At 45.1% G+C, this 71,471-nt stretch overlaps 1 protein-coding gene and 1 long non-coding RNA gene across 6 annotated transcripts; one reads left to right on the top strand and one right to left on the bottom strand.

Moving 5' to 3' along the window:
- Positions 1–11,264: 11,264 nt before the first annotated feature.
- Positions 11,265–14,984, bottom strand: LOC140848634 (uncharacterized). 2 transcript variants are annotated; one of them, XM_073232913.1, is made up of 2 exons: positions 13,498–14,984; positions 11,265–13,309 (listed from the first exon to the last, which is right to left on the bottom strand). In XM_073232913.1, the coding sequence occupies exon 2, from the start codon at positions 13,095–13,097 to the stop codon at positions 12,258–12,260; it is 840 nt and encodes a 279-aa protein (XP_073089014.1). In that variant the 5' UTR covers positions 13,098–13,309; positions 13,498–14,984; the 3' UTR covers positions 11,265–12,257. The 2 variants fall into 2 exon arrangements, with proteins under 2 accessions (XP_073089014.1, XP_073089013.1); XM_073232912.1 differs by having other exon boundaries at positions 11,265–13,306.
- Positions 14,985–32,317: 17,333 nt separating this feature from the next.
- LOC140848785 (uncharacterized) lies at positions 32,318–53,186 on the top strand. Of its 4 annotated transcripts, XR_012129907.1 has the most exons (8): positions 32,318–32,715; positions 38,271–38,830; positions 39,107–39,248; positions 39,535–39,685; positions 40,230–40,348; positions 40,546–40,689; positions 49,280–49,423; positions 52,610–53,186. It is a non-coding gene; the product is annotated as an uncharacterized lncRNA (long non-coding RNA). The 4 variants fall into 4 exon arrangements; XR_012129905.1 differs by lacking the exon at positions 40,230–40,348 and having other exon boundaries at positions 52,610–53,184; XR_012129906.1 differs by lacking the exon at positions 40,230–40,348 and having other exon boundaries at positions 32,329–32,715; positions 38,678–38,830; positions 52,610–53,175.
- Positions 53,187–71,471: the final 18,285 nt, after the last annotated feature.

Raw genomic sequence — 71,471 nt, 5'->3', positions numbered from 1 at the left:
TTCTCAGATTATAAAAATTATAATGGCACTTAGTGAAATAAAGGATCCTATGGACGACACAGTATTTCATGTTGTATAAGCATCTGGGTAATCAGAATAACACTGTGGTATTCCTGAAAGTCCAAGAAAATGTTGAGGGGAAAAAATAATAACACCCACAAATATTGTAAAGTGAATCTTTGCTTATGTAGGGTTGAGGGTATATCCTGAAAATGGAGGAAATCAATGTACAAATCCCCCCATAATAGCAAAAACTGCACCTATGGAGAGCACATAATAAAATGGGCTCTATTACATAGTAAGTATCATGAAGAATAATAAGTAATGATGAATTAACTAGTATAATACCAGTTAAGCCCCATACTGTAAACAAGAAAATAAAGCTCAGGGCCTATAATATGGCTGGGGATCATTTTACATTTCTGCTGTGCAGAGTTGCTAATCAACTGAATATTTTCACACCTGTTGGAATTGAAATAATTATAGTGGTGGATGTAAAACGGGCTTGTGTATCAACGTCTATGCCTACTGTAAATATATATGCTCATATAATGAAGCCTAGAAAACCAATTGACATTATTGCCCAGACTATGCCCATATACCCAAAAGGTTCTTTTTTCCCAGAATTGTAGGTTACAATATGAGCAATGATTCCAAAGCAAGGAAGGATTAAAATATATACTTCAGGGTGACCAAAAATCAGAATAAGTGTTAATGCGAAATTGGATCCCCTTCCCCAGCAGGATCAAAAAATGTATTTAGGTTGCAGTCTGTTAAAAGCATAGTAATGCTGTCAGCTAGAACAGGGTAGAGACAGTAGTAGGAGTACAGCTGTAACTAGGACTGATCACACAAATGGAGTTAGATATTGCCTTACAGTGGGAGGTTGTATGTTAATAATAGTTGTGATGAAGTTAATAGCCCCTAGAATTGATAAGACACCTGTTAAGTGAAGAGAAAAAATAGTTAAATCCACTGAGGCCCTTGCATGTGCTAAATTACCTGCTAAGTAATTTATACGGTTCAACCCATTCCAGCTCCTGTTTTGACTCTAGAGGATGCTAGGAGAAGAAGAAAGGAGGGAGGGAGGAGTCAAAAGCTTATGTTATTTATATGGGGAAATGCTATGTCTGGGGCACTAATTATTAAAGGCACTGGTCAGTTTCCAAAGCCCCCAATTATAACTATCACGATAAAGAAAATGATTAAAGAGTTGTGTGCTGTTACACTTGTATTATAGATGTGATCACCACCTAGGGAGGGTCCCAGGCTGGCCTAGTTCAGAACCATAAGAAGACTTAGAGCGGGTCCCACTATTCCAGCTCAAGTGCCAGTAAGAAGGTGTAATGTGCCGATGTCTGTGATTAGTTGAAAATAATTGATTGATGAACATGGATAAGGTGGCTGAGTAAGTATTAGACTGTAAATCTGATAGAGGTAAAGTCCTCTTGTCAATTCCTGAGGTGTTTTACATACTGAATTACAAATTCAGCAAAGCAGCTTCAATTTGGCCCAGACTTCTCCCACTACCTTTTTTTTATGGCAGGAGAAGTAGATTGAAGCCAGCTGATGAGGGTTTTTAGCTGTTAACTAAAGTTTCACGAGTTTGTATCCCATCAATCTAGTGAGGATTTGGCTTAATGAAAGTGTTTGATTTGCATTCACGTGATGTAGCATAGAGTCTTACAGTCCTTAGGATTAGAAATTAAGTGTTTTATACTTGCTTAGAGCTTTGAAGGGTCTTGGTCTGCATAACGTAAATATCTAGTTTAGAATTAATATGGTTGGAATTAGTGGAAGTATTGTGGATAGAATAATTAGGGGGGCTAATTGTATGTGTTTTGTAATTTCAAATTGTCACTTTTGTTATTGGGAATATTGTTAGTGTTATGGAGTAAGTGCATATAAAAATATAAGTTTAGTAGAGCTATCACTGCTATTATTGGTAATATGTCGTTTCTGCTAAGTTCTTGAATGATCAGTTAGGTAAAAATCTGGGTAATGGTGGAAGGCCTCCAAGTATAGTTAGGATTGTGAGCATAATGGTTGTAATTAGCAGTGTCTTATTTGATAGGTGAGACAAAGATAAGGTTGTTGTCGATGAGTTATATACTAGCATTATAAACATTTATAGGGTCATTATAGTATAAATTATTTGGAGTTAGAATAGTAATAGTTGGATTATATGTTATTCAACCTATGTGAGCAATTGAGTAAGCTATAATTTTTTGTAATTGTGTTTGGTTTAGACCTACTCAACCTCCAATTAAAATTGATGAGAGTGTTGCTCTAGGTATTATCAAGTTTATGTTAACTGTGGGTGAAATTTGACATAGAACTGAGATGGGTGTGATTTTTTTGTCAGGTTAATAGTAGTACGCCCTATGACAGCAGGGTTCCTTGTGCTACTTCTGGAACTCAGAAGAGGAATGGGGCTATTCCTAGTTTTATGGCTATGGCTGTGGTAATCATGACAGATGCCATCACCTGGCATCCAGTGTCCAGTTGATCTGCACGACGTGAGAATTATATCGCTACAATCCCAGAATTTGGAGAGCCATGGAGCCCTGGATGGAGTGAGATTATGTTCTAAGATCTCCTTCCCCCCTGGCCTTAAGTAAAACAGGGAGAGAGAGAAAAGGCTTGTAAAACTTGAAAGCTGAATTAAGTAGCAAAGTGACAGAGATGTTTACCTCTGGAGGTTGAGGTCACAGGGCTTTTGTCTTGATTAGGGTAAAGGGTTAATAGACAAGTCCAGTTGGCTTGTGCAACAAGAAGGTTCATTTACTGTCAGACAGTACACACCCAGACGGGAGTGCAGGTGACCTGCGAGAGGAGGCGCAGTTAAGGGCCTTTGGGTAGCTGTGGGGGTAAGGCATGCTGCATACAGGTGATTCCTAATTCCTTTGAAGTTTTGTCTTCAGAGTAGGGTTATTCAGGGGACTGTCTTGATCCAGATCTCAGCATTTATTATCCCCCTAGGTTCACTTACACTTTGGAGGTCTATCTCCGTCCTGGTTACAAGGTTCCTTAATTGATAGGGGGGCTGGAAGAAGCAGAACAGCATGTAGATGAAGTTAAAGTATAAAGTGGGCTTTTTCTAGGCTGGGTATATTTCACAGTGCCATGACCCTCATCCCATTTCTCTGCTCTGTCTCACTGCGAATGCAGAGAGTGGATTGAGAAGGTGTCTCCAAAATTTTCACTTTTTTTTGACAGTCAAAACTTCCTAGTAACATCCAGCTAGTTCTCATCTTGGTCACCAGAGGCAGCAGCGAACGGGTAACGTGGGTGCTGTCACTCAGAAGTGGAACCTGCTGCTTAGACATTCTTTGTGCTCCAGTGTAGTCAGAGCAGTAGAAAGTCTGCTCATACTCAGGAAATTAAAATTCTAGATTTGGGAAATTTCCCGACTAACTGCACCCTATCATGCTGCCTTGCAAGTGCTCTGACAGCCAGGAAGCATCTCCAGTGGAAGTTTGCACTGCCCTATTCGACATGGCAACGGGGAGTCGCTGGACCACCTCATCTTCCCTGTTGGGTTTTTCCAATCTGAACCCCGAGAGGAGTGGAACCCCTCGCATTGCAAAGCTGAGCACACACGGCAGCTGTTCAGCTGCTCTGACTCCAGGATTTTGTTCTTCGCAAGCCCCTGTGTGTCAGGCTGGGTGGTGAGGTGACAGCTGAGGCTGGGGGAGTGGAGAGCGGCTGACAAGAAAACAGACTCCTGAAGCCATTTATCCCATCTCTCTGCCCCATGTCCCTGGGGAGGAGGGCTTCCTTGGCCTTGGCATTATGCCGGAAGCCTTGACTTTATCCTCCTGAAAGGGATCGTCCTTGGTGCAGATCAATGTCATGACTAGGAAGGAAATTAGTGGAAGTGGGGAGCTCTATGCCTCCTCTTGGGGAGAGAGAGGTCCCTGCAGGCATTATGGGTATGTGGGGACACCTGTTGGGATATGATTGATGATAAGTAAATATTTGGTAATTCAGATGACCAAAATACATTTCCTAGGTATTTTTGCTCCTCATCCACAATTCCTGAAAATCCTTCTGAGCCATAACTGTCCAATGGGTGTCTTGTTAGGTTAATGCAGAGGCTTTGGGGCCCTATCCTAGGGTAGAGGCTGGTTGTCAGGGACACCAAGCTTGTGATTAGAGGATGGAAATTCTTAGCCCTCAGCCCCCAGGGAAGAGGAAAGGGATGAGTGCTGGAGGTTGAATCAGCAATGGCCAGTGATTTAGTCAGTCATGACTCTGCAGTGAAGCCCTCACAAAACCCTAAGAGAAGAGCACATCTCTTTCTCTCATCTCCTGTTTCTCTGTCAGAGCTTCCATGCTAGGGGAACCAGGTCGCCTGCACATGCCACCATGCCAGGCCCCAAGCACCCCAGGAGGATAGAAGCTCTTTTATTTGGGACCTTGCCATATGTGTGTGTTCATTTGGCTGTTGTGTCCTTTATGGTACTCTTTGTTAAATTGGTAAATGTGAGTGTTCTCCTGAGATTCTGAGGCACCCTAGCAACGTGGGCAGACCTAAAGGGGAGGTTGTTGGAATCCTCAATATTAGCCTGCATGTGGGAAGCACAGGCTAATTACATGGGGCTTGCAACCAGGCCCTGGAGCTGGGGTGGAGGGCAGTCTTGAGGACAGAAACCTTACCATGTAGAATCTGGTGTTGTCTCCAGGCAGATAGTCTCAGAATTGGGTTCTCAGACACCCTGCTGGTGTTCAACAATTGCTTGGTGTTGTATGCATTAGAAACAGGTCTGGTATCATGAAAGGAGTTACACTGCTGTGTATGAAAAAGAATGCTGGGTCGTACGAAACCACTATTAATATATTTAGGAGCCTCCACACTGTTTTCCATAGTAGCTGCACCAGTTTACAAGGTCACCAACACTGCATGATGGTTCCATTTTGTCCACATGCACATAAATACTTGTTATTTCTTATTTTTTGGTTACTAGCCATTCTAACTGGTGTGAGGTGATAGTTCATTGAAATTTTTTTGTTTTTGTTGAGCTCTTGATAACGTAAGTTGGATGGCAACGCCTTATCAAGTATGTCATCAGTGAATATACGCTCCCATACTGGAGGATGTCTTTTGGTTCTACTGATGGTGGTCAAACAGAATCTCATACTCCTACTATTTCATTCCAAATCCGACTAATTTTTTTTTTTTTACCCCCAGAACACCAAGCAGCTGAGAAAACTGGAACGAAGAGGAGAAGCTGTGATGCAGGAACATCTAGCAGAAAGCTGAGAGGTGAGACGATGTGGAGACTGGTAGGTTGTATCTTTCCATGTGGTGCTTCTTTCAAGGGTCATAGGGAAGAAACATCGCCAAGGAGATAAAGCCCAGGGTGTTGATGTCAGCTGGTATCGGTGGAGCCACGTAGCCACTGGCCATAGACGGGAAGGCTAGCGTGCGGCACTGTTCTCTTTCCTGCGGAGTTAGACGTGCGGCGTCCCCCCGTGTGCAGTTCAGTCAGAGCCCGTGTGGGACTGTCCTGGCACCTGCCGGGGTGGACCCGAGAGCTGTGCCGTTCCTGCTGGGCTGTCGCAGCATCCCTCTCAGAACAGGGCCTCAGCAGCACACCCGGGGGTGGGGGGAATTGCGCTCAAGAGACAGGTGCAGTTTTTTATTCTGTAGCTCCATGAGCATGCTCCTTACTTTGAGATATCTTTCTCAGGAAGATGGACTTGAGTCCAGTTACCAGGTTCCTTTGAAGGTTCGTATTTGTAGGTGGCACCCTCTGGCTCCCAGAAGCTTTACTCTCTGGAGATGCTCAGCCCTCGGGGGGATGGCAGGGGTCACAGGGGAGCGGTGCCAGTGCCCACCCCCGCCGGGAGGGAAGAGGCCTTTCCTGCTTCCCGGCCGCAGTGCCCATCTCCACTGCCAGGGCCAGTTTGCGGAGCACACAGGGAGAAGCTGCCTTCGGTGGGGGCGGCCGTTTTGCAGGCCGGTGCCGGCGGGGAGGCAGGCCGTGTACCGGTCGCAGCACAGTAAGGGGCCTCGGAGCTGCGAGGCCAGCCAGGGGGTTGGAGCACCCGGAGCTCCCGGAAGACCCCCCGCCTGCCGGGCAGAGTGCACCCAGGCAGTTTGGCGCACCTGTCCTTTCTCCTGAGCGGCAAGCTCTGTGGAAGCCTCTTGCCCCTTCAGCAGTTCTCTCGCTGTTAGGAAGTCTCTCAGACTGCCCGCCTCTCTTTTGTCCCACAGCGGCTGGATGTGGATCCCTGTGTTGTCCCACAAGTGGCTGGAATCTCAAGTCCCTCGAAGTCCTCCGCCTGTCTTTGCTTTCCAACCCCACCGATCCTCCAGAGCGCACCACGTGTACGGTAGGTTCATGCTCCCAGAGCACATCTCCAGGGAAGGAAAGGGCTTTGGGGTTCCTCTGGATCACAGGCTTCGGTTCGTCACACTTCTCCTTGAGGCGACAGCCCGCCGCAGCAGCCTTCTACCCTGCTGCTGTTCCAGGATTTGGTGTAGTTGTTCTATATCCGTATAGTACGTATGTATGTGGTTTTGGTTTTGGGAGGAGGTTTCTGCCTCCCCTGTCACGTGAGCCGCCGTCTTTAATCACATCAGCACATCTTTTTCTTTTTACTTTTTACTTTTTACTTTTTTTCCCCCCCCAGTTTCACTTGTGTAGGGTACCTGCGCCCACCCCTTCGGCTTGTAGTTTGTCTGTGTCCTTGGATCTCAAGTGAGTCTCCTGTAAGGGAGCACATAGGTGGTCTTGAGTTTTCATCCCCTCTTTTAACCCTGTGTCTTTTGATGGGAGCACGCAGAGCCTGTCCTTTTATTCTGATAATTGAGAGCTGTGTCCTTACTGCACTTTAAAATTTTTTCTTGTTATCATTAATCTACAATCACATGAAGAACATTATATTCACCAAGTACACCAAGTCCTCCTCAAAAACCCCATTACAGTCGCTGTCCATCAGCGTAGTTGGATGCTGCAGACCCCTTCACCATGTCCCCCCCACACACCCCGTTACAGTCGCTGTCCATCAGCATGTAGTAAGGAGCTGTAGAATCACTACTTGTCTTTTCTGTGTTGTATAGCCCTCCCCATGCCCGCCCCCCCCGCCTCCCCACACATTATACATGCTAACCCTAGTGCCCCCTTTCTTTTTCCCCACCATTATCCATCCATCCCTTCCCACCCACCCTCCCCGGTCACTTTCCCTTTGGTAACTTAGTTTACTCCCGGGTTCTGTTCATCTGCTGCTGTTTTTTTCCTTCAGTTTTTCTTTGTTGTTATACTCCACATAAGAGTGAAATCATTTGGTACGTGTCTTTCTCCGCCTGGCTTATTTCACTGAGCATAATACCCTCTAGCTCCATCCACGTTGTTGCAGATGGTAGGGTTTGTTTTCTTCTTATGGCTGCTTACTGCACTTTTTAAACTGGATTTCCTTCTTCTTTCTTGTTTGTAGTTTCGCTGTGTGCTTTCACCATTGCTCTCCTGGTGATGAGCAATAGCTTTGTGTGAATTGATATGTATCTGTATCTGTCTGTCTATAATCTATCTATCTATGTATCTATCTATCATCTTCTATTATCTATCTATCATCTATCTATCTTATCATCTAGTATCTATCATCTATCTATCTTTCTATCTATCTATCATCTATCTAATCTATCTATCATCTTTTTGTCTGCCCATCTATCCTTATGTACGGAACAGTTAACAACATAGCCTATGTCACTTCCCTACATTCTGCTTCCGAAAATCTTGCGAGGTAACTAGGCCGTAGGGAGAGCACACTGGGTTCACTGAGACACTTGCAGGTCGAGTCAGCCGCGTGTGCCTACAAAACCAGTAAGTGGTGGTGCAGGGACTTGAACGCGTGTCTCTGTCCTCTGTCCTCCTTTACCTCCTTCTCACTTGCTGTCTGTATTCAGCCGCATTCGCTGACTATGTGCTCCCTGAAGACCACAAGTATCCTTCCTCTGGGCCTGTTGTAGACAGAAAAGTAAACCTGGTGCTCTGCTCACCACCATGTTTGAGGGACGTCGGCGTCATCACCGCTGATAGGAGGAGGGACAGATAAAGAGGAGCCACCAATTTCTAGACAGGAGCAGTTGGGAGCAAAGAGCGTGTTGTGGACTGACGTGTTTATTTGCGTGTCCAAACTTTTTACTCACGGATGAAGGTGGTGCAAAAGGTCATCCCACGTGAGCCATGGTGAGACGAAGTGATGTAGTAGAATTAAAGCCTGTACACCTCGGCCTGATACATAGGAGACACACCATGGGTGCTCTTTGCTGCTCTCCTGTCCTGGCTTATGACCTTAACTAACTTGATGGTTCAGAGTGGTCCGAGCAACGTTTCCAGCAAGATCTTTCTAAAATTGCATAGAAACACTTGGCAAAGATATCCCCAGAGGCTAGTGGAAAATTTTACTCTTTCTGGTCATAGTTTGCAAGATGTTTGCCCTATCCTGCATTCCTTTGTTACTTTTGCATCTCCTGTGATTGTAGACCGACTGGGGCAGTGGTGTACACACGCACACACACACGCACGCACGCAAACACACACGGCTGAGAGTTAACGGAGACCCCAGTTATCGGAAACACTTAAAAAAAAAAGTGCATAATTTCACACACACGCATGCACGCACACACACACGGCTGAGAGTTAACGGAGACCCCAGTTATCGGAAACACTTTAAAAAAAAACGTGCATAATTTGTCCTCCTGGTGTTCCCCCCATAGGGAGCAGTCTTCAAAGTGCAGAGGTGGTTGGGCACAGATACCTATGCAGACACCTAAGCACAAATATCTCTGTGTAGGCTCTCTCCATCCATCATCTAAGTGTGTCTCTGTTTACCTACGTATCAATGTTAGTCTACTCAAGCTGATAACCAGAGGGTCATTGAGTGGGGGCTTCATCCATAAACACCGATTTCTCGCCATTCTGGAAGCAGAAGTCCAAGACCAGAGCAGGTTCAGTTCCTGGTGAGGTCCCTTCTCCTGGCTTGCATACGGCCGCCTCCCTGCTGTGTCCTCACAGGGTCGAGGGAGAAAACTCGGTCCTCTGTTCCTCTTAATAGCACTGATTGCATAATGGCAGCTCCACCCACACCCTCATGATATCTTCCGGACCTAATTACCTCCAAAGGCCCCACCTCCCAATACCATGACAGTGGGGGTTAGGGCTTCAACCCTGACTCAATTCAAATGTGAATGTCTGTGTGTGTGTGTGTGTGTGTGTGTGTGTGTGTGCTGGCGGCGGCGGGGTGTTAGAAGGAGCGGAAGATGGTGAGGTGAGGGCCCCCAAATTCAGTCCATAACTCTGTATCTATCATCTGTCTATTGTCTATCTAATCCATCAATACCTTACCATCTATCTGTCTAATCTAACCTACCTATATCATCTATCCTATCTAGTCTACCACCTGTCATCTATATATATCTTATCTATCATCTCTCTGTCAATCTATTCATCTAATCTATGAATATCTAATGTGTCTATTTCTAATCTATCATCTATCACCTGTCATCTATCTGTCACCTACCTGTCATCATCTTTTTGTCTCCCCATCTATCCTTATGTACAGAACAGTGTAAGATGAATTCTAGCTGAAACAAGCAGGTGAAGAGAGGCAACAAAGGGCCCGGTAGTTTGTTTGTACGCAAATACCCGGGCGAGATTTCCCCGGTCTGTAGAAATGGAGGCTGGGGAATTCCCACTTAAGTAGACAGGCAGCGAGATTTTAAAGAAGGTAGGGGGAGGCAGAGCTTAGAGTTACAGCAGCGCGAGGATTGGCTAGCCCAAGGCACATTTTTCAGGTTGGGAGGGGGCAACAGCCAAGAACTTTGGCACATCGTCAGTGCCCGATGTGGGAGGGGGCAGCAGCCGGAGACTTGGGCACATCATCAGGGTCCGACGTGCTCGTTCCTCCCATCAGTGCCCCCAGCCTTACCAACAGTTCACAACATGGCTGTCTGTCTATCCATCATCTATCTATTCTATCTATCTATACCTGTCATCGATCCTATCTAATCTATCATCTATCTACCTGTCTATCTGTCCTATCTATCTATCATCATCTTTTTGTCTACCCATCTATCCTTACGTACAGAACAGTTGACAAGATGGCTTATATGTCACTTCCCTACTTACGTTTCCAAAAGCTTGCAAGGTAGCTAGGCCCTAGAGACACACAGCACTGGGTTCACCGAGACATTTGCACGTCGCGTCCACAGTGTGTGATTACAAAACTAGTAAATGGTGGTGTGGGGACTTCAACCCATATCTCTGTTCCCGGTCCTCTTTTCCCTCCTTGCTGACGGTATTGTAGCCGCATTTGTTGACTGACTGCTCCCTGAAGACCACAAGCATCCTTCCTCTTGGCTTTTTCCGTCATTTATCCCATTGTATGGAATGCTTTTCCCTCAGATACCTGGTTCTGTCACCTCCTTCTAGACTGTTCAAGTCCCACCTCCCTGGTGAGGCTTACCCTGTCCACTGTTTATTTTGGAGGCCCTGCCTTCCTCTGCCTATAATCTCAGTCCTCCGTATCCTGCTTTTTAGTCTTCATAGTGTTTGTTACCGGCTAAGCTACCGGAAAACTGAACAGATGTTCCATGTCTCTTTCCTCCCCTCCAAGTAGAATGTGGTCTCCACAAGGTAGGAATTCTGCGTGTATTAAGTCTGGTGTGGAGACCCTGCAGACTCTAGGGTCAGTGAGAAGTGGGCACAGTTGTAACTCAATGCGGTTTGACATTTTAGCAGTTTAGGTTAGAGTCAGGCCAGGCAGTCATTAAAGAGGGACCTTTTCTGATATTACTAAGCTTCTACTTGATAAATTCTAAGTAAGCTTAAATTTTCAATAATCATACGGCAGGCGGAAGCCCTTCCTTCTGTCGTTCCTCCAGCCTTGAGGACCTGGATGCCAAATCCGTTCTCTCGTGGGGAAGTGGGAATGTGAGGCTGATCGGCCAAAGTCTAAGTTACACAAGACACACACATGCAGAATTAAACATGTTAAAAAACCCAAATGATAAGAGTGGTTTCCTGTGTCACAGCAGGGATTCCCTAGCCTCCAGTGAGCTCAGAGCAGTGGGAGAGGAGAGGGAAGGGGCCACATAAGCCAACCCGGTCTCCTTCCCCTGGACTCGCCTCCCCCTGGGTTGTCATCCATTAAAACGCGCAGCACGCAGACCTCACGGTGATCACGCAGAGTCATAAAACGCGGCCACTTCCACATCCCAGTCACTGGGGCATGGAACATGTCGCATAGTTAAGTGTGGCTCAGAACATTATCACTCATGTATGTCGCCGAGTCAAAGAGTAAACAGAGCAGAGGCATACTAGCAAGAACAGGGTTTAGTGTGAATATATACTATACACACCTGTTGTGGGAAAGGTTTAGTTAAATGGATAGGAGGACATAGGCCTTGTCTGGAGCCGGGGGAGACCTGAAGGTGCCGTTGGCAAGGGCTGTGGCGTGTCCACCGGGTCGGAGTCCGAGTTAGGGGTAGGGCCGAGGCCATCGGCTGTGCCTCCCACGGCCTCGTGTGGGGCCGGGGGTGACCGGAGGATGACCGCCTGAGCGGTGTGTGAGGTGCGCAGGAGGCCGGCGGTGGTGCCGCCCACGGCCTCGTGCGGGGCCGGTGGGGACTGGAAGATAACGGCCATCGAGGGTTGTGTCGTGTCCATCGGCGCGTCTCGAGCGTCATTGTTGGCCTTCAGGCCGGCGGTGGTGGTGCTCCCCACGGCCTCGTGTGGGGCCTGGGGGGGACCGACCGCAAGATCACGGCCAGCCAGGGTGGCGCCGTGTCCATCGGCTTGTCTTGAGCGTCAGCGTCGGCCTTAAGGCCGGCGCTTGTACTGCCCATGGCCTCGTCTGGGGCCGGGGGGCAGTCGTAGGTGCCTTTCCCGAGGGTGGTGGCGTGCGCATCGGGTCATCGTCCGACTTGGGGGTAGGGCCGAGCCCGTTGTCGGTGCCTCCCACAGCATCGTGTGGGTCCAGGGGAGACCGGACGATGACCGCCCGCGCGGTGGGTGTCTCAGGTGCGCAGGAGGCCGGCGGAGGTGCTGCCCACGGACTCGTGTGGGGCCGGGGGGTACTGGAAGATGACGGCCATCGAGGGTGCTGTCGTGCATTGGCTCGTCTTGAGTGTCATCATCAGCCTTCAGGCCGGTGCTGGTGCTGCCCTGTGCCTTGTCTGGGGTCGGGGGGCAGTTGTAGGTGCCTTTCCCGAGGGCGGTGGCGTGCCCATCGGGTCCGAGGCCGACTTACGGGTAGGGCCGAGGCCGTCGTCTGTGCCTCCCACGGCATCGTATGGGTCCAGGGGAGACCAGACGATGACTGCCCACGCGGCGGGTATCTGGGGTGCACACGAGGCCGGCGGTGTTGCTGCCCGCGGCCTCGTGTGGGGCCGGGGGCGACCGGAAGATGACGGCCATTGAGGGTGGTGTCGTGTCCATCGGCTCGTCCTCTGCGTCATGACCCGCCCTCGGGCTGAAGGTGGCGCTGTGCGGGGCCGGGGGCGACCGGAAGATGATGGCCATCGAGGGTGGTGTTGTGTCCATTGGCTCGTCTTCTGCGTCATGGCCGGCCCTCAGGCCGAAGGTGGCGCTGTGCGGGGCCAGGGGCGACCGGAAGATGACGGCCATCGAGGGTGGTGTCGTGTCCATCGGCTCGTCTTCTGCGTCATGGCCGACCCTCGGGCCGAAGGTGGCGCTGCCCGCGGCCTCGTGCGGGACCAGGGGTGACCGGAAGATGATGGCCATCGAGGGTGGTGTCGTGTCCATCGGCTCGTCTTGAGCGTCAGCCTTCAGGCTGGCGCTTGTGCAGCCCACGGACTTGTCCGGGGCCGGGTGGCAGTTGTATGTGCTTTTTCCGAAGGCGGTGGCCTGCCCATCGGGTCGTCGTCCGCCTTGCGGGTAGGGCCGAGGCCGTCGCCTGCACCTCCCACGGTATCGTATGGGGCCAGGGGAGACCAGACAATGACCGCCCGCGCGGTGGGTGCCTGAGGTGCACAGGAGGCCGGCGGTGTTGCTGCCCAAGGCCTCGTGTGGGGCCTGGGGGGGGTACCGAAAGAGGACGGCCAGCGATGGTGGCGTCGTGTCCATCAGGCCGGCACTTGTGCTGCCCAAGGCCTTGTCTGTTGGCTGGCTCTGGATGGCGGTTTTGCAGAGGCAGGGCACCTCGAGGTGGGCTGGTAGTGGTGCCCGTGTGCCCTGCGGAGGAGGAGCTCGTCTGGGTGGTCTCTCTCCAGCCGTCTGCCGGGAGCCTAGGATGGTCCAGAGGCCCAGGACTGCTCCCCGTGGAAGTGGGAACTCTGCTGGTGAAAGTGGGAAAAGCCAGCTGCTAAAGGCACAGGATCCCGGTGGAACAGCCTGTGACCAGGGCAGTGGGCAGGTGCCGGGTGCTCCCTGGCAGGAGGGTAGGGGGCAGCGTCCCGGGGACGGGGAGGACCGGCGGGCAAAGAAGGTGGGGCTGGGGAGGCGGCGGGTGGGGCGGGCCACAAACCTTAGGAAGGAAGAAACTGTCCACACAGAAAAATGGGTTGTGGTGTGCGCCAAACGATCCGAGGAAAGGGTCTGAAGCTAGGGAGAGGGTCTCCTTTGCCACTGACTCCTTCTCAGGCCAAGCACGCACTGAGCTGCCCAGCTAGGGCGAGCCTGATATGTATGTCAGCCAGGGGACGCATCACAAAGCGGCCTGGGCCACTGTGACGTCACCCAGGGGCCGCATCACCAAGCCCCCACTGCCTTAAGCACACCGGCCCCGCCCAGAGGAGACCCTGGGCCAGGGCCGAGGCCCCGGCGCGGCCCCAAGGCCAAACCCAGTAGAATCCCTAGGCCCCGGGACTGCCTGCTGAGGGCCGTGCAGGTGTTTGGACCAACGAGGCCACCATGCAGACCGTCGAGGGCTGCAGTGCCCACGTCTGCCAGAGCTCAGCCCGCCCGGGTGCTGGCTCCGCACGGGCTCGGCACCCGGGGTGCGGCGGGCAGCAAGTGCCGTGGCCCCGCGCTCCTGGAGGCCAGGGCCTTGCTCGCAGCCCGGCGCGGAGCCACCCAGAGGCTGCCCAGGGCACGGCCCGCCCTTTCCCGGGCCTCCCCAGCTTCTCTGGGACACCTGGAGCCAGGCATGCCCTCTCGGCCATGGCCAGCCAGGCGGCTGACTTCTGAGGAGGGCGCAGACCCTATGACTTGCCTTTCTAGCCAGCAGGCCGGGCTGGTTCTTTCTTTGCTCCTCACAGAAAGCATAGTTCTGGGACCACCAGGTCTCAGCGTAGCCACATCCCGCATTCTGACTGGGCCTGGCCGCCCAGATTTTTCTCTCTGATCTAGTTTTGGGGGCCTGGGTCTCGTACGTGAGTAACACGACACAGTGAACTGGGAGACACTTTTTATTTTTGAAATGCTCCTCCTCTAGACTCTTGGTCTCGATGGTGTCGCCGTTCTTGCCCATCAGCCAAGCTGGAAGCTTGCGGGGCAACCTCGCCTCCTCTCAGCAGTCAGCCTGTCCACTCCCGATCCTGACTGTTCATCCTTTATGTTATAACCTGTGAGGCTCGTGTCCCGTGTCAGTAACCCTGCTTCTAGTTTCTCAGGTCTTTCCTGGTGGACCTCGTCCCCGGAGGCTTGCTCACTGCTTCACTGTGGAAACACTGATGCTGTTACAGAATAAAATGTGACGTTCTCCAGCCCCAACTCACGGTCTGGCCTTCACTTTGTCTACATCTCCATCCTTAAGAGCCCAGCTCCCTGCTCCTTGCCAAGATCCTGTCTCGTGCCTTTTCATCTCTGAATTACTTCCTCTGGGAGTTCCCACCTCTTGCCTCTGGTTTTTAAGACATTTCACCCCAGCAGAAGCACATGGATCGTCGAAGACCCACCTCTCTAGTCACCTCCTCTTGGAGGCTTCCCGTGCGCTCTCACTCAGGCATGCCCTCCTCTCCCTTCTCCGTACTTGGTGAGAACCTCCCTCGCCAAATGGGAGTGTGTCGGCTGGTGCACATCACTCCTCAGGTCACGGGATCTGTTGAACAGTGCTGACAGTGGATGACTGGACTCGGCTTCAAAGCTCAGCTGCCCGTTCGGTGGTCCCCGGTGCCGCTCGCTCCTCCGCCAACCGTTCGTCATGTTCCAAACAGTGCGGAACATGAATGCGGGCGAGATGCCACCGATGACCCCTCAGTCCCCGCAGTGTATGCCTCCGGGTGCTTAGGGAGAGGCCCAACGAGCCGAGCCCACAACCTTATCTGGAATGGCGATGGGCGCAGGGCGTGTGGGGCAGGCCCCAGGCCGCTGCTGCCGCTGCTGTGATGACTCCTCTCTCTGGCCCAGTGGGGTGAGAGTCCAGATCTCTTCTTGTTCGCTGCCTGTGCCTTTTCCATAGTGGTGTAGTTTTGTTGTATGGGGGCGGCTTCTCTCGTGTCTCTGAGGGAATGAAGTATGGGCCTCAGAAGCCCCTTGTGTCAGTTTTCATTGTGCTGTGCCGTCTTCTGTTTCTGCGTCCTTGGGTTTTCTCCCACTGCTGCTGCTTTTCCTCTGAGAGGACCTGTACCACAGGCCTGTTTGTAGACAGAAGAGTAAACTTGGTGCTTTGCTCACCACCATCTCTGAGGGACATCGGCGTCACCGCTGATAGGAGGAGGGACAGGTAAAAAGAAACACCGAGTTCCAGACAGGAGCAGTTGGGAGCCAAGGGTGTGTTGTGGAGTGACGTGTTTGCTTGAGCGTCCAAACTTCCCTCTCTGTATCCGGTTATTGCTTCTTTACATTCGTGAACATCATAAAATCCACTGATTTCAAAAGCCCAGACGCATATTATTACAGCAATTCAGTTGTTGAGGTGAGAAAAGATGAGAAGGGCCTCGCTATACCACTGAGTCTATGACTGGGCACTGCCCAAACCAAACAGAAAGAATCCACGGTGGCCAGGAAGGGCTAGTTTCTACTGACTTGTCTCTCTGGGGACTCAAACAGGGTCCCATTTTTTTTGTTTTTACTTTGTTTTTGTTTTTTTTTTGGTGTCAGTAATGTACAGTCACATGAGCAACATGATGGTTACTAGACTCCCCCTCCTCCCCCCTCCCCCCCATCATCAATTCCACTCCCCACACCCCATTACAGTCGCTGTCCATCGGTGTAGTAAGAGGCCATAGAATCGCTACCTGTCTTCTGTGTGTTATACTGCGATCCCCGTGGCCCCCCACCCCCTACATTCTGTGTGCGGATCGTAATGCCCCCTTGACCCCCTTCCTCATCCCTCCCTTCCCACCCATCCTCGGAGAGGTCCCTTTCCCTTTGGTAACTGTTAGTCCACTCCTGGGTTCTGTGAGTCTGCCTGCTGTTTTGAGCCTGCTGTGTGTTACTTTGGTAGATTCAGGCAGGGCCAGAAATAGAGGTTTCTGCTTCCCTGCCATTCAGGGGGAGAATCAAGAGACAAGACAACTGATAAATCCTGCCCTGGTCCCAGAAGCTATCAGCTGATCATGGGGACACTCCGGGGATGGCAGGTGTGCTCCTTGCCCGTGGCCGTCCTCCACAGGCCCACAAACACCCGCCCTGCCCCTGAGCCAACGGAGCAGCACCTCTGAGGAGTCAGCAGGGTTTGGAAATGAGGTTTCCTTTCCACTTTTACATCTGGCAGGTCAGGAAGGTGAGATTTAAATCTGGCCTCTGGGTTAAGGCTATCAGTTTATTTTGATTCCTAATATCTCTGTTCCTTACATTTTCAGTGGTACTGCTAATGTGAATTTTCTTGTCAACATAATCCAGTAACTGACTTTAAAATAAATAGGTGGAACCTTAGGGAAGACAATTGGAAGATGATGGAGGTGCATGCTGAAGCTTCCCTGGTACTCAGCACACACCTGCATACGTGGTGTGTCACTGGGACAGAAACCACGTGCATCACTGGTAGCTTTGCTTGCCACAAAAAGGTTTTTTTGGAAGACATGGGTATAGTAGGACTGCATGATTGCTTTAAACCAAATCAGGACTGTGGTGGGTTTTTTCTTATTTTCGTAATTGCCTGAGTCATCTCACTCACCTGGAGGTACTGTGGCCTGTTTCTTCTCTAGTGACTGGAAGACAAGTGGGTGGCACCATCAGAGAAAACGCTGGGTCTTTCCTGGGCTGTAGCTAATGCTCGTGTTGCTCAGACTTGCTTCTCTAAGCGTCTGGTTTGTACCCTTGAAATCAGTTGCTAGGCTATTAGAATCTTTCGATCAGAAGGAAAAAAAGCAATGCTCATTGACAAAGGGCAGAAGATTTTTGCTGCAGATTCACAAATGTCACTCTTGCAGTGCTTTATGTGGGCACCTGAGAAACAGTTTGGTGTCTTAGCCCCCTTTTGGTAGTGGGGACTCCTAACCCCATGGCCTTCTAGCTCCTACAGGTGTTTCCCAAAGTCTCTGTTGCAACACTGTATTATCAGAACCACGTACAGGGCTGAAAACAATCACTATTTTGGAAAACATGCTTCTTTAGCTCCTGCAAGGGGAAAGTTTCACCTAAATGTGTAAGATTGCTTAAAAGATGTACTTTAAGAGGTACACTCATTAGATAGCAAATTTATAGTAAAATTATCTGACTCATATCTGAAGGTATGGTCAGCTCGAGCCACTTGTATTTTTAAATGAGGCTCCCCTAATAGCTGCTTATTCTATTTTGTGAAGGGATTATATTTTCTTGAGAAAGGAAGGTCTTGGCTAGATATATTTTGTGAACCCTTGAAGGTCATATTAAAATATGCTAATAATGCTGTACAGTTCAATTTTTTTCGTATTACTTTTCATTGCTCCTTTAACTTAGCTCATGTTTCTGGCCAATGCACAACCCCAGGTCTTTTTTTAAGAGTAATGTGGTTGCATATTCTCATTCCATATGTGAGCAAGAGTGAATTTTCAGAGCATCATATATGAGGATGGGTGTCAGAGAATAACTGAGCCGTAGCTGGTTTGTACCTTGGAGTGGCTGCACATGTCTGTGTCACTAGGGCAGAGCCTGCTTCTCTGCATCCTTGCCTCTGCTCACCTTTTTTAGAGGCTGTGGCTGCCAAACATGGGAGCGGCTTTGACTACAGTGAACTCTGAGGGACGCCTAAAGTATTCTGCTCTGCTCTGCACCCTGCCGCTTGGCCTGCCGCTCAGAGTCTGCACAGGGCGTTTGTAAGAAATTGGGGGAGCAGGACTGAGGCCCCGTCACATGCTCTCTCCCCATAAGTTGCTGAATGTAGACTCTTCAGAAGATGTGTTGAATGCAAAACTGAAACCCCAGACGGGCAGCCCAGGGCTACAGCCAGAAGGAGAGCCCACCACACACCTCTACTTACTGGAACAGACGCATGAACTACAGTTTTCCCTCCAAAAAAAGCTGTTTTGAAATCATGGTGTCACTGCTTAGTTGGCATTAAATAAGGTCCAGTTCAAATTCCACTTGATGGGTCCCAGGGATGATCCAGGAAATTTTTCTCAGAGCTGGATATCGTGTTTGAGTTTGGGACCAAAGTTTTAATAATTTCTTTTTAAGATACAGCAACTAGAAAAATGTAAATGTCACAATGCTCTGACTTAACATGTAGCCTTCTCTTGCTAGTGGGCACCAAGACCCAATGCGGTGAGACTGAGGCTCTGCAAGTTAAAACCTGGGGTTGTAGTAAGAAAACAATGCTCAGATTTGTTTGTCTTAAAACTTCTGAATTGTTACAGTTACAGTAGGCTGAGTATGGTGCTCTTAAACTGATTCAATACATAATTACTACCACAGTTACATGTCATCTACCCTCCAGCCCACTTTCTGGTTTAGGAAAGAATTAGGAGAGCTCAGCCTAGTCTTGTCTCACGCTTGCTGAGTAACCTGGAAGCATATTGTGTGGTGTTTACCGCCAAGCCCAGGGTCTACATGCAGTGCCCTGGGGACCACACTGTTCAGAGAATGTCGTGTTCTTAGCTGAACTGTTTTACCAGCTCAGTTCTAAGCATATAGTGATTTTGTTATTCCCTTCTTTAACTAGCTGCCTTTAGATTTGGGTAATCATAGTCTTAAAAACTTAGGAAAGAAGCAATGGAAATTGACATAGATGTAAATGTCAAGGGTATTTCAAGACTAATTTTATTTCCTGTGGTGAACTTGTTGGGGCAAAGGAAATGCTCTTGCTAAAAACCAAGTTATGCCATTTTTAAATTAGATCAGGTACCAAGTTGCCATCCTGCCAGGTATACACAGACCAGAAGAAAATTCAGTCAGGGAAACACTTGCTTTTCCACATTATGGTTTTCTGTTAAAATCAAAGAGGAGAAAGGAGAATTTTTTTCTCTTATACTCTAATATATTTTAGATTTGTTTCTGTTTCAAAGATTTATTAACACTCCCACATGGATGTGTTTATGTTATGTGAATTTAATAACGAACTAAAGTTGTTTCTGTCCTCTGTTATTGAAAGGTGCCAAAACTGATTCTGTTTTGTTTTTATTTTTTTCACTTGCTTTTGCTATATAGGGTTTTCTTGCTTTTTCTAGAAATGCCTTTCATTTAACAGCTTAAGTGTCAGGGTCCACTTTGATCTGCGTAATTATTATTTTTAGATTTCAATTTGTATCCATTTGTCTCTATAGGCATTGGTGAACTCTGGATGTACATTCAGCTTAAAGAGGAATAAATTCCAGAAAACACATATTCTCAAAGTGGAGTGTTCGTTGCCTGCCATCTCTTACACCTTTTCTGATTTTATTTCTGTGCTTGGCTGAAACTTCCCTGTTTATTTGGGAATCTGTGTTTCTGCAGCCAAACCTGAAATCTGTGTTAGTTGGACAAGTGCACAGATTCTCTGAGCATTGAAGGGCACACGTGCAGCCTTGCCTGTGTGATGAGACTGCAGGCTTGTAACCAGGATGGGGGCCAGCACCGGATGTCTCCTGGTTGGTTCCAGTAGATGATGAGGTTTCCTGAGTGTGGTGAGGCCAGTGGCTGGTGTATTCTCCCCTCAGTGGGGCACAGAAAACCAGTAGAACCCAGCTGTGGCCCTCAGAGCAGGGTTTCCTTTGGGCAGCCACCTCTGAGGGCAGAAGATGACATTTCTGAAGGCACAGTCCAAGGTTGGCCTCATCACTGAACGGCCTCAAACCTTAAACACCAAGACGGTTGAGACGAAAGAACAGCCGTGCGTTTGCTGAAATGTGCTGAATCGTGAGACAGCCAGGTAACCTCCATGCACTTATCACCAGTTTTCCACATTTTCCTAGTTCTAGAAGCGCAGGTCAGGTTGGTTCAGCCGTCTTCTCAATCAGCGTGTGCTGAGCCCCTAGAATGGGACGGGTGCTGTGTGAGCAGAACAATAGTCTCCACCCTCCAGGAACAGAGAAGTGGAAGTGAAACAGCACTCACAGCCCCGTGGGGGTGCAGTCTCGGGGGAGGTGGAGGTGGGCTCCTGGCCTGCAGCCCCCAGCCTCCAGGCTCCCAGGTTCCTGGTGGTGACTCCCCATCTCAAATGTGTATAACCTCTGACATTTGTTACATCTACTCCAGATTTTTCAAGTATTTCATACGTGCAATGAATTATATGCGCATGCACACATGTAATGTGTGCTCATGTGTACACTGAAATGTAGGGCATGATAATCAGCTCTCTGAGGGCCTGCGCCCAGCCTCTTGCCTTTCCCTGGAGGCACTGTGTGCCCTTCTCTGACCCTGTGACACACAGGGAAAGTGCCTGTTTGATAGTGGGAACTCTGTGTAGATCATAGCCTTTACCTCCAATGTATGTACCCTTAAATAATAATAAATGGAATCAATCCTTGTTCTGTCACTTCATTTTCATGCTCATTGCAATTGGTTTTTTTGCAATTTGCAATTATTTTAAAATAAGCACCCTGGTTTATTTCCTCTGCTAAGTACTGCTTCATTGTATGAATGTATATCGCAGTTTTCTCTTCTTTTCCTGGATATTGAACTGCAACTTTCTTGGCAATATGACAGAAGATGTTGCCATGAACATTCTTTTATGTGACCTCTCATGCACGTACACCAGAGTAGATGCAGACCTTGGATAGAAACGCTGTATCTTGCAATACAGCACATTGTCAGCTCTAATAGAGGAGCCGGATTGTCCCAAAGTAATGGTTTGGTACCACTGGTGTGGTGGAATTTCGTGTCCTAAAGATCCTCACCTGCATTTAGGGTCATAACACTCAAAGCTGAGAAGTGTACAATGGTGTCTCATCATGGTTTCATTTTGCACATATTTAGTAATTAGAAATTTGAATATGTTTTATTTTGGTAATTCCTATTTCTTCTTGGAAATCCCTCTTCATGTCTCTGTCTATTCTGTTTTTAATTAATTTTGAAAAGTTCTTTGTATTTTTATCAGTTAACTCTTACTTAAGTATTAAGACAATATTTGAAGTAGCAAAATGTCTGATGCTATTTCAAGAAGCATGTGCAACTTTATTTGAAGAAAATAAAGTTAAATGCCTATGTTGTGTGTGTTATTGTGCACTAATTTTCAGCTTGTCAGTATGTTCATGAAAAGAAGATGTACTTTGGAAAACTTTATGTGCTCTAGAAAGGCTTGCTCTTTGTAGCTATTTTAAAGCTCGTCAGTTCCAGTTATTTGGTAGGAAATTACTGTCATGATCTGGTTTTCTGCTACAGAATTTCACCAAAAGAAAATCTTTCTATAGAGCGTTTGTTTACATGTGTACTTTCCTTAGTATTTCATAATAGGCTTAAAAAGGCCATAATGGTGTTACACTTAAAAGAACATTTTGAAAAGATGTATTTAAGTCACAGAAGATTGTATTGAGCCTAAACTCACAAGTAATCCTTAAGCTGAATAAGATACAATATAACCCCGTGTTTGGTAATGTGTTTCCCCCTGTGTGAACCCACCAGCACAGGAACAAGAAACTGCAGTGCCGGCTCACCTTCCGAGGCCCCTGCCAGCCAGAGGACAGTGTTTTTAATAGACTGAGACTCTGGCATTTGAAAGTATAGAAATCGAAAACTTTGTACTGCTTGTAGTGAATGGCACAGAGATTTAGACCTTTTTATAAATAGCACTCTTATATGGCCTTTTTGGTTCTATAATAATAAAATTCACTATAAATATCTACTGAAAACCCTTCATTGTGAATGTCTATCACCACTCACGTTATGGAAGTGAAAACTCTTTGGAACCAAACAGTCCGGTTCCAAAAAGCCACACAGGATGATTCAGCGCGAGATGTTCCTAGTTGGATTTGTATTGTGCTGTCCAAATTTTGAAGACTTAATTTGCAAAAAGGATTATAAAATATCGCACTAATAATTCTTACATTGACTATGTTTTCAAATGATAATATTCTGGATATGTTGGGTTCAGTTAAGTACTAAAACTAATTTCCCCTTTTTTTAAATGTGGCCACTAGAAAATTGTAAATTATATATATGGCTTACATTATAGTTCTATTAGACAGAACTGTTCTATACCAGCCTCTTTACCTGAATTTACAATAGAATTTATAAAATATAAAACCTTTAAAAGGTTTGTGGGGTGTTGGCAGAATATATCTTTCCTTTATTTGTAATATGAGAGGAAATGTGGACATCTTGTGGAATCTAATTTTCTAAACCTGCTGCCAAGGTAAATGCTCTTTCTGTTTTGCTTTGTTATCCCGCTCTCTGGAGCACCTTTGACCGGAAGGGGACGGCTCTCTTTCTCCTGAAATAAGAGAGTAATGCATGTGTTGTAATATGGAACGTCACTCTGTGCATCCAGTCTACTGTTGTCTTACAAAGTTGCTGTTGTAATTGAATTGGTGCACATCTGTGAACTAAGTCATGTTGGCATTTTAGTGATTTTCCTTCATTTAATGAGCCACACAGATACCATCTATAATTTGCAAAACAGTGTTGAATATCAATAGGATTCATCCTAGATTTCCTAAAATGTTGATTCTGCCTATCTGTAAAGCTCATTTGAGCTCATAAGAATATATTGATTTAAGACATGGATGGCCAACAGGCACATGAAAAGATGCTCCACATCACTAATCATCAGGGAAATGCAAATCAAAACCACAGTGAGAGATCACCGCACACCAGTCAGAATGGCTGCCATCTGAAAGACAAGAAATAACAAGTGTTGGTGAGGATGTGGGGAAATGGGAACCTTCCTACACTGTTGGTGGGAATGTCAGTTGGTCCAGCCACTGTGGAAAGCAGTATAGAGGTTCCTCAAAAAACTAAAAATAGAAATGCCATATGACTCAGCAAGAAAATAACACCTCTGACCTAAAAAGGTATATGCACATCTTACGCTTATAGCTTCATTATTTACAATAGCCAAGATACGGAAAGCAACCTAAGTGCCCATCAGTAGATGAATGGATAAATAAGATGTGGTACATACACACAATGGAATATTACTCGGCCATAAAAACAAAAATCCTGCCCTTTCCCAACAACATGGATGGACCTAGAGGATATTATGCTCTTTGAAGTAAGCCAGCTGGAGAAAGAAATACTGTATAATTTCACTTATTTGTGGAATCTAAAAATGAAGCAAAACAGAATGAACAAAACAACAGTAGACCAATAGACACTGAGAAGGGACTGGTGGTTAACAGGAGGAAGGTTAGAGTGTGTAGGTGAGGAAGGTGAGGGGGATAAGGGGACAGGTTTCCTGTACTAGTCCTAAGGTCACCAGGCAAACCATTTTAGCAGTTACATATTTAGCAGGTAAAATGACTGCAGCATTCAGACGTGAATGAGCACAGCAAGAAATCCCTTCCCAGTCATTGACTGATGTAGGCTGCCTGTAAGTGAGCCATTCCAGTGACCCAGTTCTCTAGGGACAGCTTTGCCAGAATCCAGAAAGGTGAACAGTCACATCTGCAGTGAGGATGGACAAAGGTCCTGGAATCAGACATGCTGGCAAAATGGCATGAGAGGGAGTTTGGAGGGTAATGGTGTCTCCCTCCAGGAGCAGCCATCCTGCTGGAAACAGGTCATTTTAGCAGAATGGGTTGTAAGTGTTGGTGAAGACCTGTTTTCTCCCATGTTTTCATCATTGTTGAAAACCTTGTTATTCTCAATGCAAAAAGCCGTTTGTTGGGTAATATTTTCAATATATTGTTATAATTCACATTGTAAGTTTTTGCTGGTTGGAGGAGCATCCTTTGCATGACTTGTAGACATGAGTTGCCAAGTCAGCGGTCCAGCCAAAGCCCAAGAACTCAATAAGTCATGTTTTTGTCTCTGTTCCTCGTCTTGCATCTTTAATCGGTGAACATCTGAGAATAAGCACATTACTATTTCAGTAAGAGCATGACCGACAGTCACCAGTTAGGCCAAGTATGTTATAAAAGCCAAAATACATTATCTTATCTTGCATTAAGACCATTGTGTGTGTGTTGATACCTGAGATATAATGAGTCATAAATAACATATTTGGTCATTCATGTGACCAAATATATATTTCCCAGGTATATTTGGTTTTCATCCACAGTTCCTGAGAACACTGCAGTGGGCATCTTTGTCATGTTAAGGAGAGATTTTTGGACGCCACCCAAGGGCAAGGCTGGAGGCTGAGTCAGCCAAGGGCCAAGGATTTAGTCAGTCATGACTATGCAGTGAAGTCCTCACAAACACCCCGAGAGGAGCTTACCACTCAGCTCTTGGATCCTGCTTCTCATTTGGAGGAGCTTCTGTGCTTGTGGGACCGGAATGCTCCCATGTGCCACCGAGCCAGGCCCCAGGCCCCACGGGAATAGAAGCTTCTTTATCTGGGACCTTGCCCTATGTATTTTTTCATCTGGCTGTTGACTTAATCCTTTATGGCATCCTTTATTAAACTGGTAAACTGAGTTCTGTGAGCTGCTCTAGCAAAGTAATTGAACCCAAGGGGGAGGTCATGGGAACCTCAAATGTAGTCAGTAGGTCAGGACACAGGGAACTGCCAGGGGCTTGCAGCCCCTGTCTGGAGTGGGGGGTGGAGCCCTTAACCTGGGGAGTCTGGTTAACCTGCTGGAATTTGGGAATTGCCTGGTGGTGTGGGAAGACTCCCCACCTCCCCAAAACACCTACACACACTGGAATCGGGTCCGGAAACCCGAAAGGGCTTGAGCTCACCATCACAATACTATTTGTTTGCATAATGTTGATGAAAGTTTTCTCTGTAACTTGAACAGTGTTCTTTCCAGTTAATCAATTTAAGTCCTGGCCTGCCTGGTGAAAGGTCACCACAGCCGCTCTCAGAAGTGAAATGTACTGACTGACCCATTGGTAACAAGGAGGATCGTAGGGAGTGTAAAAAGTGGGTTTGCAGAGCGGTGGCAGTGTGGCATAGATTAAGACACGTGAGCAGTGGAGCCAGTTGTGGCATAAAGAGGAAAAGTGGAACAACCGAACTGACAACTTTTGTATAAATTTGGTTTTGTAAGTTTGCTGTTTGTTTTGAAATCGAGATAGACAAATCTCCTGCATTTCACAATATAGAGAAAAATGTCATAAAATAAGGGGAGATGTACTAGAGGGCAGGGTTTCAACCTTCCAGAAACCTAAATTCTCTCACCCAGCATCCCCATTTCAGAGTCGGAATACTGTGTATCTGCATTTGTAAATTGTTGGTCTCAGTACAGGGAAGAACCGAGTGTTCAGGACCAGTGTGCCCTCAGAGTATTTCCAGGCGTTTAATGGTTTCTGTTTCCACTTGCCTTTAATAACCAGCTCACAATAGCCTCCCAAAATATATGCAAATCTCGAGGAAGGGAAAATAAAAAATGGAATTGTTTAGGGATAACAGCTCTTTTGTATGTGGGTGCATCTCCAATGAATATCTGATAATCAGAATTCAGAATGTTCCATTGCCAATGGGAAAATAGAACAAAAGAACAAAATTAAGAGGTAGCCAGGTACATCATTTATTCTCTTAATTTGAATTTTGCACAGAAAAGTAGAGCTGGATGGAACAGACAATGGAATATGGCCATGTTCTGTGATATATGTATGCATATATATAAAATAGGCACAATATATATAGCAGGTGAAAAGTATGTGTATATATAATATTGTATATACATAATAAACCTATGACATAATTGTGTGTTCTGTGGATATTCCTGGATAACCTTGAGAAAACACCAGATGCTAAGCATGTGTGCCAGTGTCTTCACAATGACTTGGTGGCGGCCACATGGAAGAACCAGACAGCTGAGCTTGCAGTGAGTGGACTTTGTGCTGAATTTTGGCTGCCAGCATTGCAGTGAGCAAGGCCTGTGATGGTGGCAAAGGAAAGGAAGTCTGCCTCCCAGAAAAGGCCCTTTTCAGTGTGTACTTCCATCTGTCAAATTGGAAGTGAAGGGAGAGCAAGGGAAAACTTCCCAGTACTTCAGAAAGTCCCCTGTGGGTCAGGATACCTGGGTGCTGACAGGAGGCAGGCATGCTTGCCTTGGGGAAGCCAGGGGCCTGGGGCCCGCTGGAGGGCAGGGGCTGACCAGAGGCCCACCTCACTGGGGCATTCATTCCCAAAGGGCTCTAGGGAATTTTAAAGTAACCTACAGACCCAGTGAGAGTTCCCCCAGCACCAGCCGCAGACTCTCGTACCCATAGGTGATCTTACATGTTTGATTAAGCGTGGCTTTGCATGGTGGTGGGTAGCCCCTCACCCTGTTGCCAGTGTGGGCACTGCTGGGCCAGTAGAACACCCATGGGGAGGGAGGCCTAGAGCTCCAGCCTAGAGGCATCACCCGCAGGTCCCTTGCAGCTCGGGGAGGAAGAGGAAGCAGAAAAGCCCCCAGAATGGAGAAGAGAATGCAGACCACTCACGCTTTCTGTCAGTGTGAATTAGCATGTGTTCTCCTGTTGCTGAAACAAGTGACCCAAATGGTGGCTTAAAACAACACAAATACATCTCAGAGTTCGTGGTCAGCAATTGAAAATATGTCTCACAGGCTACGGTCAAGATGTTGGTACAGATGCCCTCCTTCCTGTTGGCTGAGGGGAAAATCCCTTTCCTTGCCTCTTCTAGCTTGTGGGGGCTGCCTGCATGCCTAGCTGAGGGCTGATCACCTGACCTCTGCACCCACCTCAGTCTCTTTGACCCTGACACTTCTACTTCCTCTTAAAAGGGTCCTGTGATTACTCTGGGTCCACCCATATAGTAATCTGGGATAAAATGTCCACTTCAAGGTCATTAATTCCATCTGCCAAGTCCCTTTTGCCAATGTAAAGCCACACATTGCAGGTCTGGGGCATTAGGGCGCAGGTGCCTTTGGGAAGATGGCATCTCTCTGCCTGCCACATGCACCCTGCAGGTCAAGCTGACACTGTGCCACCAAGTACAGGAGACAGAAGGCCCCTGTCTAGTTTGGGGTGGGGTTGGGTCAGATTTTCCTGCACTGCAAACCATGGTCATTGTAGATAACTCAATAATAAGCAAGCTGGGCTGAGACAGTCCATTCAGGTTTCCTAATCCAGGACTGTAGACTTTGTTCTGAAAGGTCAGGAAGGGTCAGCTATGGGGGCAAAAGGGGAGTTCAAGCATAGCAAATACTATATGCAAAAGTACAGAAAGGCATGAAACAGCTCAGCATGTCTGACTAGTAAGCTGTGGGTTGTGTCATGGATGTCGTGGAGGCTGAGCCAAGGGCATCATGAGCATCATTCTCCCTGTGATGGTGTCGGGCCCAGGCTCACAGGAGGAGGTCGATGTCTCACATGCACAATGCTTCCCGGTGGTCCTGGTTCAGCTGTGGTCAAACTGCCAAATGAATTTTAATCTACCTTTTTGTTACGCACTGCTAATGATAAAAGGAAAAGGAGCTATAAAACTAGAAGGAAGATTCATATCGAATTCACCGAGTATCATAATTCCTCCAAGTGGTAAAGATACCTCAAGACAAATGCTGGGCATAGAAGCCACAGGGCATAAATCTGCAAAGAGGTAAAAAGCTAACCTTTTCAAACAATATTGCTCCTCTCTCACTTACCAACTACATTTCCCTGTATTGCCCCAGAAGATGAGTGGTTAGCCAGAGACGGGTAAGATTCCTCAAGGGAGGAACAACCTAAGACAGGCACAGTCGCAGGGGGGCCATCAGGTGAGAAATTGGGCATCAACAGAGGTGAGGCTTAGAACCTCACCCCCCTGTTTTGAGAGAAATCTTCTGCATTTTGGATGTTTTACTGCCCTTGTCTAGCTTCGATTAACACTTAGTCTGCAGGCACACACCTGATCATCTAAATTTGCTTTCTTACAACACTAAACTATGTTTTCTACCTTTATCTTGCATCTACCTACCACTTCAGCATTTTATTAAAAATAATAATAATAATAATAATAAGGGAGAAATGTGGGATTCACATATAAATCAAGAATAAAAATCAAACGAATATTCATATTTGACCTGATTGTTTATAGTTCATGATGTGTGATCAAAACCTAAAGTGATGACTGCCCTTGTACTGTTCAGCATGTAAGAACTTACTCACTATGTAAGAACTTGTTCACCAGGTAAGAACTTGTTCGTTATGCTTCAGAAGATTGGAGACTGATGAGAAGTAGGCTGGGGGTGGATTAATGATTGTACATTGAGCATTGACTCCCCTATACAGAATTTTATTGTTGACAACCATTTGATCAATAAATATGAGAGATGCCCTCAAAAAAAAAACTAGAAGGAAGATAAGCAATTGATAATCCAATGGAAATATTAAAAGATAATATCCAGAGAAAGATGTATAATATATTTTTCATAAGACTCTTAATATAGTTCTCTCACCACTAGCCTCATGAAAATTTTAATGAGATTTTCATTAAGAAGAAAAGATTACCATTCTAAAGACCCAAAGGTGAATTGCCAAGAAGTGTGAAGCAAATGTGATATTATTGAAACATTTCATACTAATGAGCTTGTAAAATGTGTATTTCCCTAGTAGTATGGAAATTTTACTTGATTTTTATCTTTTGAATATGAACTAGTCCCCAGGTTGTGATGATTTCACTGGCCAGAAAAAGGCAAGCACAATGTGGGTGGTCACTGGATGGAGGGGGACTGAGGGTTTGGGATGACAATGGAGGTGTATTGAAGGTTTGGGATGACTGAGAATCTTCAGGAAGTATCAGACCTGCAGCTGTAAGTGTTAGGCAGGAACCAGACTGTAAGGGGCTATGGTATTTGGACACATACCTGGAACCTTTGCTACTCAAAAAGTGTGTCTGACAGGGAGCAGCCCATGGGGCTGGCTAGACTCCCCCAGTCAGAATCACAAAAAAGTTTCCACAAGCCTCAGTCACGTTGCAGTCTGAGAAGCGCTGCTGTAGATGTTAGAAGGCCTTGAGGGGTTTAAAGCAGGAGCGTCAAAGAGTCATATTTGCTTTTTCAGAAAGGCACAGAGTTGACAGTGAAAGAAGATGAGGTGTGCACAGGGATGATGTGGATCAGAATAGAGGCTAAGAGACCAGCAGAAAGTTCATTCAGGGGTGAAAAGGTCGTGTCTGTGGGGATGTCTTATTAGCTGCCGGGCTAGGGTTAGGATTAGGTGGAGTAAAGGACACCCACATTTTGGCTTGGTTGATGGATGTGATTAACCAGAATAGGGGAGATAACGAGGCTGCTCTTGAGCACTGAGTTTGAGGTGCAGGTAGAACACCCAGGTGGTTAAATTCACGTGGCCATGATGAGGTAGTTGAGGAAGTCCTGGAGAAAAGAAAATGAAGGATCCCCCCAAGAGACAGGGAGACCAGGTGGAAGCACTGAGCATGAGCCAGGAGAGGAACCTTAAACAAGGTCAGATCAAGCAAACCCCGGAACACACCCTTTGGGTTCGGCAGCCCGGAAGGTTTGCGTGAGCCACTTAATGATTCACATGCCTGAGAGTGCAGGAAAGTGCCGCTGGAATTGGGAGACGGTGACTGAAGGTGGAAGAGGGTGTGTGTAGGTTTGCCAGGAGAAAACCCAGGCTGGGGCTAGTGGCTTGCAGAAGGAGGGGTGATTTTAAGGGCCCCCACAGAAGCAGGCATGCCACTTCTAAAGGAGAACCCTTCAGCAGAAAGCTGATGAAAGCCAGCTACAGTTTGGGGATCCCAGAAATCAGAAGACAGGTTGAGAATATGGAGGTTAGAGCTCTGAAAAGATTCTCACAGAAGGAAAACAAAGTTCAAAATAAGTGGACATAGAGTGACTTTTTTACACCGTGGTAAGAGTCCTCAGTTTTGGGCAATCTCATCAAGAGCAGGGACGTGGGGTTAAACCTGTCTGTTGTCTTATGTAAGGACATTTCTCAGGGGCTTTTCATGTGGTTCGACGTGCTGGGGGCTCTCCATGTACCAGGTTCCTGACCCCTCTCACATCTCGCTCTGAGCAAACAAACCTGGGCTCCACTGCAACCTACTTTTGTCCCTTCAGGACAAAAGTTTTACTTAATTTCTGTGTGTAGCCTGTCCACGAGCTGGCTGCCCACACACGTTCCATCCCTGCACCTGCAGATCCTTGCCCAGCCCGGGGTGCAGGCCGTTTCCGGGCCCTAACGTGGGCTGGCCTGACGATGTGCAGGGAGAGGTGCCATGGTGATGCGAGGCCCGGGCTTCAGGAGGCCGTGTGTGCCTGCTTTTCGCATGGCCAAGGAGAGAAGCTTAGGCTGGGCTGGCAGACCACGTGGCGGGACCCAGCTCCTGCTGAGGTGCTGGGCCTGTGGAGGAGGTGTCTAGGCCACCCCAGCCCAGTTAGCTCCGCACCCCCCACGTCATTCCCACCCCCAACGTGGGGGTGGAACTGCCAGCCGGTCCACCTCAAACTGTTTTTAATCCAGCAGTTTTAGGGTGGCCTGTTTCACTGCAGCAGATGTCAAGTCTGCCTCCCTAGGTCTTAGAGCCCCCTACCCCGCCCTGCAGGATGGCCAGAAGGGGCCAATGACTCCGAGCAGCCCCAGGGCACCCTCGTTCTACCCTTTCTCAGGTGAGGGTAGTTGGTGCAACTAGTAGACAAACCCTAGTTTCAGTGCCTTATGCCCCGTGGTTTCCTTCTCTGTCGTGTAGAAACCTCGAGATGCTTTGTGAAGGAGGGTTGGGAGCAGCAGGGCCCCACACCTTGTCACTCGGTCACGAGCATGACTTTCCCAGCACAGGGCTGCTGGGACTTGATATGCTGCCTGTTGATGTTCTCTATCACCACCCAGCCGAACAGAAGTGCACTCACTTGGATCTTGGCTTGGAGCACCTTGGAAGGCCCCCGCGGTTAACCAGTGCATTCCAGTCCGCTCCACTGCATCAGCTGGAGGGGACTCCAAGGGATGCTAAGTATGTTTTTGGAGAAGCCAAGAAGCCTGTGATTATCAGGATCAGCAGAGGTGAATTTAGTCAAGGGGCAAACCTCAGGGCCCCTACACTGTTTACAGGAGCATCACGTTTGTATAAAAGTGACCGTCAGATTGGTGTGTCCCCTCCCAATGTATTTCCTGTCACACTTTATGTTGTGTCAAAAATGTCATAATGGCCACAGACCTGAGTTTGGCTGATGAAGCTGACTGGGGAAGCTTAGTTTGAGAAATGTTTGTGTGGTCCAGGCACTTCCCCGCAGAGGGAAGCCATCAAGCCATGTCTTGGGTGGGCTCCAAGGACACTCCCGCTGCCCCCTGTGCGATGCATGGTGGTGTGGGACAACAGTGCAGGACCAGAGCAGGGTCAGGTTGTGAACACACTGCTGCAGCTGCCTGCAGAGCACACAGGCGAAGAAGGGAACAAATCTGGGATGTGCAGAGCCCCAGCTAGTCAGCAGAAAATGCTTCCAATCGTCTGTGTGCAAAGTCGTGGGCACATGAGGATTCTGTTCTCACTGATAGCTCCTCCAAAGAGTTCTTTTTGGTCAGGGATGTAGGCAATTCATTATAAAAGCAGCACACACTGTTTTCCCTTTTTTGATGGGAATTGTGCAAAGTAAAATTTAATGGAATTCCTAATCTTAGAAGTACAAACCCATAGGCCATCATGTTAGATAGAGCCTCAGCAATTTTGGTGTGTGCCGTCCTGGTGTTAGTCTGCTGGTTCTAGACAAATGACCCACAAAATTGAGTGTCATCCATTCAGATAACACTTAAGACTAGTCAGTCACTGCATGAAAGAATTTGAAATGCCCTGAAATCTCACAACACATACATGGAAGAGATTTGCTAGAAGTGTCCTAAAAATATACAGGCCATTAACAACGAGTTGTGAAGCTAGAAAAAGCTTTCCTAAACTACCAATAATGTTTTAAAGCTTCAATCAACTAAGCTAGAAGAAAGAATGAATTATTTCTAATTTCTCTACCAAAAATAGGATTAAAAAATATTTTTCATATGAAAAACTGATCAGAGAACATACCAACAAGAATGTAGGAAAAATTGTAGAGATGTATTAGACACTTGATTGTATTTCTATTATATGTATACCTTTATTTTGGTTTTGGGAATGTTGGTAATAGTTGACTCCTTAAAATTTAGAATTTTATTTGAGCTCTTTTCTCATTCTAACCACTTACTTTCATACCTCGTCACATATCCTTTATTTGTATAAACTCCAGGCCCTGTAAAATCTGAGTCCACTTTTGAACACTAGAGGATCTTGATCAGCACAGTGAGTAAGATGGCCTGTTGCCCCAGGAGAACGAGGCTTTGTTAGGGCGCGCAGCAGTGACGCCGACATCCAGATGCGGCTCCCCGCCCTACGGAGGTGTGTCTCCTGCAGCTTAGGAGGCCATGCTCCCAGACTGCGTGGAAGGTGGGTGTCATAGGTTGGCTTGTGTACTGTGAGGCATCCTTTTGTTACTGTTCCAGGGATTGGTCTGGTCTCTAGGAATGCTCTGGTCTGTTGGATCCCATAGACTGCTCCACGCGCAGAACCTCCCCAGAGGGGCCACAGTCAGCCGTGGGCCAGAGAGCAGCCGGCCTCTTGATGTGGGCTGGGCTGGAAGGGTTTGCACCATAAACTGGTTTCTACCCCAGCCCTCCTTATTGCTGCTCAAAACACTTGTTACTTGAAAAGAAAGTGGTGCTTTTCTCTTTTTCTAGCCAACGAGTGCATGTTAAAGAAATGATTTTTAAATTCCATCTACACTGTTCGACCCCCACAAACAGTGGACTCTGCCATATTTACCTTTATTTTCATGATTTTCTGCTTTCAAATAAACATTTCTCTCATGGCAATTCAATTTTAAGCAGAAAAGAGAGAAACACTTAATAATCAAGAACAGTCATCACCCAAGGTAAGTTCCCCTTTCCACAGTGATGTGTGTTCCCTGGCAGTGTCTCAGCCCTAAGTCTGTTAGGTTGGTCAGCAAGAATGTTCTGTGCCTCGCCCGTCATTCAGTCCATGGAGCAGTGCTCCCCGCAGGCAAGTGACCTGCCCCTTGGTCTGGCTCTCACGGCTCTGCTGAGCTTGTGGGGCTGCAGGGAGCCCCAGACCTGCCGCCACTTGCTGGTGTTCACTGCAGGAACTGACCAAACTTCGTGCTTCTTAAAGCAAAATTTTTAAGAAACTGGACTTTTAAATGTGTTTTCTTTGCATCTGAAAGGTGCATGAACAACTTTTTTTCTGAGCTAGTAATTTGTCTTCTCTTTTGAAGTTTTGTTTTTCCTTTACTTTTGGAGGAGTTTCCTAGAGTTTTTATAATCTAATTCTAATTGCTCACAGAATCACATTAAAATGTAATGGGAACAATTTAATCCAGATTTTTTTAAAAATTGAAAGTGCAAAAGTTTTTACAATAAACTAGTTACATTTGATGTTTAGGTGTAACCATTTAATTTTCCTCTCTGTTGGCAGAAATAAATCATGTGAAATTAGATCTTAGTACCCTGTTATTTTTTATAGAATTTAGTTCACTTAGTGGTGTTAGGACCCATTGGACAGAAATTAGTGCAGAACATGTCCAGTCTCGGTGTTCCCAGTCCCTCTGCACTACAGCTACTCATGTGGCTGTGGATTAGTTAGCAAAGATTTAGATGCTTTGAATTCTTAAATATACTGTACAGTCCACGTCTTCTCATCACCCACACTGAATCTGCTTATACTTATACACAGAGACAGCTAGTTCTGTTCACCAAGAAATAGTTTCAAGTTTATGTTAACTTTTTTAATATGCCTCTTTCCTCAAGTTCACAAGGCCAATCAGACCATTGCTTATCTTGTTTCATACCTACAAGAAGCTGTGTTAACTACAGGATCCCTTTCATTTCTGGCTCTTTTGTCCCAGTCATTTCATTCTCATGCAAACAATAAGTGCCTCTGTGGTCAGTGTTGATGAGAACCTCCCTGTCAGATGACACTGGCCTTTGGTCATTCACTGCAAGCTAGTCTCATCTGCTCAAATCAGGGCTCGCTTTGGCAGTAAAAGGCTTTAGTGCAACAGCGCTGGGACTCCATGACCCCTAGTAAATGCCACACACAGCGCTTAATCTGCTGGTGAAGCTAACAAGACCATTATTCTTCAGTTCATAAAAACAATTTTGTTTTATTGCATGAGTCAAGATTTTTAGTGATGGTCACCAACCTAAATGGTGAAAATCTTGGTTCTTAGGGGTAGTAAAAAAACTAGCATCTGCTATCAGCCATTTTAGTAAAACCTCTGAACCCAAGTCCTCAGGGTCCATTTATCATCCTTGCAGACAGGGCCCTGGGCCTTCATCTGCATGCCGAGCACCTCTTATGGTGGTCTTCTCCAAGTTCATGGCTCTACTTTCTCTGTTTTGACATTACCAATGGGCATCTTGCAGCAGTTAGCTTTTGAGGCTTGTGGTGTAGCCACTATTTCAGTCTCATTGTGGCTACACTTAAATCAAGAAATAAGGTGAAAAAAATTATATGAAGAATATAAATAGGTGGAAAAAACTGCTGTGTGTTTTCAGCAGCTACCCCAATATACAAATATTTTGATCATTTTTTTAGCATGACAATTTCTCACTCCATTATCTCCAGGAATTTACTTTGTCAGGAGATAATAATATTACTCAGGGGTTAGGGGTCTACTCAGAACATCTCATCCTCCCCCAGTCATGGTTGATCACTTCAGCAAATGTCCTCTGAATCTCTCCCCTCTTGAACCACTTTCCCCTTTTTTCCCAATCCTGTGGTGAGGAGGGTGAGGGATGTCTGTGGCTCCCCAGTTGTTTAGGACAATTTGTGAGGAGCCTGTTTTCCAGGGTCACCAGACCCTTGTGGAAATGAAGCTTTTGTTGTGTGGCCAGCAGTTGGCCACTCCATGCCAACCCTAAATCCACAGCACTGGTTCACGGTTTCCATCTTTCTTCTTGTCTCTTGTTCTGTTTTGTCCTTGGAAGCTCTAGGTTTATCACCTATTTGTTCATTTATCTGTTTCTTTCCTACCTCATAGGGCCTAAGGTACACACTCTTTCTTACTGCTCGTCTCTCCTTCTGGAATATCATCACATTCGGTGTTTTTCTGTTTTTGGACTCTTCCCTGTGCTATAATTTTGATGAATACCAATTTCTTATCCTTACTCTTTACACAAACACACAAGGTTTCTCCAATGTTAATCTAGGAATCCCTTCATCCTGGCTTTCCAAGACCCTCTCAAACCCCTGCCCATGCCCTGGACCTCTCTGTCTCTAGCTTCTCCCCTGCTTCAGCCTGGCTGGTCTCTCTTCTCTTTTGGAATGCACTTCCCCCCACCATCACCAAGCCATTGCTCCCGCATGTCCGCATCTGGAATGCATTATTCCCCCCACCCCCCACCCCCAGTCAGTCTTCAAGCTCCAATCCACCCCGTTCTTCCTCCTTTAGGGTTCCTTCCTTGGTCACTAATGTTGATTTTTAGCTTATTCCTTTCTGAATGGTTATATAATTTCTCAATTGCCACACAACTGTCACCAATAATCCAACATATTTTCTTATCTCCACAAGTAGATTATATTTTTCTTGGAGTACAAAGGCCAAAACTGAGGCTTCCTATCTTTCCCACCCATTGACTTAAGCACAGGACCTTCCCATGGGAGGCACTGAATAGGCACTTGTTGAGCCAATGACCTGTAGCATCTGGTGCTGGATCATTCTGTGTCACAGGTGACTGTCTGCCTGGCGTTGAACTGATCTTCAGAAAAGTTAGATGATGAATTACCTCAGACACATGTTTTTCTGTTTATTTGTCCAGTTTCCTGCTATCACCATCATTAAAAATGCAGTTGACACTGAGTTTTTCCCTCTTAAGTAACTTTCTACTCTTCTCATCATCTCTAATCTTCTAAAACCATATCTTTTGTTCTGGTTCCCTATGAAGCATCTATGTTTTAGTGCAACCCATTCCTCGATGTTTTGTTATATTTGGTATGCAGATACCTTGTCTCACCATCGATGATTAGTGTCGGGTCAGCAAGCTTTCTCTATAAAGGCTGGAGCATAAACATTTAAAGTTTTGCAGGCCGTATGGTCTCTGCTGCAACCACTTGGCTCTGCCCTTGAAAACAGATCAACAATCAACGATATGTAAACAGATGAGGTGGCTGTGTTAAGACAAAATTTGGGTTACATATTATTTCTATGTATCATGAAATATTATTCTTTTGATTTACAGTCACTGAAAAGTCTAAAAACCATTCTTGGCTGGTAGGCTTTACAAATACAGGTGGTGGGCCAGATTTGTCCTGCTAGCCCCTGATACAGTGTGCTAAAGGCAGGGTGCTTTATTTAGAGGTGAAATTGACGAGCTCAGTTCCCTGGTCTGTGTGTGAGAAATATGCTCACTGGCCCAAACTCAGTAAGTGGACGTGGAGACAAAGAGAACAGCAGAGTGAGGCTTTAATGGTGGTCTTGCAAGATGGGATGTCTGGTGGGCAGGCACACCCAGGGCAGCTGGAGGAAGTAATTTATTCCCTACCACATGAGTCCCTCCCCTGGTTCCTCATTGGCTGAGTACTACAGGGTTTACATTCTTTCCTGGACGTTGCCTAAGGAAGTTATATCCATATTAGGCAGTCCTTTACATTTGCCTTAATTTTGTTGGCTGGTTTAAAATTTCCTTCTTTTTCCCAGCTGGTCACAACCCATTCCTTATCAATCTCCATTCCCCTGCCAGCTTGAGCAACTTCCTGGCATGTATTTTGCCATGTGGCCCTTTGTCAATACCTTACTGTTAAAATGTTTAAACCCCTGATGGAAATAAATCACATTGAGGTTTTATGCTTCCTCTAACATGTGGCATTTCAAAGCTGTCCCTAAAATCTTGTCTGATCTTGGTGGACGTACTACCTCAGCCTACTGTTCCTCCTCCTATATGTCTGGCCTTTTTCTACGCCATGCTGACCTTCCTCTGAAACACAGCCCTTTACTGAGTCCCTCAAAGGAGTTCCCATGCACACCGGTCTTCTTGAGCAAAACAGACTTTACCGATGATTTCAGAGGAGTTTGGCACAGAATCCTAATAAGCCTTGTCCAGTGGATTTATGACACCACATTTCTCAAAAGACTGCTCTGTCACCTCACTATTAACAACGCTTCCTCAGTGGGCTGCTCAGAAGTATCAGTGAGTTCATATTTGTGCACAGCGCATGGTGCAGAGCAGGCTGTTGTGTCAGTGGTTGTGACAGTGGACATCTGGACTGACAGCTTATTTGTCACTGGCTCCTTACATACAAAGAGACAGTAATGACCATTAGAATTTTAGTAAGCCTAGGTATATTATTACCGAGATTGAGATTTTTTTTAAAAAGCTGTTTTTAGGCCAAAACTCAGAAAGTGTTAACACCCATAAACCCTCAGTAAAGAATTGTTAAAGGATGTTGTGCAAAAAGAAATAAATTCACAAGAAACAAAATTCATCATAAAAAGGGGTGAAAGTAAGTCCAGAGACAGTTCGCCTCTTCAGAGAGAGGAGTCAAAAGGAACTCCTTCTCTAGCATGATCCTTGCTGACATGGTAACTCGCCTCAGCAAAGAGTTGAGAAAGGGAAAAACGAAGAAAAACACTTGTGACTTGTCCAAACTACCAACTTTTGGTTCCGCTAAGACACCGAAACGAGAGGAGGCTGAGTATGTGACTTTTTGCCGGTATTATTTCTGTTCCCCTGTCCTATATGTTCATAACATCCTATTGTATTTGTTTAGAAAGGTTCCACTATACTACAGGTGACTTTTTGACCATTTGCGTAAATAGGAATTTTCCTATGTAATGTCAACTCTGTACCAGAAGTAAATGTATTCTTTCATCTTTTTTATGAATTGATTTGCATTGTCTTTACTTGAAAGAGAATGAAAGTTAAACTTTTAGTAAAGATGGATAACTCTGAAGCACGGATGTTGATTTGAAACATTATTTTCTCTAGCATGATCTTTGCCAACATGGTAACTCGCCTCAGCGAAGAGTTGAGAAAAGGAAAAATGGAGAAAAACTACCAACTTTTGGTTTCGTTAAGACACCGAAGTGAGAACACTCTAAGGACCTGACTCTTTGCGGATATTATTTCTGTGTCCCTGTCGTGTATGTTCATAACATGCCCTTGTATTTGTTTAGAAACCTTCCACCATACTAAAGGTGACTTTTTGAACGTTTGCGTAAATAGGAATTTTCCTATGTAATGTCAACTCTGTACTATAAGTAAATGTATTCTTTCATGTGTTTTTATGAATTAATTTGCATAGTCTCTACTTGGAAGAGAATGAAAGCTAAGCTTTCACTAAAGATAGATAACTCTAAAGCATGGATATTGATTCCAAACATTATTTTCTCTAGTACGAACCTTAATGAAATGGAAACTCATCTAAGCAAAGAGCAGAGAAAAAGAACAACGGAGGAAAATGATTGGGGTCACTTGCCAAAACAACCCAGTTGTACCTCTATTAAGAAACTGAAACAAGAGGAGTCCCTGTACCTGACTAATTGCCGGTATAATTTCTGTTCCCCTGTCCTGTATGTTCATAAAATCCCATTGTATTTGTTTAGAAACCTTCCACCATACTAAAGGTGACTTTTTGACCATTTGTGTAAATAGGAATTTTCTTATGTAATCTCAACTCTGTACTATTAAGTAAATGTATTCTTTCATCTTTTCCATGAATTAATTTGCATTGTTTTTACTTGAAAGAGAATGAAAGCTCAACTTTTTCTAAAGATGGATAACTCTGAAGCATGGATGTTGATTTGAAACATTATTTTCTCTAGTTTTGTCTTTGCTGAAATGGTAACATGCCTCTGTGAACAGTTGAGAAAATGAAAAATGGAGGAAAACACTTGCTGTGACTTGAAAAAACTACCACCTTTTACTTATTCTAAGGAACCGATAGAGAACACGGACCTCTACCAGGTCATGACTTTTTCCCGGTATTATTTCTGTTCTCCTGTCCTATGTGTTCATAACATCCCATTGTATTTGTTTCAAAAACTTCCACCATATTACAGTTTTTTGACAGTTTTTATAAGTAGAAATTTTCCTATGTAATGTCAACTCTGTACTGTAAGTAAATGTATTCTTTCATCTTTTTTATGAATTGATTTGCATCGTCTTTACTTGACAGAATGAAAGCTTAACTTTTACTAAAGATAGATTACTCTAAAGCATGGATGTTGATTTGAAACATTATTTTCTCTAGGATGATCCTTACTGATAGGCATACTTGCCTCAGTGAAGCGTTGAGAAAAGAAAAAACGGAGGACAATGATTCGGGTCACTTATCAAAACAACCCAGTTGTACCTCTGTTAAGAAAACGAAACGAGGAGTCTCTGTACCTGACTACTTGCCGGTATTATTTCTGTTCCCCTATCCTGTATGTTCATAACATCCCATTGTATTTGTTTAGAAACCTTCCACCATACTAAAGGTGACTTTTTTTTTTTGAGAGGGGATTTCTCATATTTATTGATCAAATGGTTGTTAACAACAATAACATTCTGTATAGGGGACTAAATGCACAATCATTCATCAACCCCAAGCCTAATTCTCAACAGTTTCCAATCTTCTGAAGCATAACGAATAAGTTCTTACATGGTGAACCATGCAAGGGCAGTCATATCACAGAAACTTTCGGTTTTGATCACGCATCATGAACTATAAACAATCAAGTCAGATATGATTATTTGTTTGATTCTTATACTTGCTTTATATGTGAATCCCACATTTCTCCCTTATTATTTTTTTAAATAAAATGCTAAAGTGGTAGGTAGATGCAAGATAAAGGTAGAAAACATAATTTAGTGCTGTAAGAGGGCAAATGTAGATGATCAGGTGTGTGCCTATAGACTAAGTATTAATCCAAGCTAGACAAGGGCAACAAAACTCATCCACAGATGCAGAAGATGTCTCTCAAAACGGGGGGTGAAGTTCTAAGCCTCGCCTCTATTGATCCCCAATTTCTCACCTGATGGGCCCCCTGCAACTGTGCCTGTCTTCAGTTGTTCCTCTAAAGGTGACTTTTTGACCGTTTGTGTAAAGAGGAATTTTCTTATGTAATATCAACTTTGTACTATAAGTAAATGTATTCTTTCATCTTTTCCATGAATTAATTTGCATTGTCTTTACTTGAAAGAGAATGAAAGCTAAACTTTTTCTAAAGATGGGTAACTCTGAAGCATGGATGTTGATTTGAAACATTATTTTCTCTAGTACCAACCTTAATGAAATGGAAACTCATCTAAGCAAAGACCAGAGAAAAAGAAAAATAGAGGAAAACACTTCTGGTAACTCGTCAGAACCAAGTTTTACTTGTGTTAAGAAAGTGAAATGAGATGACTTTAAGGACCTGTGCAGGTATTATTTCTGTTCCCCTGTCCTATATGTTCATAACATCCCACTGTATTTGTTTAGAAACCTTTCACCATATTACAGGTGACTTTCTGACAGTATTTTTTTTGAGAGGGCATCTCTCATTTATTGATCAAATGGTTGTTAACAACAATAAAATTCTGTATAGGGGGGTCAATGCTCAATGTACAATCATTAATCCATCTCAAGCCTAATTCTCGTCAGTCTCCATTCTGAAGCATAACGAACAAGTTCTTACATGGTGAACGAATTCTTACATAGTGAATAAATTCTTAGATGGTGAACAGTACAAGGGCATTCATCAGAGAAACTTTCATTTTTGATCACGCATTATGAACTATAAACAATCAGGTCAAATATGAATATTCATTTGATTTTTATACTTGATTTATATGTTGATCCCACATTTCTCCCTTTGTTATTCTTATTATTTTTATTTTTAATAAAATGCTGAAGTGGTAGGTAGATGTAAGATAAAGGTAGAAAACATAGTTTATTGCTGTAAGAGGGCAAATGTAGATGATCAGGTGTGTGCCTATGGACTAAGTATTAATCCAAGCTAGACAAGGGCAGCAAAACATCCACGGATGCAGAAGATTTCTCTCAAAACAGGGAGGGTGAGGTTCTGAGCCTCACCTCTGTTGATCCCCAATTTCTCACCTGATGGCCCCCCTGCGACTGTGCCTGTCTTAGGTTGTTCCTCCCTTGAGGAATCTTACCCATCTCTGGCTAACCAGTCATTTTCCGGGGCCATACAGGGAAATGTAAAGTTGGTAAGTGAGAGAGAAGCCATATTGTTTGAAAAGGTTAGCTTTTTACTTCTTTGCAGATTTATGCCCTGTGGCTTCTATGCCCAGCACTTGTCTCGAGGTATCTTTACCACTTGGAGGAATTATGATACTCGGTAAATTTGATATGAGGCACGAATTCTATTTAAGGGTTGTAATTAGGAAGGAAGAAGAAAAGCTATAGAGGTAGCATATGGAAGAAAACATGGGAGGATTGATTATTTCTTTGACATATCTTCTTGTAGAGTACCTTAAGCATGCATAGGTTTTAAACTACCAACTAATTTGCACTCACATATTAACATAATAGGAATACGGTGACATAAAGCAAATCTATAATTACCATCCATCTCCAGTGAAGCCAAGAAAACCATTTAGGCACCCTAGGCATTTGTGAAAATTTGTCTATGATATGATGGATATTGTCCAACTATACTTGAACAGTCTGAGAGAAATCAGACAAATTAAAACAGCCCATTTCTGGGATCTGTTCACATCCCATATGTTCTTTTAACTGTAGATAGTCTGTAGTCATAAGATTTTGGAGTGCGACAACTTGCACCCCTCCCAACTCCTGGTTGAGTTCCAACAGTACAGATCCAGTCAAATTCGTTGTCTCACTGTATGCACATGCCAGCCTAGACATCTCCCTCCTCATTCCAATGGCAAGTCCAGGAGACGGTGGGGTGGATGCAGCCACAACCGCAGCATCGCCCAGATCCCTGTGGAGGCTTTTTGATGATCATCCCCCTGGCACAAGTCCTCCAGAGAGTGCTGATGCCGGAAGCTCCTCCTCATATCGTATCTTAGTTCATTTTCTGGGTATCCAAGCTAGGCCTTTATCTTCTGCATAGAAACAAACAGACCCTTTGCCCACACTTTGACATGCCCTCTATACCACTGTGCAGAACTCATTGGAGGTCAGCACACAGGAACTGCTTTTTTTTTTCTATTAAGAGAAAGGAATATTATCAGAAAAGAGTACCTCCATAGCTGATCATCTGACACCCTTTAAGTGATCAACATTAAGGATATTTAAAGCATGCGTTGATCTTTGATTTACCAATAGTTTTATCCTATCAAGGAGTAATCCCCCTTTTCTTTTTTTTTTTAATCTTTAATCTACACTTACATGAAGAATACTATGTTTACTATGCTCTCCCATATATCAGGTCCCCCCTAACAACCATATTACGGTTACTGTCCATCAGCTTAGCAAAATGTTGTAGAGTCACTACTTGTCCTCTCTGTGTTGTGCAGCCCACCCTCCCCTTTCTCCCTCCCCCGCATGCATGCTAATCTTAATACCCCCCCTTCTTTTTCCCCCCCTTATCCCTCCCTGCCCACCCATCCTCCCCAGTTCCTTTCCCTTTGGTACCTGTTATACCATTTTTGGGTTCTGTAATTCTGCTGCTGTTTTGTTCCTTCAGTTTTTCCTTTCTTCTTATACTCCTCAGATGAGTGAAATCATTTGGTATTTCTCTTTCTCCACTTGGCTTATTTCTCTGAGCATAATACTCTCCAGCTCCATCCATGTTGCTGCAAATGGTTGGATTTTTCCACTTCTTATGGCTGAGTAGTATTCCATTGTGTATATGTACCACATCTTCTTTATCCATTCATCTACCGATGGACATTTAGGTTGCTTCCAATTCTTGGCTATTGTAAATAGTGCTGCGATAAACATAGGGGTGCATCTGTCTTTCTCAAACTTGATTGCTGCGTTCTTAGGGTAAATTCCTAGGAGTGAAATTCCTGGGTCAAATGGTAGGTCTGTTTTGAGCATTTTGATGAACCTCCATACTGCTTTCCACAACGGTTGAACTGATTTACATTCCCACCAGCAGTGTAGGAGGGTTCTCCTTTCTCCACAGCCTCGCCAACATTTGTTGTTGTCTGTCTTTTGGATGGCAGCTATCCTTACTGGTGTGAGGTGATACCTCATTGTAGTTTTAATTTGCATTTCTCTGATCATTAGCGATGTGGAGCATCTTTTCATGTGTCTCTTGGCCATCTGTATTTCTTTTTTAGAGAACTGTCTGTTCAGTTCCTCTGCCCATTTTTTAATTGGGTTATTTGTTTTTTGTTTGTTGAGGCGTGTGAGCTCTTTATATATTCTGGACGTCAAGCCTTTATCGGATCTGTCATTTTCAAATATATTCTCCCATACTGTAGGGTTCCTTTTTGTTCTATTGATGGTGTCTTTCGCTGTACAGAAGCTTTTAGCTTAATGTAGTCCCACTTGCTCATTTTTGCTGTTGTTTTCCTTGCCTGGGGAGATATGTTCAAGAAGAGATCACTCATGTTTATGTCTAAGAGGTTTTTGCCTATATTTTTTTCCAAGAGTTTAATGGTTTCATGACTTACATTCTAGTCTTTGATCCATTTTGAGTTTACCTTTCTTTATGGGGTTAGACAATGGTCCAGTTTCATTCTCCTACATGTAGCTGTCCAGTTTTGCCAGCACCATCTGTTGAAGAGACTGTCATTTTGCCATTGTATGACCATGGCTCCTTTATCTAATATTAATTGACCATATATGTTTGTGTTAATTTCTGGAGTCTCTAATCTGTTCCACTGGTCTGTGGCTCTGTTCTTGTGCCAGTACCAAATTGTCTTGATTACTATGGCTTTGTAGTAGAGCTTGAAGTTGGGGAGTGAGATCCCCCCTACTTCATTCTTTTTTTTCAGGATTGCTTTGGCTATTCGGGGTCTTTGGTATTTCCATATGAATTTTTGAATTATTTGTTCCAATTCATTGAAGAATGTTGCTGGTAATTTGATAGAGATTGCATCAAAACTGTATATTGCTTTGGGCAGGATGGCCATTTTGACGATATTAATTCTTCCTAGCCATGAGCATGGGATGAGTTTCCATTTATTAGTGTCCCCTTTAATTTCTCTTAAGAGTGACTTGTAGTTTTCAGAGTTTTCAGAGTATAAGTCTTTCACTTCTTTGGTTAGGTTTATTCCTAGGTATTTTATTCTTTTTGATGCAATGGTGAATGGAATTGTTTTCCTGATTTCTCTTTCTATTGATTCATTGTTAGTGTATAGGATAGCTACAGATTTCTGTGTGTTAATTTTGTATCCTGCAACTTTGCTGTATTCCAATATCAGTTCTAGTAGTTTTGGAGTGGAGTCTTTAGGGTTTTTTTATGTACAGTATCATATCATCTGCAAATAATGACAGTTTAACTTCTTTACCAATCTGGATTCTTTGTATTTCTTTGTTTTGTCTGAATGCCGTGGGTAGGACCTCTAGTACTATGTTAAATAACAGTGGGGAGAGTGGGCATCCCTGTCTGGTTCCCGATCTCAGAGGAAATGCTTTCAGCTTCTCGCTGTTCAGTATAATGCTGGCTGTGGGTTTATCATATATGGCCTTTATTATGTTGAGGTACTTGCCCTCTATTCCCATTTTGCTGAGAGTTTTTATCATGAATGGATGTTGAATTTTGTCAAATGCTTTTTCAGCATCTATGGAGATGATCATGTGGTTTTTGTCTTTCTTTTTGTTGATGTGGTGGATGATGTTGATGGATTTTCGAATGTTGTACCATCCTTGCATCCCTGGGATGAATCCCACTTGGTCATGGTGTATGATCCTTTTGATATACTGTTGAATTCTGTTTGCTAATATTTTATTGAATATTTTTGCATCTACATTCATCAGGGATATTGGTGTGTAATTTTCTTTTTTGGTGGGGTCTTTGCCTGGCTTTGGTATTAGGGTGATGTTGGCTTCATAGAATGAGTTTGGGAGTATTCCCTCTTCTTCTATTTTTTGGAACACTTTAAGGAGAATGGGTATTATGTCTTCTGTGTGCTTCTGATAAAATTCCGAGGTAAATCTGTCCGGCCCAGGGGTTTTGTTCTTGGGTAGTTTTTTGATTACCGTTTCAATTTCTTTGTTCGTAATTGGTTTGTTTAACTTTTGTGTTTCTTCCTTGGTCAGTCTTGGGAGGTTGTATTTTTCTAGGAAGTTGTCCATTTCTTCTAGGTTTTCCAGCTTATTGGCATATAGGTTTTCATAGTAGTCTTTAATAATTCTTTGTATTTCTGTGGAGTCTGTCGTGATTTTTCCATTCTCATTTCTGATTCTGTTGATTTGTGTTGATTCTCTTTTTCTCTTAATAAGTTTGGCTAGAGGCTTATCTATTTTGTTTATTTTCTCAAAGAACCAGCTCTTGGTTTCGTTGATTTTTGCTATTGTTGTATTCTTCTCAATTTTGTTTATTTCTGCTCTGATCTTTATTATGTCCCTCCTTCTGCTGACTTTAGGCCTCATTTGTTCTTCTTTTTCCAGTTTCGATAATTGTGATGTTAGACTATTCATTTGGGATTGTTCTTCCTTCTTCAAATGTGCCTGGATTGCTATATAGTTTCCTCTTAAGACTGCTTTCGCTGCGTCCCACAGAAGTTGGGGCTTTGTGTTGTTGTCATTTGTTTCTATATATTCCTTGATCTCTATTTTGATTTGTTCATTGATCCATTGATTATTTAGTAGCATGTTGTTAAGCCTCCATCTGTTTGTGAGCCTTTTTGTTTTCTTTGTAGAATTTATTTCTACTTTTATACCTTTGTGGTCTGAAAAATTGGTTGGTAGAATTTCAATATTTTGGAATTTACTGAGGCTCTTTTTGTGAGCTAGTATATGGTCTATTCTGGAGAATGTTCCATGTGCACTTGAGAAGAATGTATATCCTGTTGCTTTTGGATGTAAAGTTCTTTAGATGTTTATTAGGTCCATCTGTTTTAGTGTGTTGTTCAGTGCCTCTGTGTCCTTACTTATTTTCTGCCCTGTGGATCTATCCTTTGAGGTGAGTGGTGTGTTGAAGTCTCCTAAAATGAATGCATTGTAGTCTGTTTCCCTCTTTAGTTCCGTTAGTATTTGTTTCACATATGCTGGTGCTCCTGTATTGGGTGCATATATATTTAGAATGGTTATATCCTCTTGTTGGACTGAGCCCTTTATCATTATGTAGTGTCCTTCTTTATCTCTTGTTACTTTCTTTGTTTTGAAGTCTATTTTGTCTGATATTAGTACTGCAACCCCTGCTTTCTTCTCACTGTTGTTTGCTTGAAATATGTTTTTCCATCCCTTGACTTTTAGTCTGAGCTTGTCTTTGGGTTTAACGTGAGTTTCTTGTAAGCAACATATTGATGGGTTTTGCTTTTTTATCCATTCTATTACTCTGTGTCTTTTGATTGGTGCATTAAGTCCATTTACATTTAGGGTGACTATTGAGAGATATGTACTTATTGCCATTGCAGGCTTTAGATTCGTGGTTACCAAAGGTTCAAGGTTAGCTTCTTTAGTATCTTACTGCCTAACTTAGCTCGCTTATTGAGCTGTTATATACACTGTCTGGAGAGTCTTTTCTTCTCTCCCTTCTTATTCCTCCTCCTCCGTTCTTCATATGTTGTGTGTTTTGTTCTGTGCTCTTTTTAGGAGTGCTCCCATCTAGAGCAGTCCCTGTAAGATGGCCTGTAGAGGTGGTTTGTGGTAAGCAAAATCCCTCACCTTTTGCTTGTCTGGGAATTGTTTAATCCTGCCATCATATGTAAATGATAGTCGTGCTGGATACAGTATCCTTGGTTCAAGGCCCTTCTGTTTCATTGCATTAAGTATATCATGCCATTCTCTTCTGGCCTGTAGGGTTTCTGTTGAGAAGTCTGATGTTAGCCTGATGGGTTTTCCTTTATAGGTGACCTTTTTCTCTCTAGCTGCCTTTAAAACTCTTTCCTTGTCCTTGATCCTTGCCATTTTAATTACTATGTGTCTTGGTGTTGTCCTCCTTGGATCCTTTCTATTGGGGGTTCTTTGTAATTCCATGGTCTGTTCGATTATTTCCTCCCCCAGTTTGGGGAAGTTTTCAGCAATTATTTCTTCAAAGAGACTTTCTATCCCTTTTCCTCTTTCTTCTTCTTCTGGTACCCCTATAATACGAATATTATTCCTTTTGGTTTGGTCACATAGTTCTCTTAGTGTTGTTTCATTCCTGGAGATCCTTTTATCTCTCTCTATGTCAGCTTCTATACGTTCCTGCTCTCTGGCTTCTATTCCTTCAATGGCCTCTTGCATCTTATCCATTCTGCTTATAAATCCTTCCAGGGATTGTTTCACTTCTGTGATCTCCTTCCTGACATCTGTGATCTCCCTCTGGACTTCATCCCATTGCTCTTGCATTTTTCTCTGCATCTCATCCCATTGCTGTTGCATTTTTCTCTGCATCTCTTTCAGCATGTTCATGATTTTTATTTTTAATTCTTTTTCAGGAGGACTGGTTAGGTCTGTCTCCTTCTCAGGTGTTGTCTCTGTGATCTTTGTCTGCCTGTAGTTTTGCCTTTTCATGGTGATAGAGATAATTTGCAGAGCTGGTACGAGTGACCGCTGGAAGAGCTTCCCTTCTTGTTGGTTTGTGGCCTTCCTCTCCTGGGAGAATAGCGACCTCTAGTGGCTTATGCTTGTCAGCTGTGCGTAGACAGGGCTTCTGCTACCTGCCCATTTGCTATGGAGTTTATCTCCGCTGTTGCTGTGGGCGTCGCCTGGCTGGGGCTGCTCCTCCAAAATGGTGGAGTCCCTTTGGAGGAGGGGGAGCGGCTGGGAGGCTATTTATCTCCATAAGGGGCCTCTGTGCTCCCTGTTGCCCAGGAGGTTAGAGTGTCCAGAGATCCCCAGATTCCCTGCCTCTGGTCTAAGTGTCCTGTCCTGCCCCTTTAAGACTTCCAAAAAGCACTCTCCAAACCAAAACAACAACAGGAAAAATGAGAGAAGAAACAGAAAGAAAAAAAAAAAGGAAAAAGGTGATTTTTTTTGTCCTCAGGCGCCGGTCCCAGGCACCCACTCACTGGTCCTGCTGCCCTGCCTCCCTAGCACCGGGGTCCCTGTCCCTTCAAGGCTTCCAAGAAGCACTTGCCAAAAAAAAAAGGGCAAAACACGTGATTTCCTTTGTCCTCAGGCGATGGCCCCAGGTCACTGCCCACTGGTCCCACCACCCTGTCCCCCTAGTATTGGGAAAAACGTGCGATTTTCTTCATCCCCAGGCACCGGTCTCAGGCACCCGCTCACCAGTCTTGCTGCCCTGTTTCGCTGGTATTGGGGTCCCTGTCCCTTTAAGGCTTCCAAAAAGAGGGAAAAAAAAGGGAAAAACGCGTGATTTCCTCCGTCCTCAGGCGCCGGTCTCAGGCACCTGCCCACCGGTCCTGCAGGGAAGAAGGCGTGATATTCTTTGTCCTCAGGCGCCAGTCCCAGGCACCCGCTCACTGGTCCTGCTGCTCTGCCTCCCTAGCACCAGGGTCCCTGTCCCTTTAAGGCTTCCAAAAAGCACTCGCCAAAAAAAAAACCGCTCCGGTTTCTTTCCACCCGCCGGGAGCCGGGGGGAGGGGCGCTCGGGTCCCACTGGGCCGGTGCTTGAATCTTACCCCTTCGCAAGGCGCTGGGTTCTAGCAGGTGTGGATGTGGTCTGGATGTTGTCCTGTGGCCTCTGGTCTCTATTTTAGTAAGAGTTTTCTTTGTTATATTTTCATAGATCTATGTGTTTTTGGGAGGAGATTTCCACTGCTCTACTCATGCCACCATCCTGGCTCTGCCCCTGACAGTTTTTGTAAATAAGAATTTTCCTATAATGTAAACTCTGCACTATAATTAAATGTATTCTTTGGTCTTTTTATGAATTAAATTTGCATTGTGTTTACTTGAAAGAGAATAAAAGCTAAACTTTTACTAAAGATAGATAACTCTATAAAGCATCGATATTGATTTCAAACATTATTTTCTCCAGTATGATCCTTACCGAAATAGAAAATCATGAGGATGCATGGCCTTTTCATCTTCATGTAAATTTGAACTTTGTTCCTGGTTATACCAAAGTTATAAAGAAGCCTATGGATTTTTCCACAATTAGAGAGAAATTAATTAGTGGACAGTAAGTACATCATTTCTGTTCAGTGTTTATTGAATGTTTGTTATGTGCTCAGTACTCTTACAGTGAGCCAAGGATACATTAATTACAAGCCCTGCTTTTAGAGACAGGATATATATGTGTGTGGTTAAGGTAGTATGATATGGAAGATGAGTCAATTAAAATTATATCAGTAATTAAAAATGGTGTAATAAAGCTGTTTTGACATTGGAAGGCCACCAAACCTAGCCTGGGAGTTAAGGAAAAGTATCAGGGAAGCCTCCCAAAGTCACTAAGTGACATGTAAGCTGGAGCTTATATTGTGCATCGTTGGGATATCAATACCATTTCATGTGCATTTCACAAAAATTGATTTCATAATATTTTCAGATTATTATAAGATGCATCATTGGAAATTTTAAATAATGAAAGCTTTACAATGAGTCGTAGATTACAAAAAAGGCATTTGTTAAAAGTAGAAGAAAACTATTATTTGCCCCTGTCCCTACCATATCGTCTTTGTGATCCTATCCAAAGGGTAAAATGGCTTCCTGGTTGCAGTTAATTATTTTTGTTAAAACCACTTCAGACTCCTGCCAGGGAGTGACCACTGTCAGTGGGCTTTAGTTGGTTCTGGATACTGGACTCATGTGGAACCACCGGAAGGAATGAGGCTGTTTGCTTACAGAACAAACCCACAGGAAGCATTTCACGGGAGAATTGCCAGGAGCCGTGGAGCTGCGTGGGCCTCTACTCCACTCTCCCGCTCCCTTTATTCCTATATACTGCTTTTGGTTAATGTAGCTCATGCCCATAACTGCAGGCAAATTCACCAGTAATTCTGGAGAAAAAAGGAAGTTTACATGAAAAGTAACCATAAAATATATTTTGATCACATTCTTACTGTGTTTTTTAAAAGCATTATTTAACAGTATTATTTTATCCCTCCTGGATATTCCTTGGGAGAAAATGACGGTGTTCTATAATTTATATTCAATTTAGAAGTGTTGAGTGGAACTTAACTCATTGATGACCATCATTCTTCTCATATGTATCAAAGGATTTAATAAATTGACCAAATGACTACTGATTTATTTGTTTGTAGGCTGAAATGCCAGTCTTTCAAAAGATTCTATTTACCTTTTAAAAAATTAAAATTCAGAAAACATTTAAGACTGTTAAAATATTGGTTCTATTGTGAACCAAACAGCAGAAGCTGGTGTCTAGATAGGAACTAGTTCTTTTGCTTTTTTTTATCAAAATACGCAGATGTTTAGGTGGGTAGCACATGGCCAGGACAGACTTACACAGGAAGGCTTCACCAGTGTTTACAATTCTTGACTTTATCTTCTGCGATTCTCCAGTCCCTGGGTGGAGGATGAACTTCAGCCTCAAAATCCCCAAAACACACAGGTTCAAACATTAAAACAGAGCTTAGACATTACCAAAAATTGGAGCTACCTTTTGAGAACGAGTCCTGGTAAATGGAGGAGGAACATAGCAGAGGGAGGCAGGTGGAGGGGAGCAGTTCTGTATGATCCCGTTCACGACGCCAGCTGTGTCGGAGGCAATATTCAGTGGATTCAAGCTCCTCTAACTTCAAGTTGTTCGATCAAGCCCAAACGGATGAGCTGGAAACAAAACTCACAAATGTTTAAATCAGAAATTTATAGAACAGAGGGGAGGAGGTGACTAGTTTAATGAGTCTGGGTTCCGTCAGCTGCCCTGTCCTGTGAAGGGACAGCAGAGATGTGAGCACCGCACCTAGAATCTCACCGAGAATTCTTTCCTGGATTCCACTCTCCCTGACATTAATCATTAACCTTTTCTTGTAGTAAGTGAAATATTTCTCAAAGTAACATTAAAATATTTTATAAAAACTATTCTCATACGTTGTTTGATTCTATTTTTATGAAATACCCAGAATAAGTTAATCCATAGAGACAGAAAAACAGATTAGTTGTTTCCAGGGACTGGGAAAGGGAGGAATGGAGAGTAACTGTTTAATGGGTTGGGTATGAGGTTTCACTTTAGGGTAATGACAATGTTTTGAACCTAAATAGAGGTGGTGGTAGTAGAATGTGTGGAATATACTAAGTGCCACTGAATTATCTACCTTAAAATGGCCACTTTTATGTTATATGAATGTCACCTGAATAAAAATAATTCCCAGAAGAATAGGAAAATGGGTAAGGTTACATAAATACTGACTTAATTCTCTTATTATTGCATATACCATAATGAGAGAATGAAAAAGACTATACAAGGTATTTGATGAAAGAAATAGTTCCACTTTTACCAGGTCTCAGAGCTCCAGTGTGTACTTCATAGGTATTTCTAAAAGGTAAATTAGTGTTCAGCTTATCATACATCATATATTAGAATTAATTTAAATTTGGATACCCAGAAGCCCTCCTTCAAAATGTATTGATTTGGCTTGCGTTGGCTTGAAACAAGGCAGTCTTTTTTACCAAAAAGCTTAGGCAGGTGCATTCACATTCTGTCTTCTCTGTGCTTTTACAGAGAAAGAGAATCAGGTTTATCACACCAAAAAAGCACAGACGCCACAGTGCTTCCAATGGAAGGGCAGATCCTCGTAGTGTCTCTCTGTGAAGGGATAACACGTGCTGTTTTGTTGTTGGGATCATGATAATCCATTGCTTGAGAAAAGAGCATGGTTGAAAAGAGAAAGAGGAAATGGGGAAGATTTAACACAGTGGCATGTCCTGGGATGTAGGTGAAGGCTCCAGGGCAGCTGTAATGTGTATCGTGCGTAGGAGGCATTGACATTATTTCTAATGAAACTAAGTTGTTTTGAATGTGGGTCATAGGGTACTACAAGTGCTACAATTGGTCAGAAAAGTTAAACTAGTCAAGTGGGATGAGTCCTGGGATGGAATTGTGATTCAAATCAAATCGGAAATTGGATGGGGGGAGAAATGCTAGTTAGTTGAAATATATCTTGATCTTCTGAGAAATCTGTTTTTCCATTTAACCTGTCTATATCCTTTATAGTCCAGAACACATGGAAGTTTTAAAATGTTCCATTTGTAAGAGGATATAAGGTGTTTTATTTCTGCTTAAATGCAATTATCTTTTTCTCTTATCTTTTCAGATTCACTTTTTATTTTACCTTTTATTATCATTTCATTTGTTTACAAAACAAAGCCACCCTACAAAAGAACCTCTAAATCATGTGTTTTCTTTCAGGTATCCAAATCTGGAAGCCTTTGCTGTCGATGTCAGGCTTGTTTTTGACAACTGTGAAGCCTTTAATCAAGATGATTCTGATACAGGCAGAGCCGGCCACAGTATGAGGAAGTATTTTGAGAAAAAGTGGACAGATACTCTCAAAGTGAGCCGAAGCTACAATAATCTCTTTTTTCCTTTTCAATAAGGACGAATAAGACCAGCAATGTCAACTATGTTTCACATAAATGTGCAAGGCACACGCATAATGACTTTTTTTCTTAGTGAAAGTATCACACACAAAAACAGTATCAGAAGAATGATACCATTTTTAAAGGCTTCATTCCTACAACAACCAAGGCCCTTGGTTATTGGTTTGTGTGATTTATCAGCTAATTTAGGTAGAACAGGGAAGCACACCCAAAGAATTTTCAAAGGTAAGGGTGTTACAGAGTAATAGCAATAAAAATATATCCAATCGCACTGATCATTCAACACCAGAGCTCTAATGTGGGAGATGGTTCTCCTTTCCCTCTCAATAAATATCTACTTTTCCTTTTTTTATTTTTTAGTGAATGTATTTAATTTTATGAATTATTCATGATTAAACCACATTCAGAATCTTCATTTTCTGTGAAAAGGAGGAACTAGAAAATTGCTTTAAATCTTGAAAATACAAGGAATGTTTTAGGAGGAATGTCTCTGAGCAGGACGGACCCCTCATGGCCAGACCTTTCCTCAGGTGTCCGGCCCTCCTAGTGCTGAGTGGCCCTGGACCTGCCCTGGTGGTTGCCCCACAGTGGGTGGGCATGGATTCTCAGGGCAGGAGCGCACCAACCCAGGGCACCAGGAGCCAGGCTGGCTGTTTCCTGCCTCCTCCCAGTCTGCTCCCTGGGATGTCCGTGGGACAACTAGCCCTGTCACTGTGCCCCCCATGCCTGATGAGCCCCCCAGACCAGACAGGTCTTTGGGGTTGCCAGTGGGTTGAGGTCTCCACACCTCTCTGGGGCCTTGTCTCACTGTTGCTGCAGGAATTCTGGGGTCGGCCGAGGTCAACCACTCCTGTCCAACCACCACCTGCTTCTCTGCCCCCTCTACTTAGGCCCATCAGCTCCCACCTTCACCCCACCCAGTCCCCTTTCCCTCCCCTCTCTCTGCCCTCCCCTCCCCCTTCCCTCCCTTCACCCTCCGTTCCCCCTGTGCTCATGGGGATTCCTGCCCATGGGCCTCTGTTCTTATGGGGGACCCTCTGCTCATGGGGCCCTGTGCTCACGGGCCGTGTTTTCATGGGGGGCTCATGTGCCTCAGCAGCTCATTTGGGGAGTTTGGCTTTGTCTTTTGGTCAGGCTTTAATCCCCCTGGTTGCCTGACCTGGGGTTGGGGAGGCATGTGTCCCACTCCAGTCCCCATCTGCCGCCCCACATCCCTGTGTTGTCCCTCTGTCCCAGGTCTGAGGACTTGAGTTGGGGAGCAGCTCTGGTGCGGTGAACAGTGGGAAGGGCTCTGGGCCCTTGGTACACCTCTGTGCAAGTTGGAGCCATTGCAGGCTCATCAGAGCCTGGTGGGGGCCCACTGGTGTGCAGAGCCGGGGGTCACCCATGTCAAGCAGCTGGTTCATTTCGGGGTTTTTAGCATCTCTTCCAGGTCGGGTCCCCTCCAACTCAGGCAAGTCCCTCTCCTGCATTTGTCTTGATTTGGGGCTGGATCACACATGACAGTGGGCTCCTGGCAAAGACACTCTGTCCGGGTACACCTTCCACGTGTCCTGCTCTCCCCTCTCCAGGTGCTGGCATTTAGCAAAATCCACAGCCCTCTCTGAAAGCCTTAGAGCTTCTGCCCCAGACAGTAAAGCCACGTTACGGTAAGGTGTTTACACATTTACTGGGAAGAAAAAGTACAGTGTGAACTTGGCCACAAAGAGTATTTTTAATTGTAGTAAAAAGCATAGAACACAAAATGTACCCTCCCAGCAGTATTTAAGCACATTTTAGGACCATTGACTGTATCCCACTGTTGAGGAACAGATCTCCAGAACATTGTCATCTAGTAGAGCTGAACTCTGTCCCTATGGAATGGCTCCCCACTCCCCTCCCCAGGCCCTGGCAACCGGCCCCTGCATTTATTTCCATGATTTGATAATGGCAGGTATCCCCTATGAATGGAATCACACAGGACTTGTCCTTCTGTGTCCAGGTTGTTACACTCAGCATCATGTCCTCATGTTGTGACATGCGATGGGATTTCTTTCTTTAAGGCTGAACAGTGTTCCAGTGTGTGGTTGGACCGTGTTTCCTTTGCCCATTTGCCAGCGGACACTTGTTTTGCTTCCACCGCTTGGCCACCACTGTGAATAATGCTGCAGTGAACACGGCTGTGCAGACATCTCTGAGATCCTGCTTCCAGTTCTTTTGGACATGTACTGAGAAGTCTCATTGCTGGGCTATGATGGTAATTGTATGTTCAGTGTTTTGAGGAATCGCCGTACTGTCTTCCACAGCAGCTGCACCATTTTACATTACTGCCAGCAGTGCACACGGCCTCCAGTTTCTCCACCTACACTTGTCTTTTGGTTTTTGATAGTGGTTATCCTACTGGGTGGAAGACGGCATCTCACTGTGGTTTTGGTTTGCTTTTCTGTCATGATGACAGGTATTAGCACCTTTTCATATGTCTGTTGGCCAACTGTGCTTCTCATTGGAGAAATGTCTCTCTGGTCCTTTGTCCACATTACAGGTAGGCTGCCTGGGCTCGCCGCATCTCCTGCGGGTTTCCTTCCCACTGAGCGGCTTGTTTCCACTGTGCAGAGCTTCTCAGTTCGCTGTGACCTCCTTCTTCTAGTGTTGCTGTTGTTACTTGTGCTTAAATGTCCGTTTGATCACCTGAGATAAAAGCAGGTGTGACTGCACCAAGTTAATCACATTCATCCCAAAGGAATCGGCACCATTAGTTACCTAAGAATGCCTTATCAAGCATGAACATACAATGTTTGCTGAGATTTTTTGTTGATGTTTATTTTGACATAATGATAGCGTTTTAGACGGGCAACAATAGGTTACCAACAGATCTTATGCATCATCCATTCACAGTCCCCAAGTCTCAGCATTTTATGTTATCTTTATGCTGCATCAGAGCACAGAGGAGGGCATGGCTATGTTTTCATGCCTGCAATAACACATTACATAATCCAGATGGCTTCTAACAGCAGGGATTAATCTTTCAGTTCTGGAGATCACACGTCCAAACTTGAGGTGTGGGCAGGGCCACGCTCCCTCCTCAGGCTCCAGGGGAGGCTCCTTCTGGCTTCTTCTAGCTCCTGGGGGGCTCCAGGTGGCCCTGTGAGTGTGGCCACATACCTCTCGTCTCTGCCTCTGTGTCCACATGGCTTTCTCTGTGTGTGGGTCTCTCCTCTTCTGACTCCTATAAGGGCACCAGTCACTAGATTACTGGCCACCCTCATCCAAGATGTCCTCACCTCAGATTTTGCAGGTAATCCCATCTGCAAACACCCTTTTCCCAAATAAGATCCCATTCACATGTTCTGGGGGAATATCTTTTTGGGGTCCAGAAAATGACGCTTTATTTTAGGAGATGACCAGGGCCCTATATTGACTGGCACTGCCAGCAACTGTGTGGGATGTGGGTGGGGGTAGAATGAGGACCCTGGCAGCACCTTGATGGGAGGGATCAAGGCTGGGCTCAGTCAGAAAGTGACTTTCTACCTAGAGGCCCATGAAAGCACTTAGGCCACCCTTTCCCTCAGCAAAAGGGACCTAGCGCTGAGTCCAGAGTAGTTACCTCAGGAAGCATCTTATGGAATCTTGCCATTAATAGCATTATTGTACCAATAATTACAGGTATAGAAGAATCAGTCACTGGGTAAAATGACAGCACTGTCACTTTAGGCTCAGCAAGGCTGAAGCAGGAGTGTTTGAATCCGGAAAGCTTGGACAATTGAGAAAGATGGTTGTCAAGGAAAGGGAGCCCAGGCCTGTTAAGGTTGTCAAGGAAACTTCTCAGAGCAGAAGGCAGGAATTGGGGAGCTGGACTCCCTGTGGTCCTCCTAAAGGTGCCACTGCTTTTAAGCAACATTATCTGAATTATGATCTGAGAGTCATCTTTTCAGTGTGGGCTGTGGTTTCAGAACTGCAGGTTAAATCAAGCCTTATTTTCTGTTATAGTTGGAGACAGGCTTGCAAAGCACCTTTCTTTTTAGGGCCAAAGGCTGCTACTGCAACAGAAAGTGCCAGCACAGGAGGGGCTGAGAGGTCAAGGACCACTCCCTCCACACGAGTGCCTGAGGCAGGTGGGTCTCAGAGTCCCGCTGCTTCCATCTTGTTTTTCCTTCTTCCTCCAGGCTGGAGGGTTCCCACCAGCAGGGGGTATAGGGCTGCCAGGGTGACCATGTGTGAACCGCATCCTTCATCCTAAGACCTGGGCTGGCAGAGGCCCTCATCAAGCCCACCCAGTTCCTCATAGGAAACCTAGAGACATGGTGCCCACCCTGCTGGTGGAGATGGGCTGGGAAGTGCAGTGTGGACACCAGCAGAAAAAGGGAAACAGGCTCTGGTCAGCAGCTGCAAGGCTCCCCCACAATAGGATCACCTGGATGCACATGCAGTCTTGGGGCCTGTGAGCTACACACTACTATGGACTCCAATGTTCACTGCTCTGGAAATCCAGTTTTCCAGGGCACTTGCAAAACAAAGTCATGATTTTTTGGGTCCGTGCAGATCCAAGCAGACACTGAATGCCAGGTGGCACAGGCTTCAGGAGTTAGCAGGGGATGTTCCATATGCTGAGCAGCAGTTCAATGAGCTCCCCTTTATGTCTCCATTCTTCCTTCCTTCCTCTCTGCTGCCTGCAAGGCAGCTGTCATTCCCTGATACTCAGGTTTTAATGAATCCCTTCCTCACCTTGTACTCTGACTTCCCTGCATCTGCAAACCAAATTCCTCCCCAACAGGAGTGACAGAGATAGCTTGCATTAGCATCCAGGAGTTGGTGTAACAAAGTACCACAAACATAGGAAATCAGTGCCTCACTAAAGTGTGAACTGGAGTCATTGGCAGGATGGGGCTTTCTAAGGGCTTGCAGGGAGAAGTGTGGGTGCCTCTGTGCTCCCTGTGGGGCCCCTGGGTGTTCCTGGGCCTATAGAGGGTCATCTCATTGAGTCCCCCCATTATCCTTCCCCTATATTTGCCCGTGTGTGGTGGGTGGAGGCCAGACTGCAGCAAGGCTGGGACTAGAGCACCCAGGCTCCGAGCATTTTGTTGCCATTCCCTGGAGGACCGGGAAGAGCACACTGGGGCGCACCCTCCGGTGTTGTGGTGTAACTGCGAAGACATGGCTCTCGAGTAGCTTAAGCAAGGCGTGAATGTGCTGGAGGGGCCACGGACTCCTGGAGAAGCAGGGAACCGTGCAGAGCCGAAAGGAAGGGCCGATCTAGGCCTGGAGCTGGGGGCATGGGCTGGGGCACTGGGCCGCCTCCGCCTGCTCCTTTTCTGCTTGGTCCTCACTGCAGAGCGTGTGCACACCGTTTGTGCAGCCGCTGCAGGGACTGCGCACCTGGGGCTGCCTTGCAGGACACGGAGGGTTTGGCGGGGCGGGGCGGGGCATGATCTTGCAGAGTCGGGTTTGGGGGATGGAGAGTGCGGGGCTGGCGGTGGGTGCAAAACACGGAAAGTGCTCATGCCGCTAAACGGAGCCACTAGACACGGTCAGCAGGTTAGACGGTTAAATGTCAGCAGCACCATAAGCAGAAATTGCTCCTTGCTCGCTCTGGAGAATGACGGTACCCTAATGTCAGGCTCGGGCGCAAAGTTTGAGGGGCGAGGACATGGCGCCCCGACCCACGCTGGGGAGGCATCAGGTCCCCGGAGCCACGCCTGTGGGGTTGAGATGCGCTTGCGGGCCTGTGAGTGGACGAGCGGGAACCTGCACGTCAGGTGTCTAGTGAGCCGCCAGCTCTTCTCCATCTTTTTCCGTTACTTCCCGTCTCTCTCCGCCATTCTCCGTGTCTTTCCGTCAGTCTTCGTCGTCCCTCGCCTCTCCCCGTCAATCTCCGCCTCTCTCCGTCACTTTCCGCCCCTGTCCGTCATTCCCCGTCTCTCTCCGCCATTCTCCGTCTCTTTCCGTCAGTCTTCGTCATTCCCCGCCTCTCCTCGCCAATCTCCTTCTCCGTCAATTTCCGCCTCTGTCCGTGATTCCCCGCCTCTGTCCGTCTCTCCCCGCGCAGGTCCGCCGGTGGCCGTGGCTCTCCGTAGATTCCTGTGTTCACAGGCGCACGGTTCGCTCTGCTCCTGGCGCGTCCTGCCTCTGTGCTGAGGCGCAGCAGCTCGTAGCTGGGTCAGCCGCGCGTTGCTGTCTGCGTGTCTGTCCCTTGTGCCCTGCAGCCTCCCCCCGGGGGCTCCCTTCCGGTCCGTCCCCGCGCCGCGCGGTGCCTGCCGGCCCCCCGGGAGGGGCTCGGCTCGCTCCCAGCCCCCGTCGCCCGCCTGTCGCCGGCGGGCCGTTCCCCGTCCTGTCGCTGTGCCGCCTCCCCGCCCACAGCGCCTGGACTCAGGACAACTCCTGCCTTCCTCCTGCGGCTCCCTCACCCTCAGCCCCGTGCTCTTCGCCGGGCTCCTGGACTGCGGGCGCCGGCGGAGCTACCGTCACCAGGGCGGCGGGGAGGGAATTCTAGGGGTCAGGGTTAGGGTGCGGGTTTGGGAGGGGTGGTAGGGTTAGGGTGCGGGTCAGGGAGCAGGTACTGGTCAGGGTACGGGTTAGGGTATCTGTGGGAGCTGCATGTGCTCAGTGGACCACGCAGGGGAGTGTGTGTGTGTCAGTCACAGTCTGTGTTGCCAATCTGAAAAGAAACACCTGCAGAGAGGCAACCTAGAGTTTAGTTGGGATTACATAATTTCAGTTTGGAGAGCACAGATTCAGGTAGGTACCCAAATAGTGTTTCCAGTTGTAGGGTGAAAACAAAGGGTTCTATGAGAAAAAGGAAGGCGGGCAATTAGATGAACTAAAAAGAGAAAAGAACTTTCTATGGGTGTCTTAAGCCGATCTACTCTGTGTGACATATTGGCCACTGAGTCTATCTTGTGGAAGTCCACATCCATCACACTTGTCATCAGATGTCTGTCCTCCTGCTGGCCACTCAAACAATGGCTCTTTTGCGCATTCCAAACGTTTTGGCCCAGTTCAGACAAAGGTGGGTGAGGCGGCTTCTCACCAGCTGCCGCTTCACCTACACTCTGACACGGCTCCGGTAGTGTCCGTCTTTCACAATGTTCACGCGCCTAGCTATGAAGATTTGTGTGTGGAGCTTCCCACATCCACACCAAGTTGCAGGTCTCCAACCTGATCCATGATCTTATAGATCTTGTAAGCTTTTTCCCTTGCTTACCTGTAACTTCCGCCTCCAACAGGGAGAAACCTGGCTCCGACTGTCACTTACTTAATCCACTGCTCATCCCAGATTACAGATGTAGTGTTTTCAGGGTTGTCAGCAAGGACCTGCATGAAAATAGCTGTAAAACACAGTCCCCTATCTGTGTACAGTACATTTTCCCTTTAGTCTACAGATTCTGTTCATTTCCCAGTTTCCTTAAGTCTCGCCACCAACAGTGAGATTTCCCCCAGACATTTCTAATACAGTTAGATTCTTCGTTAAATTTTGTATTCCATCCTTGGACACTCACATCCTAACTGACTTAATTTGAATAGAGGCCAGTGTCCCGCACTGGAGGGTCCCATGGGACACTCCAGACTCCCCACCATGGCCCGTTTACCGCCTCCGTAGCTGTGCCTTGTCCAGAGCGTCATGTACACAGGGTCCCACAGTGTGTGGCCTCTTCAGGTTGGCTCCTGTCACTTAGCATCATGCACACAGATTCACCCACGTCTCTGCACGGGTTGGCGGTTCCTTCCTTTCTGTTGCTGAATAGTTTCCATTCCTGGTGTAAGGGAGGCAGAATATCCCCCCTGCCTGCCCTTCTTGGTTCCTGCCTGAGACAGCTGCTCCGCCTGCCCACAATAAAGAATGCTCAACAGGAGAAAAGCAGACAGAAATGTAATGACATGTATACTTCCCGTGTGCATGGGAGATACCCAGGAACACTGAGTAGCTCCCCAAAATGACCCAAGTTACCACCTTAAAAGCTATCTTCAGCTAAAAATCGGAAAGGTGTTAGGGAAGGAGGGAAGTTAGGTTACTGGGAGGTTATTAGGCAAAATAGGATAAACACAAGTGCATGGTTGTCATGCAAATTTGAACTGAGGCCAAACTCCACTGATAAAAGTTTCTAGAGATTTGGTTATCCTTCCATTCCCAGTACAGAGGGAGGCACCCTTACAAATGTGGATTTACTGCATAAAAGCAAATGTTCCTCATAACAGGGCAACTTTTCAATTTCCAGAGATTATCCTCTGCTTTTAAAAATAGTTAATCAGCCGAACATAATCCTGTGCCAAAGAGGCACAGTCTGCTCCCCTTCCCGTGGGTGTACCACAGTTTGCCTATCCATTCATCTACTGGAGAACATTCTGATATCTCTAAGTTTTTAGCCATTGTGCTGCTGCATAAAATTGCATGATGGTTATTGTTGGGATAGTGTTTCAAAGCAGTTGTCTAAATATGGGAGGTGCACTTCTTGGATCCTAAGGTGAGAATCTTTTTCTAATGGTAAAATGTTTTTTAATGGTTCGTTTTTGTTTTATGGATTTCTGTTTATCTTGAGTACGAATCCTTTATCAAATACGTATTTTGTAAATATTTTTCTCCCAGTTTCCGTCTTGTCTTTGGGTTCTCCGAGCAAGGTCTTTTAGAGTAGAAAATTTTAGTTATATAAAGCCCACGTGATTAGTTATTTTTCTTTTGTGGATAGACTTTTGGTGTTCACTGTTAAAAGTCATCAGCAAGATTGTGTAGGTTTTCTAGCTTTTAACTAAAATTTTTATAATTTTACCTCTAAAATTTGTCTATGGAAAGTTCTGAGTGAGTTTTGGTGTAAGCTGTAATGCCTGTGTCTACCTTCATTTCATTCTGTATGGTCTCCAACGAATTGAAGACACGGAACAGTCCTGCCCATTGGGAGTTTGAATTAAAAAAGATTTGTGGTTCATCCGTTTAACCACGAGGCGGCGCCTCTGCTCCCATTTTGGAAACGCACAGCGCACGCGCGGTCAGGCCCCGGGACTTTGCCGCTCTCCTAACGGGAGCCGGGATTCCTTGGGCTCCGCTGCAGCCCCGGGACCCCGCCGGCCGCATCCGCAGTGACAGCTCGGTTTCCTCGGGAGCCGCGGGACAGAAAGTTGAAGAGAGGCTCCCCGTGCACTGCCTGCCAAGCGCTCCCCTACAGGGGCCGGGGGTGGAAGGGCTCCCGGCGGGGAATGGGTTCTTCGCGGAGTTTGGGGGCGCGGCCGGCGCGGGTGATTTCGGGCTGCAGGCGTGGTGGGCGGTGCTCGGGGCGAGTTCGGGGCGTGGGTTAGTTCGGGCCTGGGCACGGCGGGGCCGAGGCGGGTGCGCAGCGTCCAGCGCGTCCCCGGGAGCCTGTGTCTCCGCGCCGCGCGCCCCGGGGGCCCCGTGCGGCGGATGGATTGGCCGCACCTGCGGGACGCCCTCCGGCTCCAGGCGTCCTTCCTAACGAGGCTCTGAGACGGGAGTGGGGTCAGTGAACTTGGCTGCTGAGGCGGCCCGCTTACCGGGGCGCAGTCCTTGCTGTGCGTCGAGCACACCAGGCGGTTCCTGGGAAGGGCCCCCGGGGAGGGGGCCGCCTGGGAGACCCCCGGGGCGCATTGAGGCGCTGACCCAGCCCGGCTCCCCAAGGGCGGCCCCTACCCACCGCCTGGGACCGGGGCTTCGTGGTCGGCTCCTCAGGAAGAGCAGGTTAGGGCACCCGGTGCCTGTTTCCACACCCACGTCTGCTTCGGCGCCACGCGGGGTCTCAGTTGCTGCAGCAACGCAGTGTACTGGGAAGTCTGGGCGCGACACCCCAGCTCTTCTTTCCAAGAACGGTTTTGGGATTGGGGTCCTGTGGGGTTCCATCCAGCCTGTAAGGTGTCTGCCTCTGTGAGAAGTGTGATGGAATTTCGGTGGGGGTGGCACGGATTCTGCACGTTGCTCTGGGCGGAGGAGACTTGTCATAATCTAACTCTTCCCGTCCACGTCCGCAGCGTCCACAGTTTCCAGAGCTCAGGCCTCCCGCGTCCTTGGTTAAGTTTCTTCTTAGGAACTTGTAACTCCAGGGGAAATTTCGGGGACGAAGTACCTTTGTACCGAAATCAGTAAAAGGGAGAAATAAAGTGGGAGAAACCAGTTCATTACTTACTAGCAGCCATACACTTCTGCTCGCCAGTGTCTCTCACAACCTGGCTGCAGAAGAAGGGGCCCCACCCAACTTCTCCAGTCCAGATGTGCCCTCCCTCACCCTTGTAATTACCTGTTGATATAGAGACGGACTACTTCTCTCCACCCCTTGGAAACACCTACTGATAAGGAGATGCACTGAGGCCAGGCAAGAGATTCTGGAAATACTGCAATTTTACCCACAACACTTTATACTTTATGATGCAGTTTTAAAGGGCATTGCTTTCTTAATCTCTCTGATGGTTGGTTATTAGTGAATACAAGCAACTGACTTTTTTTATGTTGGTTTCGTATCTTAGAAGTTTATTGAATTCATTTTTAGTTCTAATAAGGTCTTTGGTGGAGTGGTGTGGGAAACTGGAATTCTAAAATCCCACTGTTTGTACAGCAGGTCATCCCAATGCCTAAGGCCCAGTGGCTACAGGGGATCCTCTAATGACTCCTGGACCCCTGTAAGGTGAGTAGCGCCCCCTTCGAGTGAACTGGATGGGGAGGGCTTGGCCCCTGTTGACGCGGTGTGATGCTTTTCTCATGGTTGTTTTGCAAAGTAAATTAATTTCCAGCAATTTCAAGCATACAGAAAACTTGCAGTGTCAGAACAAATTCTCTTTATACTGAATTCCCCAGTGCCTCACTTTACCACAGTTGCCACTTCACACAAAATGCTGGAGCGCCTTCCCCAAACAGGGACACATTCCCAGGGAACCACCACCTGACCCCAAGTGAGGGAAGTCTTAGGGTCTCCACATGATAAACCAATGCACAGACCCTCCGCAGCTGTCACCACGCGCCCCAGCTGTGTGCACACGTCTTTCTATCCTGAGGCAGTTTCCTTTTTCTGGAACTGTTCCCGAGACTTTACCTCAGTTGGGCTTTCCAGGACCTCACGTAAGTGGGATCACATAATATTTGTTCTTCTTTGAGGGGTGCATTTCACTGAGCATAATGGTTTTAGGGTCCATCTGTGTAGCATGTTCTAGGACTCCTTGTTTACTTTGTTGTGTAGAGACCACATTTTTTTCATGTGTCTCTGGACACCCAGGTCATCTCCACCTTTGGCTGTTGTGAATCATGCAGCTGTGAACATGGGTGTGCAAATATCTAAGTCCCTGCTTTCATGTTATTTGAGCAAATGCCCAGAAATGGAATTGATAATCATATGCTAATTCTGTGCTCGAGTTTCTGGGGATGCCCCCCACACACACTGTTTTAATTAATTAATTAATTTTTATTAAGGCATGATTAATATACACTCTTATGAAGGCATGAAAAACCAATGTGGTTACTACATTTACCAATATTATCAAGTCCCCACCCATACCCCAATGCAGTCACTGTCCATCAGTGTAGTAAGACGCCACAGATCCACTATGTGCCTTCTCTGTGCTACATTGTTCTCTCCGTGACCCCCACACCATGTGTACTAAACATAATACCCCTCAATCCCATTCTCCCTCCCTCCCCACCCGCCCTCCCACACCCCTCCCCTTTGGTAACCACTAGTTCATTCTCGGAGTCTCCGAGTCTGCTGCTATTTTGTCCCTTCAGTTTTGCTTCATTGTTATACTCCATAAATGAGGGAAATCATTTGGCATTTGTCTTTCTCCGACTGACTAATTTCACTGAGCGTAATGTCCTCCAGCTCCATCCATGTTGTTGCAAATGGTACCCACACACTGTTTTCAAAGCAGCCTTGGACCACTTTTCTTTATTTCTATATTTGGCAGAATAATGCAGTTTATGGATCAACCCTGTTTTGTTCATCCATCCACCCCTTGAAGGGCATTTGAGTTGTTTCTACCTTTTTGCTGTGGTGAGCAGTGCTGCCAAGAACTCATGGGCTAGTTTCTGTTTGAACAGTTTTTTCATTTCTTTGGGGTATTTATCTAGGAGTGGGTGTTTACCCACAATTAGGTAATTGTATTATATATTATGAGGAAATGCCAAGCTGTTGTACACAAGCTGCATGTTTTATATTTCTACAAGTATAGGTTAGGGGCTCCAATTCCTCTACATCCTTGGCAACATGTGATTTTGAATTTTCCTGAGGACGGCCACTGCTGTGTGCTTGCAGGGGGTGGTCACTATGGTTTAATTTGCATTTCCATAGCAAGTAATGCTGTGTTCATGTGCTTGTTGAACGTTTGTATGTCTTCCTTGGAATCTTTCATCCACTTTAAACATTTGGGTGTTGTCTTGTTGCCTTGTACAAGTTTGTGGTGTTTTCTGGGTTACAGGCTCTTGTCAGATGTACAATGTGGAGATATTTTCTTCCATTCTGTGGCTGTTTTTCACTTTCCGGTTGGTGACTTTTGATGCAGAAAAGTTTTTAATTTGGGGGAATTCTGATTTATGCTTTCTTCTTTTGCTTGTCCTTTGGTGTCAGATCTGAGAAACCATGGCTAAATCCAAGGTCCTGAACGTTTCTCCTCATGTTTTCTTCTAGAGTCTATACTTTTACCTATTATGTAAGCCCTTTGTTTTGAGTTAATTTTTGTATGTGACATGAGCTAAGGGTTCAGTTTCATCCCTCCGTACATGGACAGTCATTTGCCCAGCACCATTTGCTGAAAAGACCGTTCTTTCCCTAATTTAATGTTGTCCACCCTTGTTAGAAAGCAAATGACTGTAGATGGTTGGGGTCAATTCTGGGCTTTCCATTCAGTTTTGTTGATCTATACATACAGTTGACCTTTGATAACATGGGGGTTTGTGTAGCTGACATCCCACAGAGTCAGAATCCACATAAAATATCTCACTCCTTCAAACTTAAGTATTATCCTAAATCTGATTCCCTATTTTGACTGAAAGAGTTACCAATAATATAAACAGTCAATTAACACATATTTTGTACATGGTACATGTTTTGTGCTGTATTCTAACAGTAAGGTAAGCTAGAAAAAAGGAAATGTTTCAAATTGTCTTAAGCCTTTAAACATTTTTTCTATATATTTGTGGAAAAAAATCCACTCAAGTGGACCTGGGCAGTTCACACCCCTGCTGTCCACGGGCCAGCTGTGTATGTTTATGCCAGTGTCACAGTGTTTTATTTACTGTTATTTTGTACTAAGATTAGATCTTGGGGGCCATGAGCCTTCAGCTTTGATTTTCTTTTTAAAGAATCTTTTCAAGTGCTCTTTGGGTTCTCTTGAAATTCCAAGTGTCAGGATCAGCTGGTACATTAAAGCCTGTGAATTTTCAAAGAAATCACGTTGACTCTGTAGGTTGCATTTGTGTCATTGCCACCTTAACAGTATTTAAGTCTTTCCATCAACATGAGTAGACTTTACATGTATTAAACCTTTCTTAGTTTTTAAATTATCAATGTTTTATGATTTTCAATGCACAAGATTTGCACCTAAGTCTATTCTTAGTATTTTATTAATGTTCACATTATTTAATGTGGAATAAAAAAAAAAGGCAGGCTTCTCCTCTGAGCACAAGTCTCTTTCCATCACCCTGGGGGAGGGGCCTTCACTCCCCACCCAGAACTGCAAACAGACAATTAGAGACACAGCCTGTCAGACCGTCAAATAGCCGTGGAAGCTGGTACTTGTCACTATAGCTAAATTGTCCTTTTAGTTGGAATCTCAGTCTGTACATCTTGTGGTCACACATTATACGTTATATTTTTTGAATAGCTCAATTTAGTTTCTGTTTTAAATCCTTCTCCTGGGATAGTGGAAGCACAACTTGCCAACCCTCTCCCTGGGATGTGCTACCGTGAACATGGAAGTACAGTAGAACACATGTATGTTGGTCTGTGCCTCAATCCTGACACTGGGCTCCTAAAGCTCTGGGGATTTCCTGAGTAAATGTGGCATCTTTGGTTCGAAGTAGGTGGTTCTGGGTGGGTTCTTCTGGGTGTCTGACAGGCAGAAAGCCCAAGCCATGATTAGAAGCTTGAGATTTTCAGCCTCACCCCTCCATTCTCCAGAGAAATGGGAGGAGATCAAAATGAAGTTAATAATACGTCATACCAGTGTCTCAAAATATGGATTTTGGAGAGCTTCCAGGTTGGCGAACCACAGGGAAGAATGAAGCCTTCTGCTGGCCCAAGGCCTATGCCTTCATAATCCCAAAGAAGCTGTTGGAAACCATTTCTCACGTGGGGTAGAACTGTAACCTCCAGTGATCAAGGCACCAGCTTCACTGGCCAAATCACTGTACATTTCACTGTACAAGTTGTAGTGAAATGTAATGGATGTACCCCAATTTGCCAAAGCATTCATCTGCTGAAACACATCCTGATTTCTTAAAGTTTTTAGCCTTTATGAATAGAGCTATTGTGTAAAATTGCATGATGGCTTTTTTTGGGGCATAGGTTTTCAAAGCAGTTGTCTAAATACTGGTGATGTAATTCTTGGATGTTAAGGTGAGACTTTTTTTTAAATCGTAAAATATTATTTTATTTTATTTTATTTATTATTTATATATTTTTTGAGGGGGCATCTCTCATATTTATTGATCAAATGGTTGTTAACAACAATAAAATTCTGTATAGGGGACTCAATGCACAATCATTAATCAACCCCAAGCCTAATTCTCAACAGTCTCCAATCTTCTGAAGCATAATGGACAAGTTCTTACATGGTGAACAAGTTCTTACATAGTGAATAAGTTCTTACATGGTGAACAGTACAAGGGCAGTCGTACCACAGAAACTTTCATTTTTGATCACGCATCATGAACTATAAACAATCAGGTCAAATATGATTATTCGTTTGATTTTTATACTTGATTTAAATGTGAATCCCACATTTCTCCCTTATTATTATTGTTATTATTATTATTATTAATATTATTAATAAAATGCTGAAGTGGTAGGTAGATGCAAGATAAAGGTAGAAAACATAATTTAGTGCTGTAAGAGGGCAAATGTAGATGATCAGGTGTGTGACTATGGACTAAGTATTAATCCAAGCTAGACAAGGACAACAAAACATCCACGGATGCAGAAGATTTCTCTCAAAATGGGGCGGGTGAGGTTCTAAGCCTCACCTCTGTTGATCCCCAATTTCTCACCTGATGGCCCCCCTGCGACTGTGCCTGTCTTAGGTTGTTCCTCCCTTGAGGAATCTTACCCGTCTCTGGCTAACCTGTCATCTTCCGGGGCCATACAGGGAAATGTAAAGTTGGTAAGTGAGAGAGAAGCAATATTGTTTGAAAAGGTTAGCTTTTAATTTCTTTGCAGATTTATGCCCTGTGGCTTCTATGCCCAGCATTTGTGTTGAGGTATCTTTACCACTTGGAAGAATTATGATACTCAGTAATTTTCAATATGAGGCATGAATTCTACTAAAGGGTTGTAATTAGAAAGGAAGAAGAAAAGCTATAGAAGTAGCAGAGAGAAGAAAACATGGGAAGATTGATTATTTCTTTGACATATCTTCTTGTAGAGTAACATAAGCATGTATAGGTTTTAAACTACTAATTAAATTGCATACACACATTAACATAATAGGAATACAGCTACATAACAAAAGCAGACCTACAATTACCAGCCATATCCAGTGAAATCAAGAAAACCAGTTAGGTACCCTAAGCATTTGTGAAAACTTATCAATGATATGGTGGATATTGTCTAACTGAATTTGAATAGTTTGAGAAAAGTCAGACAAATTTAAACAACACATTCCTGGGAACTGTTCACATCCCATGTGTTCTTTTAACAGTAGATAGTCTATAGTCGCAAGATTTTGGAGTGCTGCAACGTGCACTTCTCCTAATTCTTGGTTGAGTTCCAACAGTATAGATCCAGTCAAATTTGTTGTTTTACTGTATGCACAGGCCAGCTTAGATATCTCCTTCTTCATTCCAATGGCAAGTCCAGGAACTGGTGGGATGACTGCAGCTACAACTGCAGCAGTGCCAGGATCTTTGTTGAAGTTTTTTGATGTTCATCTTCTGGAATGACTCTTCCAGAGGATGTTGATGTTGGAAATTCTTCTTCATATCGTATCTTGATTCATTTTCTGTGTAGCCAAATTAGGCTTTGATCCTTTGTATAAACACAAACAAACCCTTTGCCCATACTTTGATATGCCCTTTATACCATTGTGAAGAACCTATTGGAGATCACCACACAGGAACTGCCTTTTTTTCTTTTTTTTTAGAAAAAGGAATATTATCAGAAAAATGTACTTCCATAGCTGATCATCTGACACCCTTTAAGTGATCATAATCAAGGATATTTAAAGCATGCATTAATCGGTGATTTGCAGCTAGTTTTATCCTATCAGGGAGTAATCCCCCTTTTCTTTCTTTTTTTTATCATTAATCTACAATTACATGAAGAACATTATGTTTACTAGGCTCTCCCCTATACCAGGTCCCCCCACAAACCCCCTTACAGTCACTGTCCATCAGCATAGCAAAATGTTGTGGAATCACTACTTGTCTTCTCTGTGTTGCACAGCCCTCCCTCCCCTTTCTCCCTCCCCCCCATTATGCATGCTAATCATAATATCCCCTTTCTTCTCCCCCCCCTTATCCCTCCCTACCCTCCCATTCTCCCCAGTCTCTTTCCCTTTGGTAACTGTTAGTCCATTCTTGGGTTCTGTGATTCTGCTGCTGTTTTGTTCCTTCAGTTTTTCCTTTGTCCTTATACTCCACAGATGAGTGAAATCATTTGGTATTTCTTTTTCTCCGCTTGGCTTATTTCACTGAGCATAATACCCTCCAGCTCCATCCATGTTGTTGCAAATGGTAGGATTTGTTTTCTTTTTATGGCTGAATAATATCCCATTGTGTATATGTACCACATCTTCTTTATCCATTCATCTACTGATGGACACTTAGGTTGTTTCCAATTCTTGGCTATTGTAAATAGTGCTGCGATAAACATAGGGGTACATCTGTCTTTTTCAAACTGGAGTGCTGCATTCTTAGGGTAAATTCCTAGAAGTGGAATTCCTGGGTTGAATGCTAAGTCTATTTTGAGCGTTTTGAGGAACCTCCATACTGCTTTCCACAATGGCTGAACTAATTTACATTCCCACCAGCAGTGTAGGAGGGTTCCCCTTTCTCCACAACCTCGCCAACATTTGTTGTTGTTTGTCTTTTGGATGGTGGCCATCCTTACAGGTGTGAGATGATACCTCATTGTGGTTTTAATTTGCATTTCTCTGATAAGTACCGATGTGGAGCATCTTTCATTGTGTCTGTTGGCCATCTGTATTTCTTTTTTGGAGAACTGTCTGTTCAGTTCCTCTGCCCGTTTATTAATTGGATTATTTGTTTTTTGTCTGTTGAGGTGGGTAAGCTCTTTATATATTTTGGACGTCAAGCCTTTATTGGATCTGTCATTTACAAATATATTCTCCCATACTGTAGGGTACCTTTTTGTTCTATTGATGGTGTCTTTTGATGTACAGAAGCTTTTCAACTTTATATAGTCCCACTTGTTCATTTTTGCTGTTGTTTTCTTTGCCCGGGGAGATATGTTCAAGAAGAGGTCACTCATGTTTATGTCTAAGAGGTTTTTGCCTATGTTTTTTTCTAAGAGTTCTATGGTTTCATGACTTACATTCAGGTCTTTGATCCATTTTGAATTTACTTTTGTGTATGGGGTTAGACAATGGTCCAGTTTCATTCTCCTACATGTAGGTGTCCAGTTTTGCCAGCACCATCTGTTGTTTCGCCATTGTATGTCCATGGCTCCTTTATCAAATATTAATTGACCATATATGTTTGGGTTAATGTCTGGAGTCTCTAATCTGTTCCACTGGTCTGTGGCTCTGTTCTTGTGCCAGTACCAAATTGTCTTGATTACTATGGCTTTGTAGTAGAGCTTGAAGTTGGGGAGTGAGATCCCCCCTACTTTATTCTTCTTTCTCAGGATTGCTTTGGCTATTCGGGGTCTTTGGTGTTTCCATATGAATCTTTGAACTATTTGTTCCAGTTCATTGAAGAATGTTGCTGGTAATTTGATAGGGATTGCATCAAATCTGTATATTGCTTTGGGCAGGATGGCCATTTTGACAATATTAATTCTTCCTAGGCACAAGCATGGGATGAGTTTCCATTTGTTAGTGTCCCCTTTAATTTCTTTTAAGAGTGACTTGTAGTTTTCAGGGTATAGGTCTTTCACTTCTTTGGTTAGGTTTATTCCTAGGTATTTTATTCTTTTCGATGCAATTGTGAATGGAGTTGTTTTCCTGATTTCTCTTTCTATTGGGTCATTGTTAGTGTATAGGAAAGTCACAGATTTCTGTGTGTTAATTTTGTATCCTGCAACTTTGCTGTATTCCAATATCAGTTCTAGTAGTTTTGGAGTGGAGTCTTTAGGGTTTTTTTATGTACAATATCATGTCATCTGCAAATAGTGACAGTTTAATTTCTTCTTTACCAATCTGGATTCCTTGTATTTCTTTGTTTTGTCTGATTGCCATGGCTAGGACCTCTAGTACTAAGTTAAATAACAGTGGGGAGAGTGGGCATCCCTGTCTTGTTCCCAATCTCAGAGGAAATGCTTTCAGCTTCTCGCTGTTCAGTATAATCTTGGCTGTGCGTTTCTCATATATGGCCTTTA

Source organism: Manis javanica, chromosome 4, assembly GCF_040802235.1.
Source record: "Manis javanica isolate MJ-LG chromosome 4, MJ_LKY, whole genome shotgun sequence".
Classification (NCBI taxonomy): domain Eukaryota; kingdom Metazoa; phylum Chordata; class Mammalia; order Pholidota; family Manidae; genus Manis; species Manis javanica.
The sequence above is the reverse complement of the archived record's forward strand: the minus strand, read 5'-3'. Positions and strand labels throughout refer to the sequence as shown.

What these genes read in the sequence shown, in the direction of transcription:
- LOC140848634 (XM_073232913.1), bottom strand. Translation starts at nt 13,097, where the DNA reads ATGGACACGACGCCACCATCGCTGGCCGTCCTCTTTCGGTACCCCCCC.